Genomic DNA, 72,089 nt, shown 5'->3' on the forward strand with positions numbered 1-72,089 from the left:
TCTTACCTATGCCGCTCGGCTAACGCTCATCCATATATTTATATGTAAATATTCTTATTCCATCCCTTTAGATTTGTGTATTAGATAGTTGTTGGGGAATTGTTAGATTACTTGTTACATATTACTGCACCGTCGGGACTACGTAGAAGCACAAGCATTTGGCTACACTAGCATTAACAGCTAGCTGTATGTGACAAATAACATTTAATTTGATTGTTTAAAGGGCAATGGGTTCTGTTTATGATTCATGTATTTTTAGCCAGATCCTAATTGGGATGTCAAATTGTATGTTCCTTTTGATGGCGTAGAAGGCCCTTCTTGCCTTGTCTCTCAGATCGTTCACAGCTTTGTGGAAGTCTCTCTCTCTCTCTCTCTCGATGTTCTGGAGGAGAGCACCAGCTGCCGTTGGTTGTTAAGGTGATGGCGGGCTTGGCTAGGAGCGTTGTAGCAGCAAGGCCTCTCCATGACTTCATTAGACCCAATTATGCCATTTCACTCTTGCTTTGTTTTTAATTGGCCGGCCTGCCCCCGTTACCATGGTCACCGATGGAGCGCTGCTAGCTGCTCTTTTCAGACTGCTTTGGCTAACGGCTAGCTGCGCTCTTGACTGACAGACAGACAAACAGGCTTTGTGTTTTGAGGTCATCTATTGTGAAATAGGTCAGGAGTTTTTCAATGTGATCTGATCAGGAAAAGGTCTGGGCTATGGTAGAGCGGCCATATTATTATATGGGCCTATTATCCTGATGACCATGTGTGGTCAGCAGTGATGTACTGTAGTGGTCCATTCTAAAAGGTTTGTTTACCCTACACTAGCCTACTGGTGGTCCGCCAGCATGGAGGTATGAAGTGAGGCGTGAAGACTGGCGTGAAGTGAGGCGTGAAGTCTGGTGTGAAGTCACTCATGTAATCAGGCATGATGTCTGGCATGAAGTCACTCATGAAATCAGGCATGATGTCTTGCATGAAGTCTGGCATGAAATCAAGCATGATGTCTGGCATGAAGTGAGGCATGATATCTGGCCTGAAGTCACTCATGAAATCAGGCATGATGTCTGGCATGAAGTCACTCATGAAATCAGGCATGATGTCTTGCATGAAGTCTGGCATGATGTCTGGCATGATATCTGGCATGAAGTCTGGCATGATATCTGGCATGAAGTCATGAAGTGGGTAGCAGTTTCATAGTGTACGTGCTATCTGGCCTTTCACGCTAATTGAAAACAATGTTTCCTTCTCCTTGTATTAGCTTATGGCCGGTCATGAGTTTTGACCTGACCAGGAAGGACTCCAGGCCCTAGTTATAGCCTGTAGACTTGTTATAGAATAGAACTACCAGGTCACATGGTCATGAAAACCAGAAAGCTGCCACCCTGGACCTAAACCAGAAAGCTACCACCCTGTGTTTGACTTGCTTGGTTATTCAGAGGGTGAAAGCTGAAGGAAACTAGTGTCCATTTTGTTTTCTGGCCTGTAGAAGAGATTCAGAACCAGGGGTAAATTGGTTCCTTGTCTCCTGTCCTCCACACTGTGACCGTTGAGTTCTCCTCCCCAGTGAGTTCGCCCAAGGGGGAACAGAGGAGTGAAACTACTTTTGTTTACATTTAACATAATCTCCTTTTGTGAGCGAGAGCTGGAGAGTGCTGGCACTGTGCCTCTCTGTCCTTCTCTTTTTCTATTCCTCCCTCTCTTCTGTCCTCTCTCTTTCTCTCATCTTTAGGCAGCCTGTCATTTTTTCTCCTTCAATTACATCGACTCCCATGGTAACTATTTGCTGAGTGCACCAGAGAGGGTCTGTGAAATGGTTCCAGGGCACAGCTGTAATTGGTAGCAGGTTAGGTGGAGAGAAAAACTCTGTGTGTTTTCCCCCCATGCGTTATCACGTGACCAGGTGTTATTGGCTTTCTGATGTAGCTAGGCCTAACTGCAGGAAACTGCTAGGAAAATGATGTCATCGAAGCGCTTTGATTTCATAAATTAGTCATATGTAATGAAACATGTCTGACTAACACATTACTACTACCCACAATGGTTTAGTTCAACGTTTACATACGCATCATGGTTAAGTTAAAAGTTTACATTGGTTGTTTAATTGATCAAGGTTAGGTATTTTATCTAGTCTAATCCGATGATCCCGCCTGCATTGGGAAACTAATCAAGATAGCTTGTGGATATATATTTCAGTTGTTGATTGTCTTCTGTCAGATGATCTTTCTCTAAAAGTTATATGCTCAGCTAAAGCCCTTTTAATTCCAGGAGGCCTTTATGTGTGTAGTGCATACAGCAAGTGACTTGACCAGCATCCTGCTGGGCTAATGGTGTAATCCCACCTCCGAATGAAGCCTGTGGTTCGTGCTAAATCAACAGTGATCAACTCACAGGTAGATGCAACGCGCTGCAGTGCAACAGTGACACCTGCAGGCCAGTGGCGGTAGTGCAGTGGTACTCTGTAGCAGCAGTTTCATCTGTTAGTGTATTTACTGTGTTAGAGGGATACGTCTTTAGAGGTGTTGATCACAGTGCTCTATGGTCTCTCAATCAGGTGCTACACTGTAAAAAAAAAAAAGGTGTTTAATCTACTTTTTTTTTAAATCAAGGCGACAATATTATTTAGTAGATCTAACTTCTTATGTTTTTGAGTATAATTGTTTTGTTGTTGTTGAATTTACACAAATTAAGTAAGTCCAGGGAATTAACAATAGCCATGAAAATGTATTGGATTTACTGACAATATGATTAAATATGAGTTGATGTCACACAAATATTTAGTAAACCCGACACATTAGTGTTCAAATCAAAATGTATTTGTCACATGCTCCGAACACAGTAAAATCCTTACTTACAAGCCCTGAACCAACAATGCAGTTAAGAAAAATACATGAAGAAAAATAAGAATGAAAAGTAACAAATAGACACTTCATGTTTAATATTGTCTAAGGTGTTCAATAATTTGTATTTGAACTGACTTTGGCGGGCGCTGTACCTGGAGGTAGAACTGCAAGCATTTCAGGATTCTGCATTAGTCTCTGTCATTAAGAAGGGTGATGCTGGGAAAATGGGTGGCCTCATCATCCATTTGCTCGACAATTTTGATATCCCTTCGTCATGACACCTTATGGCACAACAAGCTGCTTAAAGATACAACATTCTGTAAGAGAATCATAAAGTCTAAAACATTTCATTTATCCTCTAAATCCTCTAAAAATGTAGCCACATGGCAAGTTGTTGCAAGAACTTACAATTCTTAAGTTGTGAGAAATACAAGTATTATTCAAATGTGCTCAATTTATTCAAATTGAGTAAATTAAAATAAGTCAATTTTTTTCTCTTTGGTTATCCTAAAAAATATATATATACAGTTGAAGTTGGAAGTTTACATACACGTAGGTTGGAGTCATTAAAGTTCATTTTTCAACCACTACACAAATATCTTATTAATTAACAAACTATAGTTTTGGCAAGTCGGTTAGGACATCTACTTTGTGCATAACACAAGTAATTTTTCCAACAATTGTTTACAGACAGATTATTTCACTTATAATTCACTGTATCACAATTCCAGTGGGTCAGACGTTTACATAGACTAAGTTGACTGTGCCTTTAAACAGCTTGGAGAATTGCAGAAAATGATGTCATAGATTTAGAAGGTTCTGACAGGCTAGTTGACATCATTTAAGTAAATTGGAGGTGTACCTTTCTATGTATTTCAGGGCCTACCTTCAAACCCAGAGAATATCAAAAGAAATCAGCCAAGACCTCAGAATTTTTTTTTATACCTCCACAAGTCTGTTTCATCCTTGGGAGCAATTTCCAAACGCCTGAAGGTACCACGTTCATTTGTACAAACAATAGTACGCAAGTATAAACACCATGGGACCAAGCAGACATCATACCGCTCAGGAAGGAGACGTGTTCTGTCTCCTAGAGATGAACATACTTTGGTGCAAAAAGTGCAAATCAATCCCAGAACAAGAGCAAAGGACCTTGTGAAGATGCTGGAGGAAACAGGTACAAAAGTATCTATATCCACAGTAAAATAAGTTCTATATCGACATAACCTGAAAGGCCGCTCAGCGAGGAAGAAGCTACTGCTCCAAAACCGCCATAAAAAAAGCCAGACTGTGGTTTGCAACTGAGCATGGGGACGAAGACCATACTTTTTGGAGAAATGTCCTCTGGTCTGATGAAACAAAAATAGAACTGTTTGGCCATAATGACCATCGTAATGTTTGGTGGAAAAAGGGGGAGGCTTGCAAGCTGAAGAACACCATCCCAACCGTGAAGCAAGGGGGTGGCAGAATCATGTTGTGGAGGTACTTTGCTGCAGGAGGGACTGGTGCACTTCACAAAATAGATGGCATCATGAGAGAAGAAAATTATGTGGACATATTGAAGCAACATTTCAAGACATCAGTCAGGAAGTTAAAGCTTGGTCGCAAATGGGTTTTTCCAAATGGACAATGACCCCAAGCATACTTCCAAAGTTGTGGTAAAATGGCTTAAGGACAACAAAGTCAAGGTATTGGAGTGGCCATCACAAAGCCCTGACCTCAATTCTCTAGAACATTTGTGGGCAGAATTGAAAAAGTGTGTGCGAGCAAGGAGGCCTACAAACCTGACTCAGTTATACCAGCTCTGTCAGGAGGAATGGGCCAAAATTCACCCAATTTATTGTGGGAAGCTTGTGAAAGGCTACCCGAAACGTTTGAACTATTTAACTTGGATCAAAGTCAATGCTACCAAATACTAATTGAGTGTATGTAAACGTATGACCTACTTGGAATGTGATGAAAGAAATAAAAGCTGAAATGAATCATTCTCTCTACTATTATTCTGACCTTTCATACGTTCATAAAATAAAGTGGTGATCCTAACTGACCTAAGGCAGGGCATTTTTACTAGGATTAAATGTCAGGAATTGTGAAAAGCTGAGTTGAAATGTATTTGAGTTTAAATGTAATTGGTTAAGGTAATGTAAACTTCTAACTTCACCTGTACATTTTGAGCAACATATTGAGTTGACTTTTCTTTTTAAATTAATTCAATTAACAAATTACATTTTTATTAAGTATGTTTATTATTTTTATTTGTCTTATTTTTTTCAATTCACCCCATAATCCATTTTTACAGAGTTTAGATTTTAACGATAGCGGTTAAACGTGACAAAAGTGTATTGGTTTAAAATTCATATTTATCATATGTTGGGATATATTGTTTATAAATAGACTATAAAACAACAGTATGTGAAGGGTTTCCTTCTCCATTTAAAAAAAACTTATGTTTTTTATGGAGAGACAGTATCAAGTGACAGGTGCAGCTGGCTAAGCAACAACAGTGTCTGTTGGAGCGTGGTGACATCATGCCCTGAGGGGATTATAGAGCAGGTCCAGTCACTTCTAGGAAGGTGATACCAGTGCACACACAAAGGAATACTCTGTGTACAGGCTAGGCTGCCTGGGCTGTCAAACTCTGAGGAATGGAATCCGTGAGTGGATTCTTCTTGTGACTGGGAGTGATGCCAGACAGAAGCAATTAGTGATATATGGCCTGCCTGGGGATGAGAACAAATATGAGGACAGTCAGGACTGCTATCAAGTGTAGCTAGACAGCTAAATGCTTTACGCGTACTTATTTTTGGACTTATTTGTCAAGTGGAGTCTTCCATTTTGGAATTATCACTTCATTAACCCGTTGACTGACAGAACTACTGCAGGGCTCTTCTTCTCTCGCTCTCTGTCTCTCTCTCTCTCTTTCTCTTTCTCTCTCTCTCTCTTTCTCTCTCTCTCTCTCTCTCTCTCTCTCTCTCTCTCTCTCTCTCTTTCTCTCTCCCTCTCACTTCACACACATCTGTAAGTCACGTGTGCTGTAATGGAAACAAAAAAAAGTTCACATCTGATAATGAGTGCCAAAGGCTACTTAGTGTCTGGTTCAACTCCGAGTCATTGGTTGATGGTTTCAGATACCAATTCATCCCCAGACATAAGAAAGTCTAACACGTACCATCTCCTGCCCTCCCAGCATGAGTGTGAGGATACACTTCAAGCACTAACCAGCCAGTGTAGGTGTGTGGGCTAGGAGGTTCGATGGGGAGGAGCATCCGTTATTGAGGTGTTACAGCGCCACCATATCGCTACGTGGTCAGACTGACCACAGGTATGTGTTTGGTCACACATGGTCAATTACCACAGCAGCCGTCGACCCTGTGGCGAAATGTAAGGCAGAAAATGGCTACCGTCTCTCTCTGTCTGTCCCTTAGCCGACTAATACTGTGTTACTTCTCCATCTCTCTCTCTCTCTTCCTCCCTCTCTCATTCCCTCCATCTTTCTCTGCCAGCGGCTAACATTAATTCAGGCAGGGAAGGAGAGAGAAACTGCTTAGGTTCCCTCCATCCCTCCTCTCTCTCCCTTCCTCTCCCCAAACCGGTTTTATTCCCATCAGCTCCACGCCTCTTATCGGCCTCTTTCAGACGCATGGCGGGCGAGAGCCAGATACTGAGGTGGCGATGCATCAGACTTCGATCACTTTGTCCCCTTATTGGCCATGACACCAATCTCCTTGACTGACATGCCGGCCAAACTGTTATATACAATTCCTTCAGAAAGTACTCATACCACTTGACTTATTCCAGATTTTGTTTTGTTAGCCTAAATTCTAAATGTATTTTTAAAAATCTTACCCATCCAAACCCAATACCGCAAAAAGACATAGTGAAAACATGTTTTTTGACATTTTTGAAAATGTTTTGACGCCCCTAAGTCAATACATGTTAGAATCACCTTTGGAAGCGAGTACAGCTGTGAGTCTTTCTGGGTAAGTCTCTAAGAGCTGTGAGTCTTTCTGGGTAAGTCTCTAACAGCTTTGCACAGCTGGATTGTACAACATTTGCACATTACTCTTTTAAAATTCTTCAAGCTCTGTCAAGTTGTTTTTCAAGTCTTACCATGCTTATTATTATTTTTCATTTATTTCACCTTTATTTAACCAGGTAGTCAAGTTGAGAACAAGTTCTCATTTACAACTGCGACCTGGCCAAGATAAAGCAAAGCAGTTCGACACATACAACGACACAGAGTTACACATGGAGTAAAACAAACATACAGTCAATAATACAGTAGAAAAATAAGTCTATGTACGATGTGAGCAAGTGAGGTGAGATAAGGGAGGTAAAGGCAAAAAAAAGGCCATGGTGGCAAAGTAAATACAATATAACAAGTAAAACACTGGAATGGCAGATTTGCAGTGGAAGAATGTGCAAAGTAGAGATAGATATAATGGGGTGCAAAGGAGCAAAATAAATAAATACAGTAGGGGAAGAGGTAGTTGTTTGGGCTAAATTATAGATGGGCTATGTACAGGTGCAGTAATCTGTGAGCTGCTCTGACAGCTGGTGATTAAAGCTAGTGAGGGAGATAAGTGTTTCCAGTTTCAGAGATTTTTGTAGTTCGTTCCAGTCATTGGCAGTAGAGAACTGGAAGGAGAGGCGGCCAAAGAAATAATTGGTTTTGGGGGTGACTAGAGAGATATACCTGCTGGAGCGCGTGCTACAGGTGGGTGCTGCTATGGTGACCAGCGAGCTGAGATAAGGGGGGACTTTACCTAGCAGGGTTTTGTAGATAACCTGGAGCCAGTGGGTTTGGCGATGAGAATGAAGCGAGGGCGAGCCAACGGGAGCATACAGGTCACAGTGGTGGGTAGTATATGGGGCTTTGGTGACAAAACGGATGGCACTGTGATAGACTGCATCCAATTTATTGAGTAGGGTATTTGAGGCTAGTTTGTAAATGACATTGCCAAAGTCGAGGATCGGTAGGATGGTCAGTTTTACGAGGGTATGTTTGGCAGCATGAGTGAAGGATGCTTTGTTGTGAAATAGGAAGCCAATTCTAGATTTAACTTTGGATTGGAGATGTTTGATGTGAGTCTGGGAGGAGAGTTTCGGGGCACCAAGGAAAATCTTTAGATTACAAGTTATAATTTTCCTATTATAACTCTTCAGATGTTTTAATATCTGTAGAATTAGTCTACTAATTAATGAATTGTTCTTTACCTCACGTTAGTCTCATTCCAAACGTTGTAAATTGTTGGTTATCTGCACTGTCACGTTCTGACCTTTATTTCCTTTGTTTTGTATTTATTTAGTATGGTCAGGGCGTGAGTTGGGTGGGCAGTCTATGTTTGTTTTTCTATGTTTTGGAGCATTTCTATGTTTCGGCCTAGTATGGTTCTCATTCAGAGGCAGGTGTCATTAGTTGTCTCTGATTGAGAATCATACTTAGGTAGCCTGGGTTGCACTGTTTGTTTGTGGGTGATTGTCTATGTTGATGGCTTGTTTCAGCGCAGCTCGCATTAGCTTCACGGTTGTTATTTTGTTTACTGTTTTTGTATAGTGCTCGGGTTTTTCTTTATTAAAATTCATGATGAACACATACCACGCCGCATTTTGGTCCTCCGATCCTTCTCACCTCTCCTCTTCAGATGAAGAGGACGACGACCGTGACATGCACGAACCCAGCCTTTACTATGAATCATCCATACATCAATTGTCTTAATCATTTATTTACTAACTAACTAAATAATCACAGAAATGCATAAACAAACAAACAGTAGATATGGTTACAAGGAAATGATAGGGGAGGTTCCCTAGTGGTCTAAGACGGTATGACGGCTTGGTGGACAAAGGGAAGTGGGTGTGGACTGAGAAGGGGGTGTGGACTGAGAAGGGGGTGTGGACTGAGAAGGGGGTGTGGACTGAGAAGGGGGTGCGGACTGAGAAGGGGGTGTGGACTGAGAAAGGTGGGAAAGACAAAAGGAATCACTACACAGTTGATAATTATATAAATTGAAATGCTAATCCTTTGCACATGAACGCTCACTCATTTGGGAGTAATTGCAATCAATATATATTTACGCCCAGTGTGTCGTCGTAATCTCTGTTGGAATCATCAGTCCTTCTGTTGGAAGGTTCATCTGAGCGTCTCTCTCTGCTTCCCTGAAGTCTTTTGTGGTTAGAATGGATACTTCAGAGTACCATTCAGAAATGTTCTCATGGAATAGATGTTTTGGCGGTTGTCAGTCTTCGCATCTCAGGTTGACAATTTCTAGCTGCAGACTAGTAATTACTTTCTAAGATTTTCTCTTATTCTGTTGGGATCGAGTCTCAGAGTTTAACAATTTCCACCCGTGTAGCCAATGCTCCACATAGTATGTTTAGGAATTCAACAACCATTACAACCTTATACTGAATTTTTTGTGGTCTCTACTCAAACCTTCGCCCCCTCGGTGATCGAGGTATGCGTGGTCTCAAGAGGATTTCTTCAGGTGGGTTTTTTTATTGGTAACAGTAGAAAAGGGCTGTCCCATGAGCCAGATCATGTCGGTACTCTTGGGGGCGGGCCAATGACTTAATGAAACTTTAAAGGGAATACAATTATCTCACATTAAATTAACATCATTACATCATTTCACAAATAGTTTCATCTTTACTCATTCATTTTATACAATAATTAGACGCAAACCTCATAATGGAGGCACCTGTATAAACAGAGTCATGGTAATGTGGCTGGCTGTATTGTCTTTCATGAGGTCACAAACATGAAACAACACGGACCGGGTCGTAGCTGGCTTCTCCGCCAACCATTTATACATTCTCCAAAACATGGATATTGTTCAGTTCTCAGTTCTGTGATGTAGAATAAGTTAATTTGTTCTACTGTGAAACTCTCTCTCTCTATACTGCATGGCCCTGAGGAGAGTCTCCTCCAGGAATTTATGACCTGAGATAACAGAACCTGGGTGTAGGAGGGAGAGAGAGGGGGATGCCACGCTCTATACCCAGAAAAGGCCACGCCATGACACCAGAAAGACTCACGGTTGTAATGCTGCCAAAGGTGCTTATACAAAGTATTGACTCAGGTGTGTAAATACTTATGTAAATTAGATATTTCTGTATTTCATTTTGAATGAATTATTCAAAAGGCATTTGCACATCTGAGCTGTCTTTTTTGCAGGTGCGTGGTAACAGTTGAATTAAATTAGGATTTATGAAAACTTGCTTGGTAGGTCAATGACCTCGTTGTGGTTTTACAGGCGTCTTTAATACGTTTTATGTACACACTTTATTCAAATATTTCTGCATATTGTTATATTTAGTAGCACTTATTTGTTTCCCCTCGACTCCAACCCCATTTGATGTGTGGATCAGATGTGGTTGGGGTTACAGTGCCTTGCGAAAGTATTCGGCCCCCTTGAACTTTGCGACCTTTTGCCACATTTCAGGCTTCAAACATAAAGATATGAAACTGTATTTTTTTTGTGAAGAATCAACAACAAGTGGGACACAATCATGAAGTGGAACGACATTTATTGGATATTTCAAACTTTTTTAACAAATCAAAAACGGAAAAATTGGGCGTGCAAAATTATTCAGCCCCCTTAAGTTAATACTTTGTAGTGCCACCTTTTGCTGCGATTACAGCTGTAAGTCGCTTGGGGTATGTCTCTATCAGTTTTGCACATCGAGAGACTGACATTTTTTCCCATTCCTCCTTGCAAAACAGCTCGAGCTCAGTGAGGTTGGATGGAGAGCATTTGTGAACAGCAGTTTTCAGTTCTTTCCACAGATTCTCGATTGGATTCAGGTCTGGACTTTGACTTGGCCATTCTAACACCTGGATATGTTGATTTTTGAACCATTCCATTGTAGATTTTGCTTTATGTTTTGGATCATTGTCTTGTTGGAAGACAAATCTCCGTCCCAGTCTCAGGTCTTTTGCAGACTCCATCAGGTTCTTCCAGAATGGTCCTGTATTTGGCTCCATCCATCTTCCCATCAATTTTAACCATCTTCCCTGTCCCTGCTGAAGAAAAGCAGGCCCAAAACATGATGCTGCCACCACCATGTTTGACAGTGGGGATGGTGTGTTCAGCTGTGTTGCTTTTACGCCAAACATAACATTTTGCATTGTTGCCAAAAAGTTCAATTTTGGTTTCATCTGACCAGAGCACCTTCTTCCACATGTTTGGTGTGTCTCCCAGGTGGCTTGTGGCAAACTTTAAACAACACTTTTTATGGCTATCTTTAAGAAATGGCTTTCTTCTTGCCACTCTTCCATAAAGGCCAGATTTGTGCAATATACGACTGATTGTTGTCCTATGGACAGAGTCTCCCACCTCAGCTGTAGATCTCTGCAGTTCATCCAGAGTGATCATGGGCCTCTTGGCTGCATCTCTGATCAGTCTTCTCCTTGTATGAGCTGAAAGTTTAGAGGGACGGCCAGGTCTTGGTAGATTTGCAGTGGTCTGATACTCCTTCCATTTCAATATTATTGCTTGCACAGTGCTCCTTGGGATGTTTAAAGCTTGGGAAATCTTTTTGTATCCAAATCCGGCTTTAAACTTCTTCACAACAGTTTCTCGGACCTGCCTGGTGTGTTCCTTGTTCTTCATGATGCTCTCTGCGCTTTTGACGGACCTCTGAGACTATCACAGTGCAGGTACATTTATACAGAGACTTGATTACACACAGGTGGATTGTATTTATCATCATTAGTCATTTAGGTCAACATTGGATCATTCAGAGATCCTCACTGAACTTCTGGAGAATTTGCTGCACTGAAAGTAAAGGGGCTGAATCATTTTGCACGCCCAATTTTTCAGTTTTTGATTTGTTAAAAAAGTTTGAAATATCCAATAAATGTTGTTCCACTTCATGATTGTGTCCCACTTGTTGATTCTTCACAAAAAAATACAGTTTTATATCTTTATGTTTGAAGCCTGAAATGTGGCAAAAGGTCGCAAAGTTCAAGGGGGCCGAATACTTTCGCAAGGCACTGTATGTCTAAATAAGGGTGCTAATTTAAAAAACTCACAAAAGCTCTGATGAAGGCCGTGAGGCCGATATGTAAAGCTCTGATGAAGGCTGTGAGGCCGATATGTAAAGCTTTGATGAAGGCTGTGAGGCCGATATGTAAAGCTCTGATGAAGGCTGTGAGGCCCATATGTAAAGCTCTGATGAAGGCTGTGAGGCCGATATGTAAAGCTCTGATGAAGGCTGTGAGGCCCATATGTAAAGCTCTGATGAAGGCTGTGAGGCCGATATGTAAAGCTCTGATGAAGGCTATGAGGTCGATATGTAAAGCTCTGATGAAGGCTGTGAGGTCGATACATAAAGCTCTGATGAAGGCTGTGAGGCCCATATGTAAAGCTCTGATGAAGGCTGTGAAGTCGATACGTAAAGCTCTGATGAAGGCCATGAGGCCGATATGTAAAGCTCTGATGAAGGCTGTGAGGCCGATATGTAAAGCTCTGATGAAGGCTGTGAGGCCCATATGTAAAGCTCTGATGAAGGCTGTGAGGCCGATATGTAAAGCTCTGATGAAGGCTGTGAGGTCGATATGTAAAGCTCTGATGAAGGCTGTGAGGTCGATACATAAAGCTCTGATGAAGGCTGTGAGGCCCATATGTAAAGCTCTGATGAAGGCTGTGAAGTCGATACGTAAAGCTCTGATGAAGGCCATGAGGTCGATATGTAAAGCTCTGATGAAGGCCGTGAGGCCGATACATAAAGCTCTGATGAAGGCTGTGAGGTCGATACATAAAGCTCTGATGAAGGCTGTGAGGCCCATATGTAAAGCTCTGATGAAGGCCGTGAGGTCGATATGTAAAGCTCTGACGAAGGCCATGAGGCCGATATGTAAAGCTCTGACTAAGGCCATGAGGCCGATATGTAAAGCTCTGACTAAGGCCATGAGGCCGGTATGTAAAGCTCTGACGAAGGCCGTGAGGCCGATACGTAAAGCTCTGACGAAGGCCGTGAGGCCGATATGTAAAGCTCTGATGAAGGCTGTGAGGCCCATATGTAAAGCTCTGACAAAGGCCATGAGGCCGATACGTAAAGCTCTGACGAAGGCCGTGAGGCCGATACGTAAAGCTCTGACGAAGGCCGTGAGGCCGATACATAAAGCTCTGATGAAGGCTGTGAGGCCCATATGTAAAGCTCTGACAAAGGCCATGAGGCCGATACGTAAAGCTCTGACGAAGGCCATGAGGCCGATATGTAAAGCTCTGACGAAGGCCATGAGGCCGATATGTAAAGCTCTGACGAAGGCCGTGAGGCCGATATGTAAAGCTCTGACGAAGGCCGTGAGGCCGATACGTAAAGCTCTGACGAAGGCCATGAGGCCGATATGTAAAGCTCTGACGAAGGCCATGAGGCCGATATGTAAAGCTCTGATGAAGGCTGTGAGGCCGATACGTAAAGCTCTGATGAAGGCTTTGAGGCCGATACCTAAAGCTCTGATGAAGGCTGTGAGGCCGATACGTAAAGCTCTGACGAAGGCTGTGAGGCCGATACGTAAAGCTTATTAAAGATCAGTGATACTATAAAAAGCAGTGTGTGGGTTTCTTATTTTTTCTCATTCAATACATTAGAAAACATTTCTAAAAACATGTTTTTACTTTGGCACTATGAGGTATTGTGTGTAGATGTGTGAGAGAAAGACAATGTATTTAATCCATGTTGAATTCAAACTGTAACAGAACAACATGTAAAATAAGTCAAGGGGTGAATACTTTCTGAATGCACTGGAACACATGTTCTGTTCTATTTTGATGTATTCTATTTTGTTCTGTTCTTTTCTATTTTGTTCTGTTCTATTTTGATGTATTCTATTTTGTTCTGTTCTATTCTATGTTGTTCTGTTATATTTTGTTGTGTTCTCTTTTGTTGCATTCTATTTTGATGTATTCTATTTTGTTCTGTTCTATTTTGATGTATTCTATTTTGTTCTGTTCTATTTTGATGTATTCTATTTTGTTCTGTTCTTTTCTATTTTGTTCTGTTCTATTTTGATGTATTCTATTTTGTTCTGTTCTATTCTATGTTGTTCTGTTATATTTTGTTGTGTTCTCTTTTGTTGCATTCTATTTTGATGTATTCTATTTTGTTCTGTTCTATTCTATGTTGTTCTGTTATATTTTGTTGTGTTCTCTTTTGTTGCATTCTATTTTGATGTATTCTATTTTGTTCTGTTCTATTCTATGTTGTTCTGTTATATTTTGTTGTGTTCTCTTTTGTTGCATTCTATTTTGTTATATTCTGTTCTATTTTGTTTTATTCTATTTGTTCTATTCTATTTTACTCAATTCTAGGAATTGATAGTGTACCTGCGGTCCCACTCTCACAGTGCGGTGTATGCCACGTCAATGTCATCTCCCGTCGTGGAGCAGATCATCACCTCCATGAAGTGCATTATGGGGGAGGACGGGACAGCGATAGGTGAGTCTGACACGTAGAAACGTGGTAGATAGAATGGGAAAGGTTCTATTTTCCACACACACACTGATACAACTGAATGCCATTTTGAAGACATTGCACTTAGGTGCAAAAACATGTCATGAGGTGTTTGGTCTGGGGTTGGTACAGAATGATTTTCTATTGGTTCATACCAGCTATCACCACAAGGGGGCTGTAGAAGCTTGTGTGAGACTGGAGCAACTGCAGTTTACAACTGGTTGGGTTAGACTGCTCACTCTCGACAGGTAGACAGTGGGTTTCTTATTTACTGACTGTGTGTGAGGTAATCAGTGTGGTACATTGGTGGAAATGTACATGTTATACGGAGACTGGTGAAGGCTCTGACTATACAGTAGACCATTCAGCATTCATCTACAGTGCCATCAAGTGATCTTGGAATGGAATGAATGAGGGTGCAATCCTCAGCTTGCTCTGGGCTAAGTCAGAAGGAGACCGATTTAATTTAGGCTAGCTACCTGCAGTACTGGCCATGTCTGCAGACTCTCTCTCTCTCTCTCTTTCACTCACTCACTCACTCACTCACTCACACACTCACTCACACACTCACTTACACACCTTGTGCGTCCCAAGTGAAGGTGTGTGCGTGTGTGTGTGTGTGTGTGTGTGTGTGTGTGTGTGTGTGTGTGTGTGTGTGTGTGTGTGTGTGTGTGTGTGTGTGTGTGTGTGTGTGTGTGTGTGTGTGTGTGTGTGTGTGTGTGTGTGTGTGTGTGTGTGTGTGTGTGAGTGAGTGTGTAAGTGAGTGTGTGGAAGAACATATCACATGCACGTATCTCAGTGAGAATCTGTGATTGAGAATGAGGAATCAGTTGGTATTGAGAATGAGGAATCCTTTGGTATTGAGAATGAGGAATCCGTTGGTATTGAGAATGAGGAATCCGTTGGTATTGAGAATGAGGAATCCGTTGGTATTGAGAATGAGGAATCCGTTGGTATTGAGAATGAGGAATCAGTTGGTATTGAGAATGAGGAATCAGTTGGTATTGAGAATGAGGAATCAGTTGGTATTGAGAATGAGGAATCAGTTGGTATTGAGAATGAGGAATCCGTTGGTATTGAGAATGAAGAATGAAGAGAGATTCAATGAGAGAATTGAGAATGAAGAATGAAGAAAGATTCAATGAGAGAATTGAGAAAGAAGAATGAAGAATGAAGAGAGATTCAATGAGAGAATTGAGAATGAAGAATGAAGAGAGATTCAATGAGATAATTGAGAATGAAGAATGAAGAGAGATTCAATGAGATAATTGAGAATGAAGAATGAAGAGAGATTCAATGAGAGAATTGAGAATAAAGAATCAGAAGAAGTGATTGAGTGAGACGATCTCATCCTATATGAGGTTTTCAGACTTGATCTTGGCCTGTTAGAGGTAAAGTTAAATCGATCAACGCTTGGTTCTCACTCAACCTTCGTGTTGATCTCCGAAGACAAACACTGTGAGGTTTACCAGTGGAAGTCCATGGGGAAACCATCAAAAGATTCAAAACCCTTTTCTCTCTGTGTAACACAGATACATTACCCTACACTGGGGGAACAGGGCTTTTTTTTATATACACACACGCATACCAACATACACACATACACATGCAAGCATGCACACACACAGACTCACACACATACACACACAGTCCATGGTGTGATTGGTTTCCAGCCAGCCAGTATAGTTGATCTCCTAGCCAGGCAGTATAATTGATCTCCTAGCCAGCCAGTATAGTTGATCTCCTAGCCAGGCAGTATAATTGATCTCCTAGCCAGGCAGTATAATTGACCTCCTAGCCAGGCAGTATAATTGATCTCCTAGCCAGGCAGTATAATTGATCTCCTAGCCAGGCAGTATAATTGATCTCCTAGCCAGGCAGTATAATTGATCTCCTAGCCAGGCAGTATAATTGATCTCCTAGCCAGGCAGTATGATTGATCTTCTAGCCAGGCAGTATAAATGATCTCCTAGCCAGGCAGTATAATTGATCTCGTATCCAGGCAGTATAATTGATCTCCTAGCCAGGCAGTATGATTGATCTTCTAGCCAGGCAGTATAAATTATCTCCTAGCCAGGCAATACAATTGATCCGGTATCCAGGCAGTATAATTGATCTCCTAGCCAGGCAGTATAATTGATCTCCTAGCCAGGCAGTATAATTGATCTCCTAGCCAGGCATTATGATTGATCTCCTAGCCAGGCAGTATAATTGATCTCCTATCCAGGCAGTATAATTGATCTCCTAGCCAGCCAGTATAATTGATCTCCTAGCCAGGCAGTATAATTGATCTCCGAGCCAGGCAGTATAATTGATCTCCTAGCCAGGCAGTATAATTGATCTCCTAGCCAGGCAGTATAATTGATCTCCTAGCCAGGCATTATGATTGATCTCCTAGCCAGGCAGTATAATTGATCTCCTATCCAGGCAGTATAATTGATCTCCTAGCCAGCCAGTATAATTGATCTCCTAGCCAGGCAGTATAATTGATCTCCGAGCCAGGCAGTATAATTGATCTCCTATCCAGGCAGTATAATTGATCTCCTAGCCAGCCAGTATAATTGATCTCCTAGCCAGGCAGTATAATTGATCTCCGAGCCAGCCAGTATAATTGATCTCCTATCAAGGCAGTATAATTGATCTCCTAACCAGGCAGTATAATTGATCTCCTAGACAGGCAGTATAATTGATCTCCTAGCCAGGCAGTATAATTGATCTCCTATCCAGGCAGTATAATGTTTCTCATAGCCAGGCAGTATAATTGCTCTCCAATCAAGGCATTATAATTGATATCCTAGACAGGCAGTGGTACAGTAGAGCTTTAATCTCTGAAGTTGCAGGAAACCTGTAAAGTGAAAACACGATCTCAGACCTTTGGGCCAAACGCAGTCATTATACAGGGCTAGTCTAGGCCTCATCGGGACCACAGACCAGGGAAGTCATTATACAGGGATAGTCTAGGCCTCATCGGGACCACAGACCAGGGCAGTCATTATACAGGACTAGTCTAGGCCTCATCGGGACCACAGACCAGGGCAGTCATTATACAGGGCTAGTCTAGGCCTCATCAGGACCACAGACCAGGGCAGTCACTATACAGGGCTAGTCTAGGCCTTACTGGGACCACAGACCAGTAAGGTCTTACATACACTTAGGTTGGAGTCATTAAAACTTGTTTTTCAACCACTCCACAAATTTCTTGTTAACAAACTATAGTTTTGGCAAGTCGGTTAGGACATCTACTTTGTGCATGACACAAGTCCTTTTTCCAACAATTGTTTACAGACAGATTATTTCACTTATAATTGTCTCGCCCTGACCTTAGAGCTTGTTATGTCTCTATTTGGTTTGGTCAGGGTGTGATCTGGGTGGGCATTCTATGTTCCTTCTTCTATGTTTTTGTATTTCTATGTTTTGGCCGGGTATGGTTCTCAATCAGGGACAGCTGTCTATCGTTGTCTCTGATTGGGAACCATACTTAGGTAGCTTTTTCCCACAGGGTTTTTTGTGGGTAGTTATTTTCTGTTTTGTGTTTCTGCACCTGACAGGACTGTATCGGGTTTTGTACCGGGTTTTGTTATTTAGTGTTCAGTTGAAATAAGAGTATGAACACTTACCACACTGCGCTTTAGTCCGATGATTCCTCTTCTTCCGACGACGAATACCGTTACAATAATTCACAGTATTACAATTCCAGTGAGTCAGAAGTTTACAAACACTAAGTTGACTGTGCCTTTAAACAGCACGGAAAATTCCAGAAAATTATGCCATGGCTGTAGAAGCTTCTGATAGGCTAATTGACATAATTTGAGTCAATTGGAGGTGTACCTGTGCATGTATTTCAAGGCTTACCTTCAAACTCAGTGCCTCTTTGCTTGACATCATGGGAAAAGAAAAATAAATTAGCCAAGACCTCAGGAAAAAAATTGTAGACCTCCACAAGTCTGGTTCATCCTTGGAAACAATTTCCAAACACCTGAAGGTACCACGTTTATCTGTACAAACAATAATACGCAAGTATAAACACCATGGGACCACGCAGCCGTCATACCGCTCAGGAAAGAGACGCGTTCTTTGGTGTGAAAAGTGCATATCAATCCCAGAACAACAGCAAAGGACCTTGTGAAGATGCTGGAGGAAACAGGTACAAAAGTATCTATATATCTATATCCACAGTTAATCGAGTCCTATATCGACACAACCTGAAAGGTTATGTTTGGAGGAAAAAGGGGGAGGCTTACAAGCTGAAGAACATCCAAACCGTGAAGCACAGGGGTGGCAGCATCATATTGTGGGGTTGCTTTACTGCAGGAGGGGCCGGTGCACTTCACAAAATAGATGCCATCACGAGGATGGAAAATTATGTGGATATATTGAAACAACATCTCAGTCAGGAAGTTAAAGCTTGGTTGCAAATGGGTCTTCCAAATTGACAATGACCCCAAGCATACTTCCAAAGTTGTGGCAAAATGGCTTAATGACCACAAAGTCAAGGTATTGGAGTGGCCATCACAAAGCCCTGACCTCTATCCCATAGAAAATTTGTGGGCAGAACTGAAAAAGCGTGTGTTAGCAAGAATGCCTACAAACCTGACCCAGTTACACCAGCTCTGTCAAATAGATTGGGCCAAAATTCAACAACCTGGGACCTGGACTAAGAGTCGGTTTACAAAGCCCAGTCACATGATGATTAGCATAACGTGGATGTGTTCTATCATAACGTGGATGTGTTCTACCATAACGTGGATGTGTTCTATCATAACGTGGATGTGTTCTATCATAACGTGGATGTGTTCTATCATAACGTGGATGTGTTCTATCATAACGTGGATGTGTTCTATCATAACGTGGATGTGTTCTATCTTAACGTGGATGTGTTCTAACATAACGTGGATGTGTTCTATCATAACGTGGATGTGTTCCAACATAACGTGGATGTGTTCTATCATAACGTGAATGTGTTCTATCATAACGTGGATGTGTTCTATCATAACGTGGATGTGTTCTATCATAACGTGGATGTGTTCTATCATAACGTGGATGTGTTCTATCATAACGTGGATGTGTTCTAACATAACGTGGATGTGTTCTATCATAACGTGGATGTGTTCTATCATAACGTGGATGTGTTCTATCATAACGTGGATGTGTTCTATCATAACGTGGATGTGTTCTATCATAACGTGGATGTGTTCTATCATAACGTGGATGTGTTCCAACATAACGTGGATGTGTTCTATCATAACGTGGATGTGTTCTATCATAACGTGGATGTGTTCTACCATAACGTGGATGTGTTCTATCATAACGTGGATGTGTTCTATCATAACGTGGATGTGTTCTATCATAACGTGGATGTGTTCTATCATAACGTGGATGTGTTCTATCATAACGTGGATGTGTTCTAACTTAACGTGGATGTGTTCTAACATAACGTGGATGTGTTCTATCATAACGTGGATGTGTTCCAACATAACGTGGATGTGTTCTATCATAACGTGAATGTGTTCTATCATAACGTGGATGTGTTCTATCATAACGTGGATGTGTTCTATCATAACGTGGATGTGTTCTATCATAACGTGGATGTGTTCTACCATAACGTGGATGTGTTCTATCATAACGTGGATGTGTTCTAACATAACGTGGATGTGTTCTAACATAACGTGGATGTGTTCTATCATAACGTGGATGTGTTCTATCATAACGTGGATGTGTTCTATCATAACGTGGATGTGTTCTATCATAACGTGGATGTGTTCTAACATAACGTGGATGTGTTCTACCAATAGTGCATAATATTTGCAATACTTTTTTTGAGGATAAAAGAAAAGTGCGCTGTTGGCAACATATGATTGGATCACCTATTTGTCACTGTTTAACTTGTGTTACGGGCATCAACATGTCATTCAAATGATGTAACTAAGTTGTGTTTTATTATACATTTATTGTCATCAACTTATTACGCCCCTATTCACAAAACACCTCAGAGTGCTGATCAGGGATCAGCCCCCCTTCCTCCTTTATTCATGATGTTTTTAAAGGCAAAACTGATCCTAGATCAGAACTCGTACCCATAGACATTTTGTGAAATATGAGCCAGACCACTTCAAACTTTCCATTTCATTTTGAAATGGCCTCTCATATTGCTTTTGCTATGTAATTGAACACAGTGGTGCGGGTTCAGTGGCGCGGGTTCAGTGGCGCGGGTTCAGTGGCGCTGGTTCAGTGGCGCTGGTTCAGTGGCGCTGGTTCAGTAGTGCGGGTTCAGTGGCGCTGGTTCAGTAGTGCGGGTTCAGTGGCGCTGGTTCAGTAGTGCGGGTTCAGTAGTGCGGGTTCAGTGGTGCTGGTTCAGTGGCGCTGGTTCAGTAGTGCGGGTTCAGTAGTGCGGGTTCAGTGGTGCTGGTTCAGTGGCGTGGGTTCAGCAGGTTCAGTAGCGCGGGTTCAGTGGCGCGGGTTCAGTAGCGCTGGTTCAGTGGTGCGGGTTCAGTAAAGCGGGTTCAGTGGCGCTGGTTCAGTGGCGCTGGTTCAGTGGCGCTGGTTCAGTGGCGCTGGTTCAGAAGCGCGGGTTCAGTAGCACGGGTTCAGTAGCGCGGGTTCAGTGGCACTGGTTCAGTAGCTTGGGTTCAGTGGCGCTGGTTCAGTGGCGCTGGTTCAGTGGCGCTGGTTCAGTAGTGCGGGTTCAGTGGCGCTGGTTCAGTAGTGCGGGTTCAGTGGCGCTGGTTCAGTAGTGCGGGTTCAGTGGCGCTGGTTCAGTAGTGCGGGTTCAGTGGCGCTGGTTCAGTAGTGCGGGTTCAGTGGCGCTGGTTCAGTGGTGCGGGTTCAGTGGCGCTGGTTCAGTAGCGTGGGTTCAGTGGCGCTGGTTCAGTGGCGCGGGTTCAGCAGGTTCAGTGGCGCTGGTTCAGTGGCGCGGGTTCAGTGGTGCGGGTTCAGTAGTGCGGGTTCAGTGGCGCGGGTTCAGTAGCGCTGGTTCAGTGGTGCGGGTTCAGTGGCGCTGGTTCAGTGGCGCTGGTTCAGTAGCGTGGGTTCAGTGGCGCTGGTCCAGTGGCGCGGGTTCAGCAGGTTCAGTGGCGCTGGTTCAGTGGCGCGGGTTCAGTGGTGCGGGTTCAGTAGTGCGGGTTCAGTGGCGCGGGTTCAGTAGCGCTGGTTCAGTGGTGCGGGTTCAGTGGCGCTGGTTCAGTGGCGCTGGTTCAGTAGCGCGGGTTCAGTAGCGCGGGTTCAGTGGTGCGGGTTCAGTGGCGCTGGTTCAGTGGCGCTGGTTCAGTAGCGCGGGTTCAGTAGCGCGGGTTCAGTGGCGCTGGTTCAGTGGCTGTGGGAAGATGCATTTAAATAAAGGTTCAATTAAATCAATTAATAAAATGTATCCATTTTTTTTGCTCTGCCTCACCCATACAGTATTTTCTTTTAAATGATCTTAAATTGTTAAGTTTTATTTTTTTCTATGAATAATAGTTTTAATTGTGATTTATCAGGGGGTGCTGCCACTCTGGACCCATAGCTATTAGGATCTGTCTGTGTGTCATTCCTCCCACTTTAGTTTACATGGTCACACCCCTCTGTTTCACTTCATATCTATGTATCTTCAGTCTATGAGAAAACACTCTCACTCTGGAGGTAGGTGCCCCAGGGCCCCACATGCCATAGTCTGGTCCTGAACAGATGGTGACGGAGAGACATGCAGTGTCAAAACCAGTGGGCTGTAGATGACAAACGGTTGTTCTCAAGCATTCAAAGAAGAGGTTATTTTACAACTAACTATAGATATATTTTCTCACAGCTCACGGGGAAAGATGTATGTGTACATTTGCAATAATAATGGTTCGACAAAAGTTACCTACAATTATATCAACTTATTTCAAAGGAGTATGAGGTCGCAACAAGCAGCACAGAGAAGACGCTTGCACGGAAAGCGAGCAAGGAATGAGACAGTGTGAAGTCAACGAAGGATACATAGCCTAGATACCAGATCCTGAACGGGTTTGATACAAGCACACGTGTGGATATAACCCGGAGAGGAATCGACGGGAATTATTGATCACGGCGCCAAATGTTCCAAGCAACTTTTGAGCGTCAACATAACCGCGCATTTGGAAAGCAAATAGCACTGGTAAGACGCATCAAATTGGTTAAAAGTTCAGGTAATTTTTAGACAATGTTGGATTAAGTATAATATATATTGATTTAGGAATTATATTGATTATATTTATGGACCAAATGCGAGGGTACTGAAAACGTGTCCAGGACGCTAAGGGCTTCTAAAGATCAAAGGAGAGACCGACCACAGCATCTCAACATCAGCGGACATTGTCCCAACGTGGAGGAAACATGCAGAAGATGCGCAGGCAGGTTCAGCTACTGTGTGTTGTCCTCCTGGTGACCATCCAGGTGTCAGTCAAGAGCTTCCCCACCAACAGTCAAAAAAGCGCAGCCCCCAACGGCAGGAGCACTTCGACCACGGAGGTAATAATAGCATGTCCACTTTATCAATAACGAGGGGGTTATGTCATTTGTTAATTGTATTAACAAAAAAACAAAACAAATCTAAACTTCATTGTTTTATGATTGGGAAATGGGAAATGTGCTGAAACTTCACAGAGTAACATTTATGAATTGATGCGTAATGTCACATTCACACCTTGACTGCGTGTAACACATTGTAGTCTGAAATGACGTTATTGTTTAGGGATTGGCAGCATACATCATAAGGTAAATCTATCGGGTGAAACTCTTACTTCTGAGAGCCCAATTAGGTCAGAGACCGTGAACAACGATGGAGTCGTCCAAAGTGGCTACATTGCGCAATCACTTTGATGAAGTGAAAACTGACGGGGTCGGGAGCTGGGAAGGGCACTAGACACTAAATCATGTGAAACGTTTGTCTTCTCTTTACGTGTACATAAAATAATGTACTGCAGAATGAATGATCTCAGGCAGTTCTGGGGCTGACAGGGACAGTAGCAGAGATCGTAACTTTGGCCGATAAGGAGATTGTCCAGTGATGATGACACCCTGTGAGGGAGGAACTCATACCCCATCAGACCCCAAATACCCCCCTCAGGTCTGCCAGTGTGGTTGTCTAATGTGATCCCGGAGACCTCAGTTGGTAGAGTATGGCGCTTGCAACGTCAGGATTGTGGGCTGGTTTCCCTGGAACAACCCATATGCAAATTGTATGCACAAATGACTGTAAATCGCTTTGGGTAAAGGCCTCTGCTAAATGGCATATATATGATTATATTATGTTGCTGAATAGACTTGCTCCATAGACTTTGTCCGTAGACTTTCTCCAGTTTATACAGTGATGGGCTGTATTCTAATCTGTATGAAGATGAAGGAATTGCACTTCACATAGACCTGTATTTGATTATGATGGTATTACTATGCTATACAGTTATGACTCAGTTACTAGTCATCATGTGTCTTCCAGGGTTCAGGGAGCATGTCAGAAGTAAAGGGTCAGAGGTCAGAGGGTTAAGCAAGTGTAGCCTTCGGCTAGTACACTTAATGATGATTTACAGAACTGGGGAGGGGTCCTCGTACTCTCTCTCTCATTCTCTTTCTCTCTCTCTTACTCTATCAGTGGCGGTCTTTGATGTTTAAGATCTATCCGTCTGTCCTATCTATCTATCTACAGTATCTATCTATCTATCTATCTATCTATCTATCTATCTATCTATCTATCTATCTATCTATCTATCTATCTATCTATCTATCTATCTATCTATCTATCTATCTATCTATCTAGAGAACATTGTTTTGAGTTTTATGTTGTTTCCTCTCCTCTCTTCTGTATGGAGCTGAGCTGAACTGCAGTGTATGTTGGTTGTTTGAAGTTAGAGATCTACCTCTTGTCTTTCTACCTCTCAATTTATGGGCTGTTTCTAGAACACAGAAACACTATATTCTTCACTCTAGAGATCCCTCTCTCTCTATCTCTCCCTCTCCCGACCTGGCGTGTGTGTGTGTGTGTGTGTGTGTGTGTGTGTGTGTGTGGAGGGGGGGGGGGGGGGGGGGGGGGGTAGGAACACACTTCGCTTGGAGGTTGAAGAGTAGCACAGCGAGAGTTGAGTGATGAAAGCAACGATGTCACAGGGCATCATCTCTCCCTATCCTGATCTCTCTTTTTTTTTTCTCTCTCTCTCTCTCTCTCTCTCTCTCACTCCCTCTCTCTATCTTATTATCTTTCTCCCCCTCTTTCTCTCTTCTCCCGCCTCTCTCTCTCTTCCTCCCTCCATCTTATTCTCTTTCTCCCCCCTCTCTCTCTCTTCCTCCCTCCATCTTATTCTCTTTCTCCCCCCCCTCTCTCTCTCTTCCTCCCTCTATCTTATTCTCTTTCTCTCTCTTTCCCTCTATCTTATTATTTTTCTCCCCCCTCTCTCTCCATCTTATTCTCTTTCCCTCTCTCTACCTCCATCTTATTCTCTTTCTCCCTCCATCTTATTCTCTCTCTCGCTCTCCCTCCCTCTTTCTTATTATTTTTCTCCCCTCTCTCTCTATCTTATTCTCTTCCCCCCTCTCTTCCACCCCCTCCCTCCCTCTCTCTCCCTCTATTGCCCCCTCCCTCTCTCTCTCCGTAGAGTGCTGGGGTATGTGTTTTCATTGAAGCGAGTGGTTGGGTCACATAGGTCAGAGTGAGCCGGCGAGGCTGAACATTTGAGGGACGCCTGTTTTACACACAAACAACCACTTACTAATCCAAACTCTGAACTGGAATGTATGCAGGGATATTGGATATGACTCTCTTGTGTGTGTGATGTGTGTGTGATATGTGTGATATGTGTGTGTGTGTGTGATGTGTGTGTGTGTGTGATGTGTATGTGTGTGTGTGATGTGTGCGTGTGTGTGTGTGATGTGTGTGTGTGGTGTGTGTGAGTGTGTGAAGTGTGTGTGTGATATGTGTGATGTGTGTGTGTGTGTGTGATGTGTGTGTGTGTGTGTGAAGACAGAGAGCAGCAGGGATGGAGTAAAGACTCTGGTCAATTGTTAAACCACATCATTCTGGAAGATCGTCCCCCCCCCCCCCCCCCCCTCAGAACGGAGCTAAAGCCGATGCCGCCACTTCACGGAGGGTGATAAATTCTTCGCCACGTTCAGAAGTTCATGTTGCTCTTCTATATGGTAGCGGGGGATGACTGTGTGGTCTGGAAATCTCTCAAATGTCTGGCGCCCTAATTGAGGTTCATCTGAAACTGTATACCATCATGTAGGTATGAAAGTATAGCCTGCTGGGGACACACACTGCGAGCTCAGCTCAACGTTTTAATGAGGAAGAAACATAAGCTAATGTTTCAGTGTAACATTAGCACGCACACACTGACACACACACACAGACACGCACGTGGACTCACACAGTGCATACACACACAGAGAGATCTGAAAGAATTCATTGGAAGCATTAACACTGAACAAAAATATAAATGCAACATGTAAAGTGTTGGTCCCATGTTTCATGAGCTGAAATGAAAGATCACTGTAATGTTCCATATGCACAAAAAAGCTTATTTCTCTCAACACTTGGTGCACAAATTTGTTTACATCCCTGTTAGTGAGCATTTCTCCTTTGCCAAGATAATCCATCCATTTGACAGGCGTGACATATCTAGAAGCTGATGAAACAGCATGATCGTTACACAGGTGCACCTTGTGCTGGGAACCATAAATGACTCTAAAAAGTGAAGTTTTGTCACACGACACAATGCCACAGATGTCTCAAGTTTTGAGGGAGCGTGCAGTTGGCATGCTGACTGCAGGAATGTCCACCAGAGCTGTTGCCAGAGAATGTAATGTTCATTTCTCTACCATAAACTGCCTCCCATGTCATTTTAGAGAATTTGACAGTTCGTCCAGCCGGCCTCACAACCGCAGATCACGTGTATGGTGTATGGCGTTCCTGACGTCAGGGAACCGCTCACGCTTTGGGCGGTGTGGTTATGAAATGGGCAGGCATAAGCTACGGACAATTAACACATTTGTATTTTATCGAAGGCAATTTGAATACACAGAGATACCGTGACTTGATCCTGAGGCCCGTTGTTGTGCCTTTCATCCACCGCCATCACCTCATGTTTCAGCATGATAATGCATTCCCCCATGTCGCAAGGATCTGTACACAATTCCTGGAAGCTGGAAATGTCCCAGTTCTCCCATGGCCTACATACCCACCAGACATGTCACCCATTGAGCATGTTTGGGATGCTCTGGATTTACATGTTCAACAGCGTGTTTCAGTTCCCATCAATATCCAGCAACTTCACACAACCATTGAAGAGGAGTGGAACTATATTCCACAGGCCACAATTAACAGCCCGATCAACTCTATGCGAAGGAGATGTGTTGTGTTGCATGAGGCAAATGGTGGTCACACTAGATACTGACTGGTATTCTGATCCACATCCCTACCTTTTTTGAAGATATATTTGACCAACAGATGCATATCTATCATATATCCCCAGTCATGTGAAAACCATAAATTAGGGCCTAATGAATTTATTTCAAATTACTGATTTCCTTGAACTATAACTCAGTAAAATCTTTGAAATTGTTGCATGTTGCGTTTAAATCAAATTTATTTATATAGCCCTTCGTACATCAGCTGATATCTCAAAGTGCTGTACAGAAAACCAGCCTAAAACCACAAACAGAAAGCAATGCAGGTGTAGAAGCACAGTGGCTAGGAAAAACTCCCTAGAAAGGCCAAAACCTAGGAAGAAACCTAGAGAGGAACCAGGCTATGTGGGGTGGCCAGTCCTCTTCTGGCTGTGCCGGGTGGAGATTAACAGATTATGGCCAAATGTTCATAAATGACCAGCATGGTCAAATAATAATAATCACAGGCAGAACAGTTGAAATGGGAGCAGCAGCATGGCTAGGTGGACTGGGGACAGCAAGGAGTCATCATGTCAGGTAGTCCTGAGGGATGGTCCTTGGGCTCAGGTCCTCCGAGAGAGAGAAAGAAAGAGAGAAAGAGAGAATTAGAGAGAGCATACTTAAATTCACACAGGACACCGGATAGGACAGGAGAAGTACTCCAGATATAACAAACTGACCCTAGCCCCCCGACACATAAACTACTGCAGCATAAATACTGGAGGCTGAGACAGGAGGGGTCAGGAGACACTGTGGCCCCATCCGATGACACCCCCGGACAGGGCCAAACAGGAAGGATATAACCCCACCCACTTTGCCAAAGCACAGCCCCCACACCACTAGAGGGATGTCTTCAACCACCAACTTACCATCCTGAGACAAGCCCGAGTATAGCCCACAAAGATCTCCGCCACGGCACAACCCAAGGGGGGGGGGGGGGGGGGGGCAACCCAGACAGGAAGATCACTGACCCACTGAAGAGCCACTGAAGAGATGAGTCTTCAGTAAAGACTTAAAGGTTGAGACTGAGTTTGCGTCTCTCACATGGGTAGGCAGACCATTCCATAAAAATGGAGCTCTATAGGAGAAAGCCCTGCCTCCAGCTGTTTGCTTAGAAATTCTAGGGACAATTAGGAGGCCTGCGTCTTGTGACCGTAGCGTACGTGTAGGTATGTACGGCAGGACCAAATCAGAGAGATTGTTAGGAGCAAGCCCATGTAATGCTTTGTAGGTTAGCAGTAAAACCTTGAAATCAGCCCTTGCCTTCACAGGAAGCCAGTGTAGGGAGGCTATCACTAGTCAGGATTCTAGCAGATGTATTTAGCACTAACTGAAGTTTATTTTGTGCTACTTTGAAGAATCTCATCTCAAATATATTTGGATTTTTTTTTAACACTTTTTTGGTTACTACATGATTCCATATGTGTTATTTCATAGTTTTGATGCCTTCACTATTAAGCTACAATGTAGAAAATAGTTTTTTTTATTTTAAATAAGAAAAACCCTTGAATGAGTAGGTGTATCCAAACGTTTGACTGGTACTGTATTTATTTTTTATCAGTCATTCATACATAATGGAGCTGAACCAGTTTCTACGTGACCTGTCATTATGGTCACCAGAGAAAGAGTAAAGAGGCTAGAGGGCGTAAGTCATTTTAAACTACAGTAATGTACAGTAATGTAGTGCTAATCAAGGGTTATGGAAGGAGCATCTCTGCACTTCTCTCCTCTCCTCTCCTCACCTCTCCCTTTCTCTTCTTTTTTTTGGTCTTGTCTTCTCCAGCCCTTTACCCCTCTACCTCCATCCTTTCTGTGTGTCCTACTGTACCTGGATGGAAGTTGTTAAAGGTCCAATATAGCCAAGTTTTTTTCTCTCTCATTCCTGGGTAACAATTAAGTACCTTAATTTTGATTGTTTTAAATTAAAATGGTCAGAAAGAAACAAAAATAGCTTCTTAATTAAGCAAAGAGCAATTTCTCAAGCAAGGATTTTGCTAGGACTGTCTGGGAGTGGTCTGAGTGGGGACAGGAAAACTGAGAACTAGCTGTTATTGGAAGATAGATTTGGAACTCTCGTTTATAGTGATGTCACCAGGCAGGCCAAAACTCCATCCCACCAAAACAGGCTGACATTTTCAGGAGTTCTTTTCAAACAGCTCTTACCCTAAAAGGTCATTATCATCATTTTCACAATTTCACCGTATTATTCAAACTTCATATTGTGGAAATATACAGTATATAAAATACAGAAAAACCTGTTTTTGACTGCACTGGGCCTTTAAGACTAGAATAACTTTGATTTTATTATACGGTGTGCCTGGTGAATCCAGACTTACTCATGAATAGTTATTCTTCCTGGCACAGAACCTTTAGTTCTTGGTCTCCAACTCTGTCTTTGACTCATTCAAAGGCAGGCTCATCTGTTATGAGTACTGGGATAGTTGTGCTTTAACACCCAGCCTCTGCTCAAGTAAAGCCCCAACCTAATCCTTCTCTGCTGCAGACCTCTGGTTTTAGGTCACGTTGAAATCTATCTGAGGGCTGTAGGCTGGAGATGGAATGTACAGTATGTATGGGTGGTATGGGTCGGATTGGGGAGAGGACATCTGTTTTGCGTGTGTTGGAGACACAGCCAGAGACGTGAGTCAAGACAGGATACACATGATCACATGATCAGGGGAGAGAAGGCTTTGATCAGAGGCAGAGCAGCCCCCCCCCCCATTACCTCCTCCCTCCTTATGACCCACTCCTTCTACCCTCCTCCTCCTCTCCCTGTCCCCCTCCCCAACTCTACCATCTTCTTTCTCCAATCTCCCCTCCTTCTCCTCTTCCTCCTCCTCCCCTCCCTTAACCCCCTGTCTCCCTCCCCAACTCTACCATATTCTTTCTCCCATCTCCCCTCCTTCTCCTCTTCCTCCTCCTCCTCTTCCTTTACCCCCAGTCCCCCTCCCCAACTCTACCATCTTCTTTCTCCAATAACTCTTAACCTCCACTCACATTCTCTCCCCCCCTCCCAGAACCTCTCAACTCTTGCCCCACCTGGCCCTACCTGTCTTCCTGTATTTCTCTCACTGCGAACCCAGCAGCATTGACAATGTAATATATATCCATTGGAACAGTACAATGTGATGTCTCACGATACAGACAGACAGTGATGGGTTAAACAGACAGACTCTACTAAAGTGAACCAGATGATGGAGATCCGTGTGTCTGTTTGATTCTCTACCTGCTTGTATCACCCGAGCCTCCCTTCAGGTCTAAACAGACCTCCTCCATCCCTACAGATGGTATTACTACTAACACCAACCAGATGTGATGTAGACTGACTGACATTAGAATAGACGGACTGATAGACTTACTGACTGACTGACTGACGGACTGATAGACTTACTAATTGACTGATATATGGATTGACTGACTGACGGACTGACTGACTAACTGACTGACTAACAGACCAACTGACTGACAGAAGGATAGACGGACTGATAGACTTACTGACTGACTGACTGACTGAATGACAGAAGGATAGATGGACTGACTGACTGACTGACTGATGGAGAGACTGACTGACTGACTGATGGAGAGACAGAATGACTGACTGACGGACGGACGGACGGACGGACTGACTGACTGACTGACTGATGGACGGACTGACTGACTAACTGATGGAGAGTGACTGACTGACTAACTGACTGACTGACTGACTGACTGACGGACTGACTGACTAACTGATGGAGAGTGACTGACTGACTGACTAACTGACTGACTGACTAACTGACTGACTAACTGACTGACTGACTGACTGACGGACTGACTGACTAACTGATGGAGAGTGACTGACTGACTGACTAACTGATGGAGAGTGACTGACTGACTGACTGACTAACTGATGGAGAGTGACTGACTGACTGACTGACTGACTGATGGAGAGTGACTGACTGACTGACGGACTGACTGACTGACTAACTGATGGAGAGTGACTGACTGACTGACTGACTGACTGATGGAGAGTGACTGACTGACTGACGGACTGACTGACTGGAGAGACGGACTGAATGAATGACTGACTGACTGACTGCCTGACTGACTGATGGAGAGAGAATGACTGAATGACTGACGGACTGACTGACTGACTGACTGACGGACTGATGGAGAGTGACTGACTGACTGACGGACTGATGGAGAGTGACTGACTGACTGACGGACTGACAGACTGATGGAGAGTGACTGACTGACGGACTGATGGAGAGTGACTGACTGACTGACGGACTGACTGACTGGAGAGACGGACTGAATGAATGACTGACTGACTAGCGTACTGACTAACTGCCTGACTGACTGACTGCCTGACTGAATGATGGAGAGACGGACTGACTGAATGACTGGCTGACTAGCGTACTGACTGACTGCCTGACTGACTAACGGACCTACTGACTGACTGATGGAGAGACTGACTGACTAAATTACTGACTTACTGAATGACTGACTAATGGACTGAATGACTAACGGACTGACTGACTGACTGAATGACTGACTGACTGACTGACTGACTGAATGACTGACTAGACTTGTGTTGTATGTATTTCATCCTGTTAAGTGTTGTGTTTTGCTTCATTGTCCTGATTTGTCTCAGATCAGAGAGAGAGGGTGGGAGGGAGAGAGAGAGAGAGAGAGAGGGGGGTGGGAGGGAGAGAGAGAGGGGGGAGGGAGGGAGAGAGAGAGGGTGGGAGGGAGGGAGGGAGAGAGAGGGTGGGAGGGAGAGAGAGAGAGAGAGAGAGCGGGTGGGAGGGAGGGAGGGAGAGAGAGGGTGGGAGGGAGGGATAGAGAGAGAGAGGGGGGGAGGGAGAGACAGAGAGAGAGGGTGGGAGGGAGGGAGGGAGAGAAGGTGGGAGGGAGGGAGAGAGAGAGAGAGGGTGGGAGGATGGGAGAGAGAGAGAGAGGGGGGAGGGAGGGAGAGAGAGAGAGGGTGGGAGGGAGAGAGAGAGAGGGAGGGTGGGAGGGAGAGAGAGAGAGAAAGGGTGGGAGGGAGGGAGAGAGAGAGAGAGAGAGAGGGGGGAGGGAGGGAGAGACAGAGGGGGGTTGTTCAGACTGTTTTAATAGTTGCTTTGACCTCCAGATGACAAAGAAAGAAAACAGTTATGAGCTGAACATAACAGCCAGTGGAAGGGAGGACAGTAGCAGGAGACACTATGAACTGAACATAACAGTATGCCAGTGGAAGGGAGGACAGTAGCAGGAGACACTATGAACTGAACATAACAGTATGCCAGTGGAAGAGAGGACAGTAGCAGGAGACACTATGAACTGAACATAACAGTATGTCAGTGGAAGAGAGGACAGTAGCAGGAGACACTATGAGTTGACCATAACAGTATGCCAGTGGAAGAGAGGACAGTAGCAGGAGACACTATGAACTGAACATAACAGTATGCCAGTGGAAGGGAGGACAGTAGCAGGAGACACTATGAGTTGACCATAACAGTATGTCAGTGGAAGGGAGGACAGTAGCAGGAGACACTATGAGTTGACCATAACAGTATGCCAGTGGAAGAGAGGACAGTAGCAGGAGACACTATGAACTGAACATAACAGTATGTCAGTGGAAGAGAGGACAGTAGCAGGAGACACTATGAGTTGACCATAACAGTATGTCAGTGGAAGGGAGGACAGTAGCAGGAGACACTATGAGCTGAACATACAGTGGGGAGAACAAGTATTTGATACACTGCCGATTTTGCAGGTTTTCCTACTTACAAAGCATGTAGAGGTCTGTAATTTTTTTGATCATAGGTACACTTCAACTGTGAGAAACGGAATCTAAAAAAAAAAATCCAGAAAATCACATTGTATTATTTTTAATTAATTAATTAGCACGTTATTGCATGACATAAGTATTTGATACATCAGAAAAGCAGAACTTAATATTTGGTACAGAAACCTTTGTTTGCAATTACAGAGATCATACATTTTCTGTAGTTCTTGACCAGGTTTGCACACACTGCAGCGGGGATTTTGGCCCACTCCTCCATACAGACCTTATCCAGATCCTTCAGGTTTCGGGGCTGTCGCTGGGCAATAAGGACTTTCAGCTCCCTCCAAAGATTTTCTATTGGGTTCAGGTCTGGAGACTGGCTAGGCCACTCCAGGACCTTGAGATGCTTCTTACGGAGCCACTCCTTAGTTGCCCTGGCTGTGTGTTTCGGGACGTTGACATGCTGGAAGACCCAGCCACGACCCATCTTCAATGCTCTTACTGAGGGAAGGAGGTTGTTGGCCAAGATCTCGCGATACATGGCCCCATCCATCCTCCCCTCAATACGCTGCAGTCGTCCTGTCCCCTTTGCAGAAAAGCATCCCCAAAGAATGATGTTTCCACCGCCATGCTTCACGGTTGGGATGGTGTTCTTGGGGCTGTACTCATCCTTCTTCTTCCTCCAAAACACGGCGAGTGGAGTTTAGACCAAAAAGCTCTATTTTTGTCACATCAGACCACATGACCTTCTCCCATTCCTTCTCTGGTTCATTCAGATGGTCATTGGCAAACTTCAGACGGGCCTGGACATGCGCTGGCTTGAGCAGGGGGACCTTGTGTGCACTGCAGGATTTTAATCCATGACGGCGTAGTGTGTTACTAATGGTTTTCTTTGAGACTGTGGTCCCAGCTCTCTTCAGGTCATTGACGAGGTCCTGCCGTGTAGTTCTGGGCTGATCCCTCACCTTCCTCATGATCATTGATGCCCCACGAGGTGAGATCTTGCATGGAGCCCCAGACCGAGGGTGATTGACCGTCATCTTGAACTTCTTCCATTTTCTAATAATTGCACCAACAGTTGCCTTCTCACCAAGCTGCTTGCCTATTGTCCTGTAGCCCATCCCAGCCTTGTGCAGGTCTACAATTTTATCACTGATGTCCTTACACAGCTCTCTGGTCTTGGCCATTGTGGAGAGGTTGGAGTCTGTTTGATTGAGTGTGTGGACAGGTCTCTTTTATATAGGTAACGAGTTCAAACAGGTGCAGTTAATACAGGTAATGAGTGGAGAACAGGAGGACTTCTTAAAGAAAAACTAACAGGTCTGTGAGAGCCGGAATTCTTACTGGTTGGAAGGTGATCGAATACTTATGTCATGCAATAAAATGCTAATTAATTACTCAAAAATCATACAATGTGATTTTCTGGATTTTTGTTTTAGATTCCGTCTCTCACAGTTGAAGTGTACCTATGATAAAAAATTACAGACCTCTATATGCTTTGTAAGTAGGAAAACCTGCAAAATCGGCAGTGTATCAAATACTTGTTCTCCCCACTGTAACAGTAGGCCAGTGGAAGAGAGGACAGCAGCAGATGACCCAACTGTGGTTTGTGAATACTATGATTTTCCATTATAGCCAATTCAATTGCAGTAATTCCGTTACTTATTTTTACCAATCCGTTACCAATGAATCCTTTAATTATTCATGAACAGAATAGATTTCAGTAGAAACACTATAACTCATTAGTAGGTTTACCTTTACCGGTTTCTTCTGTGAACGTTCATTATCCTCTCTCATCACGAGGGAGAGAAATTAGAAAATATCTTTACATTTTAAACATCTTTAAAATATGCGGGTTTTTGGTAACGTACAGGGTTATTCTCTCTGAACATTTCACAACATTTTGTGAAAAGAAAAATACTTTTTTTTTTGTGGCCAATTATTATTATTAAAAAATATATATTTTTGGGGAAGGGTGTTCGTTGAGGTGGGTTACAGCCAGGTACAATATGTTAATTGATACAATTTCATATTCTATATATTTTCAATTAATTATTCCTACATTGTCCCTGTGGGCTGCCACTTTTAAAGAAGAAAATCAGAAGAGATTGTAAAATAAAACATTACAAAAGTATTGATAATTTTGATCAGATTTTTTAAAGTTTAAGTAATAATAAATTCAGTATAAACAGGAAAAAGTGTTACGTTCGCTGAAAGATGGATTAGACCAAGGTGCAGCGTGGTAGGCGTACATCATACATTTATTAAATGAACACCAAAAAAACAAGAAAGATAAACAACACGTAATGTTTTGTAGCGCTAACACAGCAACTATACAAAAACAAGATCCCACAATCTAAGGTGGGAAAAAGGGCTGCCTAAGTGTGATCCCCAATCAGAGACAACGATAAACAGCTGCCTCTGATTAGGAACCCTACTAGGCCAACAAAGAAATAGAAACATAGACATGCCCAACCAAGTCACACCCTGACCTAACCAAATAAACAAGGCTCTCTAAGGTCAGGGCGTGACAAAAATAAATGGCCCTCCCTCCAACCTCCCATCCCATTCCTCCAGCCCCGCCCAGCCAACAAAAGAGATACCTACTCTCAATGGATCAAGTCAATAAATCAATGTGAAGGATGTCAGAGATCATGTCAATGGACCAAAAACTGGATTCTACTGTCAACCTGTATGAGGTGATGCATGAAAAAAGGTCTCTCTCTTTTTTTTCCCTACAGGCAATATCTCAGGCCAGCCCGGGTGGCGATGTGGGTGAGACTCTGGAGGACCTCCAGCAGCAGAACCAGCTGCAAAGCCTGGCGTCCTCCACCCAGCCCTCCCAGAGACCCCGATGCCGGAGCTGGTCCCACGTGGTTCTGCCCAAACTAGAACCAGAGGAGGAACCAGAACCGTTCATCCTGGACCTCAGGAACTTCCCTGAGTTGGCCAATGCAGACCTGGGATCTCACAGCCCTAATATACAGGTAGAACCCTAACCCACACACCCTAATATAATAACCATAACATACTGTACAGGTGGGACTCTGTAGTACCATTTCATTCTGGCAGAAAGGGAAGGTTGACTGAAAGCATAGAGTTTTCACATCAAAGATATCAGGGTGTTTTTAATGGCAGCTCAGCATTACCGTAAGCCTTACACACACACACACACACACACACACACACACACACACCTGCATTAAAACTAAGGGTGGCAGGTAGCCTAGCGGTTGGGAGCGTTTGGCCAATAACTGAATGGTCACTGGTTTGAATCCCTGAGCCGAAAAACAGACAAATCTAAGGGGTGAAAGGTCAGCGTATTAACGTGCTCCCCAAGAGCAGCAGCTCTCAATTATCTACCAGGATGTTTTTTTTACACAGAGGTTTTATTTCATATTTTGGGTTATTACAGAGATGGTTTATATGTGCAGGTGGATTAGAAAATAAATCAAGTTAGACTTTGGGGTAAAACCGACACAAGAGAAGCCCAGGTATCCAGAAATTGAGAGCGCCTCGTTTTTGTTTTAATAACAAGGAACATGTGTTCTTCATCCAAGTGGGATTGGGCCATCCTCTTCTAGTTTATAGGAACCAGACAAAGATATTTGGTTTTATCATTCTTTCTTTGGGAGCCAGCGGCTAATACCCTCGACTGCTTTCATGGGCTTTTCACCTTGTTATCACGTCGGCTGGAATTCATTGCTTTCAACTGTGGAGGGTCATTGCTTGACGAGCTGAGTGAACCATACCAGACTGTACTGGTGCACTATGGGGAATAGAATACAACAGTAGAGTAGAATAGAATAGAACGCAGTAGATCCATGATATAAATGAGGGTGTTCAGATATCTCTGTCTTGCACACAAACATTGGCCTGATCTCTTCACCGTTAATAAATGACTAACATTCTGTACATTATAATCTCCTGATTGACAATATCCAGTAAATATTTGACTGGAGTAGCTTGGTTCATGTATGGTTTATCTGGGGCATTAAGGGTGGAAGTGGCTATCCTTCAGATCACAGCTATGTACGAGTCACAGCCTCTAATGGGCCGTAGTGAGGCCTAATACACTCTTATAATTACCGCTCAGACACGAGGGAGAAAACAGAGCACAGCTTCAATATGCAGAGGTCCTATACAGTACAGTACAGTACAGCTTCAATATGCAGAGGTCCTATACAGTACAGTACAGCTTCAATATACAGAGGTCCTATACAGTACAGCACAGCTTCAATATAAAGAGGTCCTATACAGTACAGTACAGTACAGCTTCAATATGCAGAGGTCCTATACAGTACAGTACAGTACAGCTTCAATATGCAGAGGTCCTATACAGTACAGTACAGTACAGCTTCAATATACAGAGGTCCTATACAGTACAGTACAGTACAGCTTCAATATGCAGAGGTCCTATACAGTACAGTACAGTACAGCTTCAATATACAGAGGTCCTATACAGTACAGTACAGCTTCAATATACAGAGGTCCTATACAGTACAGTACAGCTTCAATATACAGAGGTCCTATACAGTACAGTACAGCTTCAATATGCAGAGGTCCTATACAGTACAGTACAGCTTCAATATACAGAGGTCCTATACAGTACAGTACAGCTTCAATATACAGAGGTCCTATACAGTACAGTACAGTACAGCTTCAATATGCAGAGGTCCTATACAGTACAGTACAGTACAGCTTCAATATACAGAGGTCCTATACAGTACAGTACAGCTTCAATATGCAGAGGTCCTATACAGTACAGTACAGTACAGCTTCAATATACAGAGGTCCTATACAGTACAGTACAGCTTCAATATACAGAGGTCCTATACAGTACAGTACAGTACAGCTTCAATATACAGAGGTCCTATACAGTACAGTACAGCTTCAATATGCAGAGGTCCTATACAGTACAGAACAGCTTCAATATGCAGAGGTCCTATACAGTACAGTACAGTACAGCTTCAATATACAGAGGTCCTATACAGTACAGTACAGCTTCAATATACAGAGGTCCTATACAGTACAGTACAGCTTCAATATGCAGAGGTCCTATACAGTACAGTACAGCTTCAATATACAGAGGTCCTATACAGTACAGTACAGCTTCAATATACAGAGGTCCTATACAGTACAGTACAGTACAGCTTCAATATGCAGAGGTCCTATACAGTACAGTACAGTACAGCTTCAATATACAGAGGTCCTATACAGTACAGTACAGCTTCAATATGCAGAGGTCCTATACAGTACAGTACAGTACAGCTTCAATATACAGAGGTCCTATACAGTACAGTACAGCTTCAATATACAGAGGTCCTATACAGTACAGTACAGTACAGCTTCAATATACAGAGGTCCTATACAGTACAGTACAGCTTCAATATACAGAGGTCCTATACAGTACAGTACAGCTTCAATATGCAGAGGTCCTATACAGTACAGTACAGTACAGCTTCAATATACAGAGGTCCTATACAGTACAGTACAGCTTCAATATACAGAGGTCCTATACAGTACAGTACAGTACAGCTTCAATATACAGAGGTCCTATACAGTACAGTACAGCTTCAATATGCAGAGGTCCTATACAGTACAGTACAGTACAGCTTGAATATACAGAGGTCCTATACAGTACAGTACAGCTTTAATATACAGAGGTCCTATACGGTACAGTACAGTGCAGCTTCAATATACAGAGGTCCTATACAGTACAGTACAGCTTCAATATACAGAGGTCCTATACAGTACAGAACAGCTTCAATATGCAGAGGTCCTATACAGTACAGTACAGTACAGCTTCAATATACAGAGGTCCTATACAGTACAGTACAGTACAGCTTCAATATACAGAGGTCCTATACAGTACAGTACAGCTTCAATATACAGAGGTCCTATACAGTACAGTACAGCTTCAATATACAGAGGTCCTATACAGTACAGTACAGTACAGCTTCAATATACAGAGGTCCTATACAGTACAGTACAGCTTCAATATGCAGAAAAGGCACAAAAGTAAAACATTGGGCCAAAAATGTACTTTATGTCCTGAATACAAAGAATTATGTTTGGGGCAAATCCAACACACCACTGAGTACCTCTCTTCATATTTTCAAGCACGGTGGTAGCTGCATCAGGTTATGGATATGCTTGTCATTGGCAAGGACTGTGGATTTGTTTTAGGATTAAAATTCATGGAATAGAGCTAAGCACAAAATCTTAGAATAAAGGTGATTCTAACATGTTTTGATTCAGGGGGTTGAATACTTCTCTAATCAAGATATATTATTGTTTTATTTGTAATCTTTATTTTTGTTTCTACTACTTTGACATTACAGAGAGTATTCTGTGTAGATGGCTAACAGAACATGACAATTAAATCCATTTGAATCTTTATAACACAACAAAAAAGGTGGGAAACTCAAAGGGGTGTGAATACTTAGTGAAGACACTGTACTGTGTGATCAGCGTTGCTTTATAGTCATCTGGGAAAGCACTGTGTGATCAGCGTTGCTTTATTGTCATCTAGGAAAGTACTGTGTGATCAGCGTTGCTTTATTGTCATCTTGGAAAGTACTGTGTGTTCAGCGTTGCTTTAGTGTCATCTAGGAAAGTACTGTGTGATCAGCGTTGCTTTATAGTCATCTAGGAAAGTACTGTGTGATCAGCGTTGCTTTAGTGTCATCTGGGAAAGTACTGTGTGATCAGCGTTGCTTTAGTGTCATCTAGGAAAGTACTGTGTGTTCAGCGTTGCTTTATAGTCATCTAGGAAAGTACTGTGTGTTCAGCGTTGCTTTAGTGTCATCTGGGAAAGTACTGTGTGATCAGCGTTGCTTTAGTGTCATCTGGGAAAGTACTGTGTGTTCAGCGTTGCTTTAGTGTCATCTGGGAAAGTACTGTGTGTTCAGTAAATGTTGGCCATCAACTGCATCAGATCTGGGACTCCATCTTTGCATCCCAAATGACCCCTTTTACCAATATATCCCCCCCCTCAATTTCTCTCTCTCTCCTCCCCCTCCCCTTCCCCCCAGGTGACCATTGAGGTGGTTGAGGACCCCCAGACGGAAACAGAGATGGAGATGGACCTGGCCAAGGAGGGGGGTGATGGGGGCCGCAACGACTGGTCCCTGTCCTCAAAGGAGTGGCTCGGCCACAAGAAGCTGTTCTTGGCTCTGTTCTGGGAGTACCCGGACCAAGCTGAGACTGAGAGTGGGCAAGGTGGCAGGGCCAGCCCGGAAGAACAGGAACAGGAGCAGCCCACAGAGGACTACAACTATGACCCTGAGGAACAGGAACCTGAGCTTAGTGGGACCAGAGGGACTGGGGTGGAGACCGGGGGGACTGGGGCTGGGGTGGAGACCGGCGGGACTGGGGTGGAGACCGGGGGGACTGGGGTGGAGACTGGGGGGACTGGGGTGGAGACCGGGGGGACTGGGGCTGGGGTGGGGGTGAAGACCGGAGGGGCTGGGACCGGGGTGGGGGTGAAGACCGGGGGGACTGGGGCTGGGGTGGAGACTGGGGGGACTGGGGTGGAGACTGGGGGAACTGGGGTGGAGACCGGGAGGACTGCAACAGGGACATGGGTGGAGACTGGGGGGACTAGGACAGGGGCTAGGGTGAAGACCGGGGGGGCTGGGACCGGGGTGGGGGTGAAGACCGGAGGTGCTGGGTCCGGGGTGGGGGTGAAGACCGGAGGGGCTGGGACCGGGGTGGGGGTGAAGACCGGAGGGGCTGGGACCGGGGTGGGGGTGAAGACCGGAGGGGCTGGGACCGGGGTGGGGGTGAAGACCGGAGGGGCTGGGTCCGGGGTGGGGGTGAAGACCGGAGGGGCTGGGACAGGGGCTGGGGTGAAGACCGGAGGGGCTGGGACCGGGGTGGGGGTGAAGACCGGAGGGGCTGGGACCGGGGTGGGGGTGAAGACCGGAGGGGCTGGGACAGGGGCTGGGGTGAAGACCGGAGGGGCTGGGACCGGGGTGGGGGTGAAGACCGGAGGTGCTGGGTCCGGGGTGGGGGTGAAGACCGGAGGGGCTGGGACCGGGGTGGGGGTAGAGGGAGACTGGGGGAGCCACTGGAGAAACAACAAAGGATGGGACTCCAAGGAAAACTATGGTAAGTTTTTTATGTTGTAATTATCTTGAAATGGCGGATTAAGAAGGAACAATTCAGCAGTATTAAGTTACAATGCGTACCAATGTGATGTGTAGCACCAGTACCTACCTGGAAGATACCCTGCAAATAACATCCTCTTAAAGGGACCCTGCCAGATTTAGCCTTGTTTTCATTCAATTTACTATAGTGTTTTGCAGACTGTAGTCTACTGTCATATCTACTGTAGTGTTTTGTAGACTGTAGTCTACTGTCATATCTACTGTAGTGTTTTTGTTTTAATCCCATTGACATAGAAGTGGAGGCTTTTTTCTTCAGGAAACCTACTGGAGAAATACAAGAAATATAGACATTTTCTATAACCTGTAGGTAGGTTAGGACTGGGGTCTGAACGGAGAGTTCCGTTCTTCTGCTCTCTGCTATAACCTGTAGGTAGACTAGGACTGGGGTCTGAACGGAGAGTTCCGTTCTTCTGCTCTCTGCTATAACCTGTAGGTAGACTAGGACTGGGGTCTGAACGGAGAGTTCCGTTCTTCTGCTCTCTGCTATAACCTGTAGGTAGACTAGGACTGGGGTCTGAACGGAGAGTTCCGTTCTTCTGCTCTCTGCTATAACCTGTAGGTAGACTAGGACTGGGGTCTGAACGGAGAGTTCCGTTCTTCTGCTCTCTGCTATAACCTGTAGGTAGACTAGGACTGGGGTCTGAACGGAGAGTTCCGTTCTTCTGCTCTCTGCTATAACCTGTAGGTAGACTAGGACTGGGGTCTGAACGGAGAGTTCCGTTCTTCTGCTCTCTGCTATAACCTGTAGGTAGACTAGGACTGGGGTCTGACCGGAGAGTTCCGTTCTTCTGCTCTCTGCTATAACCTGTAGGTAGACTAGGACTGGGGTCTGAACAGCAACAACACGAGATATGGTCTATAGGTCAATATCATTAAAACGTCACAATAACGTGCAGAGTGCTCGATTTGTCATCTGGGGAGCAAGGAGACCCCCCCCCCCCCATGGCCTTTTCTCGGGATTATTCAATAAATGTTAACTATTTGGTTGTAATACTGTATCATCAACTATTGGACAGCATAGTAAAAACTACACATTTCTGATTATTCCATGCAAAACAACTGTGCACATTTAGGTTATACATTAGTTACTGAAACTGCTTTTCATGGTCAGTAAACATCAATGTCATTTCAGATAGGTGAGGGTAGCCTCACGATATCTCTCAAAATTGGCCACCATTAATTTAATATGAATGGTAATAAAAGTCAACTATACCTGACAGGTGTGAAGGGGTTTATGTTCATTTCCCATCCTTTGTGGGCTCTGCCTGTCAAGCAGCAGAAGGACACATTTTTGTCGATGTACCGTTCGCCGATAATGTTTATTTTGCAAGTTACCGGTAGAAACGTTGTACAGTAGGCTGATCGTAGTGGTAAGTAGACCTAATGTACTGTTTTTCCTCTCACCAACGTAGGACTGACTACCTAGCGAAGTTAGCTAACATGATCCCCTCTTCGAGTGTTTAATCACGATTGCTGCCAACAGACATGATTGGCTACATTGATTGATGGACCATGTCAAAGAAGCTAGCTAGCTAATAAGAGATCACATCAATATAGCTAGGTAACAAGCTAACTTTCAGAGGATAAACTAGATGGCTATATCCAAATAATGTTTGATTTGCTTTCCGTCTATAGTGGTGATGACAGTGGTCCGACTGGCTACTTTACCAGGACGAGGACTTGCCGATATCAAGCTCTTTTCCAAAAGCCTAATGTCCGACGAAACATGCTAAATGACACATTGTTTCCTTAGCTAGCTAGCTACATGCCAAATGGATTTGCTTACCTTCAAGTATCTGAAAACACATGATCAATTGATGTTTATTGATCACGAAAAGCATGCGGTTTCTTGCTGTATAACTCTGACGATAGAGCTGTGTGGAATAATCTAATCAAATTGTATTGGTCACATACACATGGTTAGCAGATACTAATGCTCGGACCATGCAGTAATATCTAACAATTTCACAACAACTACCTAATACACACAAGTGTAAAGGAATGAATAAGAATGTGTACATATATCTAACCATTGGTTTTAGCGGAGCTGGGGGTTGTCTTTACCCCTTCCAGCACCCAAATCGAATGCTCAACTCCGTATTGTGATGCTTGATTTAAAACGATCTCGATATGGGGAGGGTATATTCAAATTAAATAACGTAGTACCAACTGTTTTTGCGGACATCACTGTAGTACTGTATTTACTATAGTACTCTACAGTATACTACAACAAGTATTACACATGATCCAGCGATACTACAGTGGTGTTTATAGTATTCTACAGTATAATACATTTTATTATAGAATTCCATAGTAAGTGCTGTGATATTCTACAGAAAACAGTAGTATTTTTTTCTTGTGGGAAGGGCTTTTCAGTGGGCGATTTCATGTTGAGTGACCCTGTGTCCCGGGTGGACCAGGTTTGCTCATTTTCGACCATTCCATTGGTCATCCAAAGGAGTGGAGGCTTTTTTCTGGTCACCGGGCCATGGAAAGCGAACTCGACAAGTCTTTGTCCCAGAGAACAAGGTGCCACCACGTCGTAATAGGATGAAAGAGCCACTGTCATCCAAAACCCAACCGTTGTGATGCACTCAGGTTCCAGACTCAGTTTTGGACGAGACTGACTTTATGACCCAAATTATTCTATTTGCACTTTGTAGTCAATTTTGACGCTCATGTTTTTGACTAATAACTATGACACATCGTTTTCAAAAGGAAAACCTTTAAAAAAAAACAGCTTTTCAGAAAGCAGAAGTTTTGTCTCTTTAGTTTCTTCCATAATGGCTAGAGTAGGTATCTAAGAGAAACTATTGGCTTGTGTACTGCTACTGTATTTCTCTATTGTTGAAGCGGGCTACTCCTGTTTGTTTGGTGTCCCTTATCACAGGTCTGAGAGAGGGCTGGTGTTTGTGTATGATTCTGGGTCAGGGGTCAGGTGTCGGGGCCAGGGCCAGGGCATGTATGCAGCGAGCTGTCGGAGATGTTTTCGTTGTGACAGTTTCATCCGTGGGGCTCAGAGACAGTGATACCCCTCCCCCCTCTCTCTGACCCTCTGTTCCTCTGACATGATTTATGATTCCAGGCTGTTCTTTCAAGGTCGGCTACATAAACATGCCAACTCCCTCTCTCATCCTCCCTCCCTCATTCTCCCTCCCTCCCTCATCCTCCCTCCCTCATCCTCCCTCCCTCATCCTCCCTGCCTCATCCTCCCTCCCTCATCCTCCCTGCCTCATCCTCCCTCCCTCATCCTCCCTCCCTCATCCTCCCTGCCTCATCCTCCCTCATCCTCCCTCCCTCATCCTCCCTGCCTCATCCTATCTCCCTCCCTCCATCATCCTCCCTCCCTCATCCTCCCTGCCTCATCCTATCTCCATCATCCTCCCTGCCTCATCCTCCCTGCCTCATCCTCCCTCCCTCATCCTCCCTCCCTCATCCTCCCTCCCTCATCCGTCCTGCCTCATCCTCCCTGCCTCATCCTCCCTCCCTCATCCGTCCTGCCTCATCCTCCTTGCCTCATCCTATCTCCCTCCCTCCCTCCTTCATCCATCCTCTCTCCTTCCTTCCTTCCTCCCTCCTTCGGGCTCTCTCCCAAACTCTCCCTCTCTCATCAATCTGATGCCTATTTTAAAACAGTCAGGGAGAGGGACGTACAGGCTGGACATGGCCTGTAAGGTCTACTGTGTTCACCCTGCCTAGGTAAGGGAGGGGCTTTCTGTCTTCTGGGGACACGATTAGAGGTGTTTGTTGACATCCCTAGAGTTTCGGATATACGATCAAATAACTTACTTTATACTTGCTATGGTATATTGTGGGCCTGTAGGTTGATTTCTTTAGAAATACTTTCTTTCTATCTCTCTCTCTTTCTGTCTATTTATCTCTCTCACTCTCTCTGTCTCTCTCAGTTCAATTCAAAGGGCTTTAATCGCATGGAAAACATGTTTACATGGCCAAAGGGAGTGAAATAGACAAGAAACAAAAGGGAAATAATCAAAAATATCAGTAAACATTACACAAACAATAGTTTTAAAATAATAGACACACTTCAGATGTTATATTATTGGCAATGTTTTAAAAATTTGCAAATATATGAAAGTGAATATAAATAAACAGATGATGAATGCAGGATGCTGGATGAAGTAATCTCCTCTCCTACTTCTTTCTTCTCTCCTCTCCTCTCCTCTTATCGCTTCTTATTTTCTCTCTTCTTCTCTCCTCTTATCTCTTCGTCTTTTCTCTCTTCTTCTCTCCTCTTATCTTCTCACTTCTCTCCACTTATTTATTCTTATTTTCTCTCATCTTCTCTCTTCTTCTCTCCTCTCCTCTCTTACTTCTCTCCTCTCCTACTTCTCTCCTCTCCTCTTCTCTCTTCTTCTCTTCTCTCTCCTCTTATCTTCTCTCCTCTTCTCTTCTCCCTTCTTCTCTCATGTTCTCCTATTCTCTCCTCTTCTCCTCTTTTCTCCTCTTCTCCTCTCTTATTCTCTTCTCTCCTTTTCTCCTCTCTTCTTCTCTTCTCTCTCCTCTCATTTCCTCTTCTCTTCTCATTCCCTCCATCTCTTGATCACATGTTAAATATGTTCCTTGCTGGATCTCTCCCTATCATTGCTCCCTCCATCTTCTCCTCACTCACAATTTTAACCCTCTCATTTTTTTCCCATTGCTCTCCCTCGCTGTTTGTCTCTCTCTTCCCTCCTTCTATCCCTTCTATTCCTTCTCACGCTCTTCCCCCATCCCTCCATCCCTCCACTGAGTCTGTAATCTTTTTAACATGGGGAGAGAACTCATTGTTCATTAAACAGAAAACCTATTAGCCAGCCTGGTAGAGGCCTAACTGTCCTGGGGCATTGTTTGTTTTGGCTCTGTCCACTCTGCTGGAAGCTGCTGAATTTACCATTGACATACTGTGTGTATTATAACTAGGAGAAACACGCACATACACACACACACGCAAACACACACGCTGGCACATACACACACACACATACACACACACACACACATACACACACACACGCTGGCACACACACACACACAAGCTGGCACATACACACACACACACTGGCACATACACACACACACAAGCTGGCACATACACACACGCTGGCATATATACACACCCACACACACACACACGCTGGCACATACACACACACACGCTGGCACATACACACACACACAGACTGGTACATGAACGAGCATGCAAGCATACACACTTACGAGGAGACACACGCGTCCACACACAAACACACACACACACACATCCTAAGCTGCCTGCTGGCCCCAAAGCCTAATCATTAGTGACATCATACTTTCTTGAAAAATATGCAATATTAATTTAGTCCCACGTCGTTAACTTCTTTGTGGAAACGGAACAGTTCAGCGTCTCTGGTGTTGGGAAGGAGTCTGACTAAGACAGAGACAGGTCCTAGATCAGTTTACAGCAGGTTGGTGTCTGTCTCTGTTAAGGAGATTCACATTACTTGACAGGTCCTAGATCAGTGTACAGCAGAGACTATACCAAGGCAGGGTAGGAATGTGACAGTCTATTTAATCTCAGAGACTATACCAAGGCAGGATAGGAGCGTGACAGTCTATTTAATCTCAGAGACTATACCAAGGCTGGATAGGAGCGTGACAGTCTATTTAATCTCAGAGACTATACCAAGGCTGGATAGGAGCGTGACAGTCTATTTAATCTCAGCGACTATACGAAGGCAGGATAGGAATGTGACAGTCTATTTAATCTCAGAGACTATACCAAGGCAGGATAGGAATGTGACAGTCTATTTAATCTCAGAGACTATACCAAGGCAGGATAGGAACGTGACAGTCTATTTAATCTCAGAGACTATACCAAGGCAGGATAGGAATGTGACAGTCTATTTAATCTCAGAGACTATACGAAGGCAGGTGATAGAAACACAATCAAGTGTTGATAATGAAAATATTAACCAACAATTTGTCTTTTGCATAGAAGTGATGTCTGTAGCATTTACTTTTAAATTGTTCAAAAACGACAATCAATATTGATGCCCCGTGTGAGGAATGTTAAAGGGAATTTCCAGATCTTTGAGTACAGTAATACATTTTTTATGAATAAGAGAAAATGTTGTCGGAACCTGATCCCGCCTCCTAAATAGAGAGCAAAATCAGCCACTGTTGTCTTCTCTCTGTCTTCTCTCTGTCTTCTCTCTGTCTTCTCTCTGTCTCTATCTGTCTTCTCTCTGTCTCTATCTGTCTATATCTGTCTCTCTCTGTCTTTTCTCTTTGTCTCTATCTGTCTTCTCTCTGTCTCTCTCCCCGGTAATTCATAAGCCAATGTCTTCTATATGTCTTCTATCTGTCTTCTCTCTGTCTTCTCTCTGTCTTCTCTCTGTCTCTATCTGTCTTCTCTCTGTCTCCGCTCTGTCTTCTCTCTGTCTCTGTCTCTCTCTGTCTCTATCTTTCTCTCTCTATCTGTCTCTCTCTGTCTTCTCTCTTTGTCTCTCTCTGTCTTCTATTTGTCCATATCTGTCTTCTCTCTGTCTCTGTCTCTCTGTCTCTGTCTTCTCTCTGTCTCCTCTCTGTCTCTCTCTGTCTTCTCTCTGTCTCTATCCCCGGTAATTCATAAGCCAATATCTTCTCTCTGTCTTCTATCGGTCTTCTCTCTGTCTCTCTCTGTCTTCTCTCTGTCTCTATCTGTCTTCTCTCTGTCTCTGTCTCTGTCTCTATCTGTCTCTCTGTCTCTATCTGTCTTCTCTCTGTCTCTATCTGTCTTCTCTCTGTCTCTTTGTCTTCTCTCTGTCTCTGTCTCTATCTGTCTTCTCTCTGTCTCTGTCTCGGTCTCTCTCTGTCTCTGTCTCTGTCTCTATCTGTCTCTATCTGTCTCTATCTGTCTTCTCTCTGTCTCTGTCTCTCTCTGTCTCTATCTGTCTTCTCTCTGTCTCTGTCTCTCTCTGTCTCTATCTGTCTCTCTCTATCTGTCTCTCTCTGTCTTCTATCTGTCCATATCTGTCTTCTCTCTGTCTCTATCCCCAGTAATTCATAGGCCACTGTCTTCTCTCTGTCTCTATCCCGAGTAATTCATAAGCCACTGTCTTCTCTCTGTCTCTATCCCCAGTAATTCATAGGCCACTGTCTTCTCTCTGTCTCTGTCCCCAGTAATTCATAGGCCACTGTCTTCTCTCTGTCTCTGTCCCCAGTAATTCATAGGCCACTGTCTTCTCTCTGTCTCTGTCCCCAGTAATTCATAAGCCACTGTCTTCCCTCTGTCTCTGTCCCCAGTAATTCATAAGCCACTGTCTTCTCTCTGTCTCTATCCCCAGTAATTCATAGGTCACTGTCTTCTCTCTGTCTCTGTCCCCAGTAATTCATAGTCCACTGTCTTCTCTCTGTCTCTATCCCCAGTAATTCATAGTCCTCTGTGAGTGAGTGTTTTCTTGCCCCACTCTTCCACCAAGGCACCTGCAAGTTCCCGGACATTTCTGGGGGGAATGGCCCTAACCCTCACCTTCCGATCCAACAGGTCCCAGACATTTCTGGGGGGAATGGCCCTAACCCTCACCTTCCGATCCAACAGGTCCCAGACATTTCTGGGGGGAATGGCTCTAACCCTCACCTTCCGATCCAACAGGTCCCAGACATTTCTGGGGGGAATGGCCCTAACCCTCACCTTCCGATCCAACAGGTCCCAGACATTTCTGGGGGGAATGGCCCTAACCCTCACCTTCCGATCCAACAGGTCCCGGACATTTCTGGGGGGATTGTTCCTAGCCCTCACCTTCCGATCCAACAGGTCCCAGACATTTCTGGGGGGAATGGCCCTAACCCTCACCTTCCGATCCAACAGGTCCCAGACGTGCTCAATGGGATTGAGATCCGGGCTCTTCACTGGCAATGGCAGAACACTGACATTCCTGTCTTGCAGGAAATCACGCACAGAACGAGCAGTATGACTGGTGGCATCGTCATGCTGGAGGGTCATGTCAGGATGAGCCTGCAGGAAGGGTACCAGATGAGGGAGGAGGATGTCTTCCCTGTAACGCACAGCATTGAGATTGCCTGCAATGACAACAAGCTCAGTCCGATGATGCTTTGACACACCGCCCCAGATCATGACAGACCCTCCACCTCCAAATCGATCCCGCTCCAGAGTACAGGCCTCGGTGTTATGCTCATTCCTTCGACGATAAACGCGAATCCGACCATCACCCCTGGTAAGACAAAACCGCGACTCGTCAGTGAAGAGCACTTTTTGCCAGTCCTGTCTGGTCCTGCGACGGTGGGTTTGTGCCCTTAGGCGACGTTGTTGCCGGTGATGTCTGGTGAGGACCTGCCTTACAACAGGCCTACAAGCCCTCAGTCCAGCTTCGCTCAGCCTACTGCGGACAGTCTGAGCACTGATGGAGGGATTGTGCGTTTCTGCTGTAACTCGGGCAGTTGTTGTTGTTGCCATCCTGTTCCTGTCCCGCAGGTGTGATGTTCGGATGTACCGATCCTGTGCAGGTGTTACACGTGGTCTGCCACTGTGAGGACGATAAGGTTGTCCATCCTGTACCTGTCCAGCAGGTGTGATGTTCGGATGTACCGATCCTGTGCAGGTGTTATTACACGTGGTCTGCCACTGCGAGGACAATCAGCTGTCCATCCTGTCTCCCTGTAGCGCTGTCTTAGGCGTCTCACAGTACGGACATGGCAACTTATTGCCCTGGCCACATCTGCAGTCCTCATGCTTCCTTGCACCATGCCTAAGGCACATTCATGCAGATGAACAGGGACCCTGGGCATCTTTCTTTTGGTGTTTTTCAGAGTCAGTAGGAAGGCCTCTTTAGTGTCCTAAGTTTTCATACCTGTGACCTTAATTGTAAGCTGTTAGTGTAAGCTGTTAGTGTCTTAACGACCATTCCACAGGTGCATGTTCATTAGTTGTTTATGGTTCATTGAACAAGCATGGGAAACAGTGTTTAAACCCTATACAATGAAGATCTGTGAAGTTATTTGGATTTTTATGAATTATCTTTGAAAGACAGGGTCCTGAAGTTTATGTACAATGCATTCGGAAAGTATTCAGACCCCTTCGCTTTTTCCTCATTTTGTTACATTACAACCTGAGTCACTTCAAACTGACAATGTGAACAAGGCTTTAAATACATCCCCCCCCTCTCATCCCTCCATCTCAGAGTACGAGGAGGAGGAGTGGAGTGACTGGTCGCCATGCAGCGTCACCTGCGGCAATGGCAACCAGAAGCGTATTCGTTCCTGTGGTTACGCATGCACAGCGACCGAGTCCCGGACCTGCGACCTGGACAGATGCCCAGGTGAGATAGAAACCTGGGTGATGTCATCAATAATTCCCTGGGTGATGTCATCAATAATTCCCTGGGTGATGTCATCAATAATACCCTGGGTGATGTCATCAATAATACACTGGGTGATGTCATCTTAATGGCCTGGGTGACGTCATCAATAATGGCTGTGTCTCTGGTTGTGTCCCAGTAGTTCCAAATAGCATCTGTCTCCTTTCCTTCATGATCACTGATGCCAAAGGACTTCATAAGTGTTGAAGCAATAATTACTGGTCAGTTGCTTGTGTGTCTTGTACAGTGGTCGTACCATACAAGGCTCTTTATATCAGTGGAATGTGCTCAGTGCAAATGGGACTTGGATGCAGTCCAGCTGGGACTCCTGTGTTGAGTAGTGAGCTGCCTGCTTGTTGCTCCCCTGAGGAGTCCTGGTGTGTACACAGCTCTATGGCTGTTTTGCTTCCTCAATGGAGGCTTGTACCACAGAGCTGAAGGGTAGAGGAGATTGTGTGTGTGTGGGCACAGACATTCACGCCAGTCATATATCCACAGCTAATCATCAAATAAAAAAATATAAGTTCATTGGTCGCGTACACAAATTTACAGATAATATCCCAGGTGCAACGAAATGATTGTGTTTCTAGCTCCAACAGTAATACCTAGCTAAATGCTTGTGTCTCTAGATCCAACAGTAATACCTAGCTAAATGCTTGTGTTTCTAGCTCCAACAGTGCAGTAACACCTAGCTAAATGCTTGTTTCTAGCTCCAACAGTAATACCTAGCTAAATGCTTGTGTTTCTAGCTCCAACAGTAATACCTAGCTAAATGCTTGTGTTTCTAGCTCCAACAGTAATACCTAGCTAAATGCTTGTGTCTCTAGATCCAACAGTAATACCTAGCTAAATGCTTGTGTTTCTAGCTCCAACAGTGCAGTAACACCTAGCTAAATGCTTGTGTTTCTAGCTCCAACAGTAATACCTAGCTAAATGCTTGTGTTTCTAGCTCCAACAGTAATACCTAGCTAAATGCTTGTGTCTCTAGCTCCAACAGTAATACCTAGCTAAATGCTTGTGTTTCTAGCTCCAACAGTAATACCTAGCTAAATGCTTGTGTTTCTAGCTCCAACAGTAATACCTAGCTAAATGCTTGTGTTTCTAGCTCCAACAGTAATACCTAGCTAAATGCTTGTGTTTCTAGCTCCAACAGTAATACCTAGCTAAATGCTTGTGTTTCCAGCTCCAACAGTGTGGTAATACCTAGCTAAATGCTTTTGTTTCTAGCTCCAACAGTAATACCTAGCTAAATGCTTGTGTTTCTAGCTCCAACAGTAATACCTAGCTAAATGCTTGTGTCTCCAGCTCCAACAGTAATACCTAGCTAAATGCTTGTGTTTCCAGCTCCAACAGTGCATTAATTACCTAGCAAGTTAAAAATCTATACACACGAAATCCAGAAAAATACAACAACAAAAAAATATATGTAAACATTATTATGTGTTCCATGACTCTATGTACATTGGGCAGCAGTCTGTAAGGTGCAGGGTAGAGTGCCAGGTGGTAGCCGGCTAGTAACAGTGACTAATGTTCAGGGCAGGGTACTGGGCGGATGCTGGCTAGTGGTGACTGTTTAACAGCTACCCACTGAAACACATTTTTTTTCCTTTTTGTGGTATCTTGTGCTATCCATTCAGCAGGTTTCATATTGTCTCTTTCCCCTCTCTTTCTGTAGATGACCTCCTAGCAGTTACTGAGCTGATGCCTCTGGAGAAAACCAATGGCACTGACTCCCTTGACACAAGTAAGTTTGTTGCAATGTGTATATGACAAGTGTGTGCGTGTGTGCGTGTGTGTGCGCGCGCGCGCCTGTAGTCAACAGGGCCTGTTGTAGTATTTAGGGGGCCTTCATGGTCTGTTCCGTTTAGGATGGTTTAAACTGCTCTACTGGGGCTCCAATCATAGAGGGACTGTGGGAGTCGGAAACCCCCTTCCCCTTCACCTCGTTAAGGATTGCTCAACCAAGAGTGTTGCACAGCCAATGGAAAACCTGACTGTTCCTCCAAGAAATTCTTGAATTGTTTCTTTAGTTTGTCTTTTAGTGCCCCCGCTGATAGCTCTCTCCACTCCGGGCAATCATATCAAAGAATGAAACTATCGGAAACATAACGAGAAAAAGTGTCTTTCCCCAATCCTCTATTGAACATACACTGTACATTCTTATAATGAATAGGTTCCAATTTGAACACAGCCTATAACATAGATTGTATTATTTGGCAGCGAGTACGGACGTGGCTGAGTCTTCAACCCGCTCTTGTTCGAGTTCTGTTGTCTTTGAGAGCTTTGCACTCCCCCCGGTTAAAGTAAAGGGTTTTAAGGTGCTGAAATTCACTCCTTTATGCTTGGAAAGTCTCTCTCTCTCTCTCTCTCTCTCTCTCTCCTCTCTCTCCTCTCTCTCTCTCTCTCTCTCTCTCTCTCTCTCTCTGGTTTCCTCAAGCTAATCAATGCTGTCTTCACGTATTATCCTTTTGTCAAGTTGGCTGGATGTCCTGTGGGTGGTGGACCCTTCTTGATACACATGGGAAACTGTTGAGTGTGAAACCCCCTCCAGCAACGTTGCAGTTCTTGACACAAACTGGTGCGCCTGGCACCTTCTACCATACCCCATTCAAAGGCACTTAAATCTGTTATCCTGTCCATACACCCTCTGAATGGCACACATACACAACCATGTTTAAAAATTGGTGTGTAGCCCTTTCCTGCAGTCAAATAACCTAGTGGCCTCATGGGTGGAATGTTACCTGCCGGGGTAGCCTAGTGGTTAGAACATTGGACGAGTAACTGAAAGGTTGCAGGATCAAATCCCTGAGCTGACTAGGTAAAAATCTGTCCTTCTGCCCCCGAACAAGGCAGTTAACCCATCATCATTTAAAATAAGACCTTGTTCTCATCTGACTTGCCTAGTTAAATTATTCCCGCCAAAAATCCAGTGTTGCTATGTCAAACAGCTTAGTTATATTTCAGTGGTCTGTGATGTACAGTACTGGTCAATATTTATATTTGAGATTCTACAAATAGCCACCCTTTGCCTTTGATGACAGCTTTGAAACACTCTTAGCACTCTCTCAACCAGTTTCATGAGGTAGTCACCTGGAATGCATTTTAATGAACAGGTGTGCCTTGTTAAAAGTTGATTTGTGGAATTTCTTTCCTTCTTTAATGCGTTTGAGCCAATCAGTTGTGATGTGACAAGGTAGGAGTGGTAACAGAAGATAGCCCTATTTAGTAAGAGACCAAGTCCATATTATGGCAAGAACAGCTCAAATAAGCAAAGAGAAACGACAGTCCATCATTACTTTATGACATGAAGGTCAGTCAATATGGATCATTTCAAGAACTTTGAAAGTTTCTTCAAGTGCAGTTGCAAAAACCATCAAGCACTATGATGAAACTGGCTCTCATGAGGACCGCCACAGGAAAGGAAGACCCAGAGTTACCTCTGCTGCAGAGGATAAGTTCGTTAGTGTCACCAGCCTCAGAAATTGCAGCCCAAATAAATGTTTTGCATAGTTCAAGTAACAGACACATCTCAACATCAACTGTTCAGAGGAGACCGCGTGAATCAGTCCTTCATGGTCAAATTGCTGCAAAGAAACCACTACTAAAGGACACCAATAATAAGAAGATATTTGCTTGGAGCAAGAAACACGAGCAATGGACATTAGACTGGTGGAAATCTGTCCTTTGGTCTAAATTGTTTATTTTTGGTTCCAACCGCCGTGTCTTTATGTGACGCAGAATAGGTGAACGAATGATCTCCGCATGTGTGGTTCCCACCGTGAAGCATGGAGGAGGTGGTGTGATGGTGTGGGGGTGCTTTGCTGATGACACTGTCAGTGATTTATTTAGAATTCAAGGCACATTTAACCAACATGGCTACCACAGTATTCTGCAGTGATACGCCATCCCACCTGGTTTGAGTTTAGTGGGACTATCATTTGTTTTTCAACAGGACAATGACCCAACACACCTCCAGGCTGTGTAAGGTCTATTTGATCAAGAAGGAGAGTGATGGAGTGCTGCATCAGTTGACCTGGCCTCCACAATCAACCCAGTTGGGATGAGTTGGACCGCAGAGTGAAGGAAAAGCAGCCAACAAGTGCTCAGCATATGTGGGAACTTCTTCAAGACGGTTGGAAAAGCATTCCAGGTAAAGCTGGTTGAGAGAATGCCAAGAGTGTGCAAAGCTGTCATCAAGGCAAAGGGTGGCAACTTTGAAGAATCTAAAATACAACATCTTTTTTTATTTGTTTTACACTTTTTTGGTTACTACATGATTCCATATGTGTCATTTCATAGTTTTGATGTCTTCCCTATTATTCTACAATGTAGGAAATAGTTTTAAAAAATAAAGAAAAACCTTTGAATGAGTCGGTGTGTTCAAACTTTTGACTGGTACTGTATATAAAATGTAATATTGGGAGTCAAACTCAAAAATGGAATACATTTCAACTCTATATCTGACATGGTACAGGTGTCTTCTTTTTTTTTAAAACCCATAACCATGTGTATGAGGTGTATACTTTTTTGTTTCAAAGTAGATTTGTTTAAGACTACCAAGAAACGCTCTGTGTGCCCCTGAATTAACCCACTAGAGTAAAAGTTTAACCTGTATCCTCCCCTTCATCTACACTGATTAGAGTGGATTCGACAGGTGACAGGGACCTGTCGTGGAATATCTAATCAATATCTAGCTAATCAAAGGGAAGAAAGACGGCAGATTCTTTCAAACAACACTTTATTATTATAAGATATAAGATGCAAAAATGGAGAATCAACTATCCACTCAACAGTGCATAGTTGAAAACCTCAACGAACTGTGCCGGTTCAATGCTTGTAGAGAGAAAACACACACAACCCCTTTCTGAAAACATGGCAGTCAGTAGGTATTGTGTAAAAGGTAATTAGTTGTATGTGCAGATTTAAGATAACACAAGGTTGATTGCCCGAGGGCTCAAGCATCTAACTGTTGTTCACGACAGCAAAGCACTATAATGGGCTCCTTTCTGCAAGTTTACATACATGCGACTTCCTGTAGATAGTAAACCCACAGGATGTCACCTGCCGAGGTCGCACCCAAGCGGACCTTTAGCTATACGCCCAGTCTGATGACTCAGTCCCACAAAGACACGTCTGTCTCAGGTTAGAAAAAACACTAACATGTAACGAGAGACAATTCTTTAAACGGTCAAATATGGGATAGCTTAATTAATAATGTCATTCTTCACAATAGATCATCGCTTTCACCTGGATTCATCTGGTCAGTTTATTTAATGCAAAGTGCAGGTGTTCTTAATGTTTTGTACACTCAGTGTATATGATTGATTCCTGCTGTATATGATTGACTCCTACATGATTGACTCCTACATGATTGACTCCTACATGATTGACTCCTACATGATTGACTCCTACATGATTGACTCCTACATGATTGACTGCTATATGATTGACTTCTACATGATTGACTCCTATATGATTGACTCCTATATGATTGACTCCTACATGATTGACTCCTATATGATTGACTCCTACATGATTGACTCCTACATGATTGACTCCTACATGATTGACTCCTATATGATTGACTCCTACATGATTGACTCCTATATGATTGACTCCTACATGATTGACTCCTATATGATTGACTCCTATATGATTGACTCCTACATGATTGACTCCTATACGATTTCTCTCCTCCCCAGATGTGGACAGCTGTGACAAGTGGCTGAGCTGTAAGAACGACTTCCTCCAGAAGTACCTCCATAAGGTGCTGACCGAACTACCCAGCTGCCCCTGCTCCTACCCGTCCGAGGCCGTCTACAACGCCGTCCACATCTTCGACAAGACGCTGCGTAAGACCTACCGCTGGCGCGACGCCTCCGGCCCCAGAGAACGCCTGGACATTTACAAGCCTTCCGCTCGCTTCTGCACGCGCTCCATGATCTCCTCCAATAGCACCACCCTGGCCGCGCAGCACTGTTGCTACGACGACCACACGAAGCTTATCACGCGGGGTAAAGGGGCGGGCGCTCCGAACCTCATCAGTACGGAGTTCTCGCCGGAGCTGCATTACAAAGTGGACGTGCTGCCCTGGATCCTGTGTAACGGGGACTGGAGCCGCTTCCACTCGGTGAGGCCACCCAACAACGGGCTGCTGTGTCCCGACAACCCACACGAGGAGGTGCATCAGGCTCAACTGGAGGAGGCCAGGGAGTACTGATGGGGAGGAGAACTAAGAAGTTGATGGGGGAAGAGCTGGAAAGAGGGGGTAGAGAGAGCCACATGGTCCCCAATTATGTCTGGATTTCAGCATAGACCACATACTGAATATGTAGCGTTAACTATCAGTTGGTTTGGGGAGAAAAGGACTCCTGGATGTCCCATCTCTAGCTCCTCCTTATTCAGTGTTCGGTCACATTGAGGCACGGAGTTTATTAATGAATGAAATTGGACATTTCTCCAATCAGGGAAGCCGGCAACCAGCCATCCAAAATGGAGTGAAGTTGAGCTCCTCTCTTGCAGTGGAGTACTCTGACGTGGGAAAACGATGTGAACGCCCGTCTTAGTGCTGTGTTATTAGGACATCTTCACCATCAAGCACTTCACTCCTTAAATAATTATAACGTGCTGCTGATATATTGCTTGTGAAAGTCCAGATTTTGGAGTTTCTGAGGCTTAATACACTCTTCAATCAGAAGAAACAACACTGGTTTGTGAACGTTAGGAACAGTTGGAGAGGATGACATGGTTCTAGTTATCCTCTTACCACCAAGCCCCCCACCCTCCACTTTTATTTTACAGGGGGATGGGTACAGGGGGATGGGTACAGGGGGATGGGTACAGGAGGATGGGTACAGGGAGATGGGTACAGGGGGATGGGTACAGGAGGAGGGGTACAGGAGGATGGGTACAGGGGGATGGGTACAGGGGGATGGGTACAGGAGGATGTGTACAGGGGGATGGGTACAGGGGGATGGGTGCAGATATATGGGTACAGATATATGGGTACAGGGGATGGGTACAGGGGGATGGGTACAGGGGGGTGGGTACAGATGGGTACAGGGGGATGGGTACAGATATATGGGTACAGGGAGATGGGTACAGGGGGATGGGTACAGATAGATGGGTACAGGGGGATGGGTACAGGGGGATGGGTACAGGGGGATGGGTACAGATGGGTACAGGGGAATGGGTACAGATAGATGGGTACAGGGGGATGGGTACAGGGGGATGGGTACAGATAGATGGGTACAGGGGGATGGGTACAGATAGATGGGTACAGATAGATGGGTACAGGGGGATGGGTACAGGGGGATGGGTACAGGGGGATGGGTACAGATAGATGGGTACAGGGGGGTGAGTACAGGGGGGTGGGTACAGGGGGATGGGTACAGGGGGGTGGGTACAGGGGAAAGGTTACAGAGGGATGGGTACAGGGGGATGGGTACAGGGAGATGGGTACAGGGGGATGGGTACAGGGAGATGGGTACAGAGGGATGGGTACAGAGGGGTGAGTACAGGGAGATGGGTACAGGGGGATGGGTACAGAGGGGTGAGTACAGGGAGATGGGTACAGAGGGATGGGTACAGAGGGGTGAGTACAGGGAGATGGGTACAGGGGGATGAGTACAGAGGGGTGAGTAACAGGCCAGCTACCTGTAACACCCTGTTAACACTCTGATGTCCCTCTAACCACTGTGACATCAATGCAAATGTTTTTGTAAATCTAATCAAACCCTCGATGAGAGCCCATGGGGCCTCCCGGGTGGCGCAGTGGTTAAGGGCGCTGTACTGCAGTGCCAGCTGTGCCATCAGAGTCCCTGGGTTCGCGCCCAGGCTCTGTCGTAACCGGCCGCGACCGGGAGGTCTGTGGGGCGACGCACAATTGGCCTAGCGTCGGTAGGGAGGGATTGGTCGGTAGGGATCTCCTTGTCTCATCGCGCACCAGCGACTCCTGGGGCGGGTCCTGGGGCGGGTGCAGTGCGCGCTGGCTTCCGGGTTGGATGCGCACCCTGTTAAGAAGCAGTACGGCTGGCTGGGTTGTGTATCGGAGGACGCATGACATTCAATCTTCGTCTCTCCCGAGCCCGTACGGGATGAGATATCCATTGGTATCCAACAATTGGATACCACGAAAAAGGGGTAAAAAAATAAATACAAAAATTTAATAAAAAAAGATGAGAGCTCATGTTGCACAAAAGTGAAATAAACAATACAAAACATGTACAGTAAACATTAGACTCATAAAAGTTCAAAAATAAATAGTTACAGTAGAAAAGGGAAAATAAATAAACATAAAAATAGGTTGTATTTACAATGGTATTTGTTCTTCACTGGTTGCCCTTTTCTTGTGGTAACAGGTCACAAATCTTGCTGCTGTGATGGCACACTGTGGAATTTCACCCAGTAGATATGGGAGTTTATCAAAATTGGGGTTTGTTTTTCAATTCTTTGTGGATCTGTATAATCTGAGGGAAATATGTGTCTCTAATATGGTCATACATTGGGCAGGAGGTTAGGAAGCGCAGCTCAGTTTCCACCTCATTTTGTGGGCAGTGAGCACATAGCCTGTCTTCCCTTGAGAGCCATGTCTGCCTACGGCGGCCTTTCTCAATAGCAAGGCTATGCTCACTGAGTCTGTGCATAGTCAAAGCTTTTCTTAATTTTGGGTCAGTGACAGTGGTCAGGTATTCTGTTTTTTTTATGCCTTTCCAATGTGTCAAGTAATGATATTTTTGTTTTCTCATGATTTGGTTGGGTCTAATTGTGATGCTGTCCTGGGGCTCTGTGGGGTCTGTTTGTGTTTCCCTCCCTCCGGTCAGAAGGGATGTGGGGTGGGCTGGGCTGCGGGAGAGGGGTGAGGGTGGGCCTGAGGTAAGGGAGAGGTGGGGGATGGGGGTGAGGGGAGCGGTGAGGGTGGGGAGGAGGTAAAGTAGAGGTGGGGGAAGGGGAGTTGAGGAGTGGGGTGTCTGGGCTCAGTTGATGGATGGAGGTCCTTTATCCAGAGAGGAGTGGGAGTTGCCAGCTGGGGAAGTGGAGAGACATCTCTGTGGGGCCCTTTGAAGAGGTCTCTCCCTCCTCAACTGTTCCTCTCCCTCCTCTCCTCTCCACCCTGACCTTGGCCTGTGTGTTGTGAGGATGTTGTTTTGAGGTCTTAATCCTAACCCTGTTTATCAGGTTGAGTGTCACTTGAGAGATCTTGAGGCCGAACGGGTCCTGATGTGGTTCTGAGAGAGTAATGTTGATGGACGGGGGCCATCGAAGAAATTGTCCGTAGAGCTCCGAGACAGGATTGTGTCAAGGCAGATTTGAAGGTCCCTAAGAACACAGTGGCCTCCATTGTTCTTAAAAGGAAGAAGTTTGGAACCACCAAGACTATTCCTAAACTGAGCAATCGGGGGGAGAAGGGCCTTGATCAGGGAGGTGACTAACAGAGTCAGGGATGGTCACTCTGACAGTGCTCCAGAGTTCCTCTGTGGAGATGGAAGAACCTTCCAGAAGGACAACCATCTCTGCAGCACTCCACCAATCAGGTCTTTGTGGTAGAGTGACCAGACGGGAAGGCACATGACAGCCCACTTGGATTTTGCCAAAAGGCACATAAACAAGATTCTCTGGTCTGATGAAACCAAGATTGAACTCTTTGGCCTGAATGCCAAGCGTCACGTCTGGAGGAAACCTGGCACCATCCCTACGATGAAGCATGGTGGTGGCAGCATCATGCTGTGGGGATGTTTTTCAGTGGCAGGGACCGGGAGACCAGTCAGGATCAAGGCAAAGATGAACGGAGCAAAGTACAGAGAGATCCTTGATGAAAACCTGCTTCTGACCACTCAAGACCTCAGACTGATGGTTCACCTTCCAACAGGACAACAACCCTAAGCACACAGCCAAGACAACACAGGAGTGGCTTCGAGACAAGTCTCTGAATGTCCTTGAGTGGCCCAGCCAGAGCCCGGACTTAAACTCAAGTGGCGCAGCGGTCTAAGGCACTGCATCTCAGTGCTAGGGGCATCACTACAGACCCTGGTTCGATACCAGGCTGTATCACATCCGGCCGTGAGTTGGAATCCGGCGCACAATTGGCACAGCATCGTCCATGTTAGGGTTTGGCCGGGGTAGGCCTTTTTAGTAAATAAGAATTTGTCCTTAGCTGACTTGCCTTGTTAAAAAAGGTTAAATAAAAGAAATAACATCTCTGGAGAGACCTGAAAATAGCTGTGCAGCGACGCTCCCCATCCAACCTGACAGAGCTTGAGAGGATCTGCAGTGAAGAATCGGAGAAACTCCCCAAATACAGGTGTGCCAAGCTTGTAGCTTCATACCCAAGAAGACTCGAGGTTGTAATCGCTGCCAAAGGTGCTTCAACAAAGTACTGCGTAAAGGGTCTGAATACTTATGTAAATTTGATATTTCAGTTTTTTTTTAAATTTTTTATAGATGAGCGTCATTATTGGGTATTGTGATGTCATTATTGGGTATTGTGATGTCATTATTGGGTATTGTGATGTCATTATTGGGTATTGTGATGTCATTATTGGGTATTGTGATGTCATTATTGGGTATTGTGTGTAGATTGCTGAGGGGGGGAAAACAATGTCGTCCATTTTAGAATAAGGCTGTAACCTAACAAAATGTGGGAAAAATCAAGGGGTCTGAATACTTTCTGAAGGCACTGTGTGTTTCCATTCTTTCTATTTCTCTTGAATCACAATAAGAACAGAGGCCTGTAGTAGTTGGACTCTGGCACACTGAACAATTTAATCAATTTTAGAATAAGGCTGTAACATAACAAAATGTGGAAAAATCAAGGGGTCTGAATACTTTCCGAATGCACTGTAAACTTGTGCAGTATTTATTGAAAGGAATCAAATGAAGAGACACTACTGAGAGGAGAACGAGGCATCTCCACTGTGGTCTCTGTTACAAAAGGGATCACCGGAATGTAAAAGGTTGTTCTCTGTTCTCTACCACAACACCCTACCATGTTACCCTCCATAGACTGTTCTCTACCACAACACCCTACCATGTTACCCTCCATAGACTGTTCTCTACCACAACACCCTACCGTGTTACCCTCCATAGACTGACCTCTACCACAACACCCTACCATGTTACCCTCCATAGACTGACCTCTACCACAACACCCTACCATGTTACCCTCCATAGACTGACTGTTCTCTACCACAACACCCTACCATGTTACCCTCCATAGACTGTTCTCTACCACAACACCCTACCATGTTACCCTCCATAGACTGACTGACCTCTACCACAACACCCTACCATGTTACCCTCCATAGACTGACCTCTACCACAACACCCTACCATGTTACCCTCCATAGACTGACCTCTACCACAACACCCTACCGTGTTACCCTCCATAGACTGACTGTTCTCTACCACAACACCCTACCGTGTTACCCTCCATAGACGGACTGTTCTCTACCACAACACCCTACCATGTTACCCTCCATAGACGGACTGTTCTCTACCACAACACCCTACCATGTTACCCTCCATAGACTGACTGTTCTCTACCACAACACCCTACCGTGTTACCCTCCATAGACTGACCTCTACCACAACACCCTACCATGTTACCCTCCATAGACTGACCTCTACCACAACACCCTACCATGTTACCCTCCATAGACTGACCTCTACCACAACACCCTACCATGTTACCCTCCATAGACTGACCTCTACCACAACACCCTACCATGTTACCCTCCATAGACTGACTGTTCTCTACCACAACACCCTACCTTGTTACCCTCCATAGACTGACTGTTCTCTACCACAACACCCTACCATGTTACCCTCCATAGACTGACTGTTCTCTACCACAACACCCTACCATGTTACCCTCCATAGACTGACTGTTCTCTACCACAACACCCCACCATGTTACCCTCCATAGACTGACCTCTACCACAACACCCTACCATGTTACCCTCCATAGACTGACTGTTCTCTGCCACAACACCCTACCATGTTACCCTCCATAGACTGACCTCTACCACAACACCCTACCATGTTACCCTCCATAGACTGACCTCTGCCACAACACCCTATCATGTTACCCTCCATAGACTGACTGTTCTCTGCCACAACACCCTACCATGTTACCCTCCATAGACTGACTGTTCTCTACCACAACACCCTACCATGTTACCCTCCATAGACTGACCTCTACCACAACACCCTACCATGTTACCCTCCATAGACTGACTGTTCTCTGCCACAACACCCTACCATGTTACCCTCCATAGACAGACTGTTCTCTACCACAACACCCTACCATGTTACCCTCCATAGACTGACCTCTACCACAACACCCTACCATGTTACCCTCCATAGACTGACCTCTACCACAACACCCTACCATGTTACCCTCCATAGACTGACTGTTCTCTACCACAACACCCTACCTTGTTACCCTCCATAGACTGACTGTTCTCTACCACAACACCCTACCATGTTACCCTCCATAGACTGACTGTTCTCTACCACAACACCCTACCATGTTACCCTCCATAGACTGACTGTTCTCTACCACAACACCCTACCATGTTACCCTCCATAGACTGACTGTTCTCTGCCACAACACCCTACCATGTTACCCTCCATAGACTGACTGTTCTCTACCACAACACCCTACCATGTTACCCTCCATAGACGGACTGTTCTCTACCACAACACCCTACTATGTTACCCTCCATAGACGGACTGTTCTCTACCACAACACCCTACCATGTTACCCTCCATAGACTGACTGTTCTCTACCACAACACCCTACTATGTTACCCTCCATAGACGGACTGTTCTCTACCACAACACCCTACCATGTTACCCTCCATAGACTGACTGTTCTCTACCACAACACCCTACCATGTTACCCTCCATAGACTGACTGTTCTCTACCACAACACCCTACCATGTTACCCTCCATAGACTGACTGACCTCTGCCACAACACCCTACCATGTTACCCTCCATAGACTGACCTCTACCACAACACCCTACCATGTTACCCTCCATAGACTGACCTCTACCACAACACCCTACCATGTTACCCTCCATAGACTGACCTCTACCACAACACCCTACCATGTTACCCTCCATAGACTGACCTCTACCACAACACCCTACCATGTTACCCTCCATAGACTGACTGTTCTCTACCACAACACCCTACCTTGTTACCCTCCATAGACTGACTGTTCTCTACCACAACACCCTACCATGTTACCCTCCATAGACTGACTGTTCTCTACCACAACACCCTACCATGTTACCCTCCATAGACTGACTGTTCTCTACCACAACACCCCACCATGTTACCCTCCATAGACTGACCTCTACCACAACACCCTACCATGTTACCCTCCATAGACTGACTGTTCTCTGCCACAACACCCTACCATGTTACCCTCCATAGACTGACCTCTACCACAACACCCTACCATGTTACCCTCCATAGACTGACCTCTGCCACAACACCCTATCATGTTACCCTCCATAGACTGACTGTTCTCTGCCACAACACCCTACCATGTTACCCTCCATAGACTGACTGTTCTCTACCACAACACCCTACCATGTTACCCTCCATAGACTGACCTCTACCACAACACCCTACCATGTTACCCTCCATAGACTGACTGTTCTCTGCCACAACACCCTACCATGTTACCCTCCATAGACTGACTGTTCTCTGCCACAACACCCTACCATGTTACCCTCCATAGACTGACCTCTACCACAACACCCTACCATGTTACCCTCCATAGACTGACCTCTACCACAACACCCCACCGTGTTACAGTACCTTCCATCGACTGCTCAGCGTTCTTCTCTGCGACTTAATAAATGAGTTGTGACAAAATATAATAAATATAACTTTTCCATAAATTGCTAGTCCCTCTTGTGTTTATGTTCAAGCTCCTCCCTCCCTCCCACATCCCCATCATAATGGCTGGTGCATAGGGCAGCAACAAAGATGATCCACTTCTGTCGGTCTCTGGCCGTCGTCTTCACCGCACCCCAGCTCTGTCTCCTTTGTATGTTCATTCTCACCTGTCGTATCAGACATATAGCAGTCAGAGACAAGTTGTTATGGTATGATCATGAAGGAACAAACAATAGCTTGCAAATAAACAGGCTTACAGGCTAACAGGCGTACAGGCTAACAGGCTAACAGGTTTACATGATAACAGGCTAACAGGCTGACAAGCTAACAGACTAACATGCTAACAGACTAACAGGCTAACAGGCTAACATGCTAACGGGCTTACAGACTAACAGGCTTAAAGACTAACAGGCTTACAGACTAACAGGCGAAGAGACTAACAGACTAACAGGCTTACAGACTAACAGGCTAACAGACTAACAGGCTAACAGGCTTTCAGACTATCAGGCTTACAGACTAACAGGTTTACAGACTAACAGGCTTACAGACCAACAGGCTAACAGACTAACAGGCTTACAGACTAACAAGCTTACAGACTAACAGGTTTACAGACTAACAGGCTTACAGACTAACAGACTAACAGGCTTACAGACTAACATACTTACAGACTAACAGGCTAACAGACTAACAGGCTTACAGACTAACAGGCTAACAGACTTACAGGCTAACAGACTAACAGGCTAACAGACTAACAGACTAACAGGCTAACAGACTAACAGGCTTACAGACTAACAGGCTAACAGACTAACAGGCTTACAGACTAACAGGCTAACATGCTAACAGGCTTACAGACTAACAGGCTTACAGACTAACAGGCTAACAGACTAACAGGCTTACAGACTAACAGACTAACAGGCTAACAGGCTTACAGACTAACAGGCTAACAGGTTTACAGGCTAACAGACTAACAGGCTAACAGGCTTACAGACTAACAGGCTAACAGGCTTACAGACTAACAGGCTAACAGGCTTACAGGCTAACAGGCTTACAGGCTAACAGACTAACAGGCTAACAGACTAACAGGCTAACAGGCTAACAGGCTTACAGGCTAACAGACTAACAGGCTAACAGACTAACAGGCTTACAGACTAACAGGCTAACAGGCTTACAGGCTAACAGACTAACAGGCTAACAGACTAACAGGCTTACAGGCTTTGGTTTGGTCGGTTTCTTCAAAAGATACAACCGTTCTTGTGCACAGAGTATTTTTGATTAGAAACATTTGGTACTCATGTTTACTATGAATGAGAGAGAAAGTTCAGTTGGCATAATACCAATTCTGAAGGACAAACTTCAAATGGCCCAGAACAAACTGAAGAGAATCACACTTAAGCTCAGCCCCAGGACACACAGCGGTACTCATCGTACCCCAGGACACACAGTGGTACTCATCATGTCCCAGGAACTAAACTGGCTTCCAGTTGATCAGTTGGTGCAGATCAAACCGTTGGTGTTATTTTAAAATTCTACATGACCTTTCCCGCCCAGTTACCTGTCTGGTTATTCTAAGTTCATTAGAAGCTCTCATAGCCATCACACCAGAGCCAATATTAGACCTCTGCGTTATAGGAGCATGTCTGGTTATTCTAAGTTCATTAGAAGCTCTCATAGCCATCACACCAGAGCCGATATTAGACCTCTGCGTTATAGTTATATATATATATACATGTCTGGTTATTCTAAGTTCATTAGAAGCTCTCATAGCCATCACACCAGAGCCGATATTAGACCTCTGCGTTATAGTTATATATATATATACATGTCTGGTTATTATAAGTTCATTAGAAGCTCTCATAGCCATCACACCAGAGCCGATATTAGACCTCTGTGTTATAGTTATATATATATATACATGTCTGGTTATTCTAAGTTCATTAGAAGCTCTCATAGCCATCACACCAGAGCCGATATTAGACCTCTGCGTTATAGTTATATATATACATGTCTGGGGAAAAGCTTCTTCTTTAACACTGGTGCAGAGGAATGTAAAAACCATCCCTAGGCTGGAGAATTTTAAGATAAACCTTAAGGAATGGTTCATGGACATAATGCTTCAAGGCATAACAGGCAAAGAAAAGTACAGTTTCCTCCCTATAGATGAAATGATGCATTTTGTTTCCATTTTAGAACATTGAGTGTATATTTTAAATCTCATGTGTTTTCAAGAGGACCACAATGGAAATAGGTTTTCCAACTTCTTTTTTTTAAATATGCATTGTATCCACGTGTGGTTGTATTGGATTATTTAATCTGTCACATAAATAACAATCTGAAAGACAGAATGAAGAGGAATTGACAAAGAGAGATGAATTTAGGAAAAGAGAGACTTGAATCACGTTGAGACAGCGATAAAAAGAGACTTGAATCACATTGAGACAGAGATAAAAAAGTGACTTGAATCACATTGAGACAGAGATAGAACGAGACTTGAATCACATTGAGACAGAGATAGAACGAGACTTGAATCACATTGAGACAGAGATAGAACGAGACTTGAATCACATTGCGACAGAGATAAAAAGAGACTTGAATCACATTGAGACAGAGATAAAAAGAGACTTGAATCACATTAATACAGAGATAAAAAGAGACTTGAATCACGTTGAGACAGAGATAAAAAGAGACTTGAATCACGCTGAAAAGAGGGGGAGTTGCACTCTAGGGTCTTGTAGGCGTATCCCAGAATAGCTCTCTGGCTATGTCACTGCCATCTGGCACTGTAATAATCTAATTGCCTCCACATTAGGCATGGCTGGGATGCCTGACCCAGGACGAGGGTTGCCGTTACACCAGACAAGTCAGGTGTTGCCCTCGTCGGCTGGGTGGCTGGGGGGGGGGGGGGGGTCACAGGATCACCCTAAATAATATCGCACCTCATCTACCCCCAAACCACAACTCACCCTCCCCTCAGCTCACCACTAAACCCCTAAACCTGTCAACCCCACCCTAGTGGGAACGTTTCTGCTCTGGTCTGTTGTTCCTTGAAAACGGAATCTATATGGCCATCTTGATTGTAGAGATCAGGTAATGGGGAATATGCTGCTAAGATTTAACATAAACACACTGTGAGTTTGATTGCGTTTTGCCCGTTGACAGTCGTATCACCTTATAAAGCATGACCGTCGGCCTCGTAAAAAAAAAAAAAAAGACATTTGGCACTTTTTATATTGCTCAATATTTATCTTTTCCAACCAAAACAAGACCTCTGCTCTGGGCTTGCCTTTGAAGTGGAACACTCCGGAACACTTCCAAACTTTCTCACCCATAATGCAGTTTTTCTATCAATGGAAATACCAAGCTGAAACTATACTCTCCGGCAGCCCTTGGAGTTAAAGGGGAATATTTACTGCATGTCTTGTGCTTTATGGGGCCCCCGCTGGCCCCTGTGGTAGCCAGTCTTACACACACACACACATACACACACACGCACGCGCACGCATATGTACACGCACACGCACACACACGTACACGCACACGCACACACACACACACACACACACTCTCTCTCAGACACATGGAGGATAAAAGGTAACAGGGTCTGGCCAAGATAGCGCTGCCTGTATCTGCCCCAGTCTGGACTGAAAACACTGCATTCAGGGAAAACACACACACACACACACAACTCTGTCTTATACTGTTGATTCCCCTACCCACTTCATATTTCACAGCGTAAATCCATTATTACTCTCTATACTACCTCTTCTTCTTCTCTTCTGTTACCTCTAGTCATTGTTATTATGGACGTGCCTCTTTTCATTGTTCTTATTGATTATTGATTAATGTACTGCGTTGTTGAGAGAGATAGCATTTCTATATTGATTAATGTACTGCGTTGTTGAGGGAGATGGCATTTCTCCATTGATTAATGTACTGCGTTGTTGAGGGAGATGGCATTTCTCTATTGATTAATGTACTGCGTTGTTGAGAGAGATAGCATTTCTATATTGAGTAATGTACTGCGTTGTTGAGGGAGATGGCATTTCTCTATTGATTAATGTACTGCGTTGTTGAGGGAGATAGCATTTCTATATTGATTAGTGTACTGTGTTGTTGAGGGAGATAGCATTTCTATATTGATTAATGTACTGCGTTGTTGAGGGAGATAGCATTTCTCCATTGATTAATGTACTGCGTTGTTGAGGGAGATAGCATTTCTATATTGATTAGTGTACTGTGTTGTTGAGGGAGATAGCATTTCTATATTGATTAATGTACTGCGTTGTTGAGGGAGATGGCATTTCTCCATTGATTAATGTACTGCGTTGTTGAGGGAGATAGCATTTCTCTATTGATTAATGTACTGCGTTGTTGAGGGAGATGGCATTTCTCCATTGATTAATGTACTGCGTGGTTGAGGGAGATAGCATTTCTCCATTGATTAATGTACTGCGTTGTTGAGGGAGATGGCATTTCTCTGCACTTTTTATACCTGCTGTAAACTGTGTCTGTGACAAATATATTTGATTCGATTGTAAATGTGACCATTTGGACAAATGATCATTGTCTCAAAGCTCTCATTTATTGCAAGGTAAAGGTCATGTGATGTGTGAGTCACTATAACAATGTTCATCACCTGCTAAACAAAGACGTAACCTAAAATGAATGTTGCTGCTGGCTGTTTGGGAATTTGCAACGAATCACACTTTGTAGTGAAAGAGAATGAAAGAGAGAAAGAAACACGTACCAACAGAAAAAGAGAGAGAGGGTTGTGGTTAGTTTTACGAGCGACGTAGGGGCTGTTAATACAGGGGAGTGATCCAAGGCAGGGCTAGAGGAGAGTGACTCCAGATGGGTTCTGTTGGAACAGTCAGAGGAGAGGAGAGGAGAGGAGAGGAGAGGAGAGGAGAGGAGAGGAGAGGAGAGGAGAGGAGAGGAGAGGAGAGGAGAGGAGAGGAGAGGAGAGGAGAGGAGAGGAAACTCCAGATGGGTTCTGTTGGAACAGTCAGAGGAGAGGAGAGGAGAGGAGAGGAGAGGAGAGGAGAGGAGAGGAGAGGAGAGGAGAGGAGAGGAGAGGAGAGGAGAGTTTAAGAGGAGGAAGAGGAGAAAGAGAAGAGAGGAGAGGAGAGATCGCTTCCTGGACCTGTAGAACCATTCCACTCTCTCTCACAGACCCTGGTCTGGCCTGCTGCACCATGTATGCAGACACACAAACACACACACTGGCAATGCAGAGTCCTATCGGTGGAGCTAACGGCTAGGCTTTGTCTGAACGTCTCACAGCTGTTCTCTAGTCCCCCTTGTGTAAAGCCACCTGTGTCTACCTCACTAAGGCTGAGGTAGACACCAACCCCAAGGCTAGCTCACTAAGGCTGAGGTAGACAACAACCCCAAGGCTAGCTCACTAAGGCTGAGGTAGACAACAACCCCAAGGCTAGCTCACTAAGGCTGAGGTAGACACCAACCCCAAGGCTAGCTCACTAAGGCTGAGGTAGACACCAACCCCAAGGCTAGCTCACTAAGGCTGAGGTAGACAACAACCCCAAGGCTAGCTCACTAAGGCTGAGGTAGACACCAACCCCAAGGCTAGCTCGCTAAGGCTGAGGTAGACACCAACCCCAAGGCTAGCTCGCTAAGGCTGAGGTAGACACCAACCCCAAGGCTAGCTCACTAAGGCTGAGGTAGACACCAACCCCAAGGCTAGCTCACTAAGGCTGAGGTAGACACCAACCCCAAGGCTAGCTCACTAAGGCTGAGGTAGACACCAACCCCAAGGCTAGCTCACTAAGGCTGAGGTAGACACCAACCCCAAGGCTAGCTCACTAAGGCTGAGGTAGACACCAACCCCAAGTCTAGCTCACTTCTTTCTTCCCCAAACCACCCCTCTCTCCTCCCTATCTTCTCTGGGCACCTGACAGGTGTAGCTCTGTGTACATTGAACCTGACAGCGTTGGCAGGCTACAGTAGGCCGATAGACACACAGACACACACACACACAGTCTATGTGCATTGTCCCTGGTAGCGCTGGGAAGCCCATAGGCAGGTAGGCAGTCAGCCAACCAGGATCAGCCGCTGTGTACTCTGCTCACACCAACAGGAATCGCAGATTTCCTCTGGCTCACGTCGGAGAGGGGCGAACAGCACACTGCTCAGTCCGCCAGTGGCCCTGTGCTCAGACCTGTGCCCCCAGACCGTCCCGGGACAAACAGGGCAGTGAGTGTGTCCAGAGTTTCACAACAAGGCCTGCATGGACAGAGGGCCGAGGGAGGGAGGAAATAAAACCCTACGTCAACGGTTCCCTCTGTGTCTGGACTGTTTATTTTCGCTTACCTGCCGTTTGATTTGCCAAATATAAAAGAAAAGCTGTTGCTCATTAGAGTTGGTTTAGCTAAATCGTATAAACTTTGTGGAGAATAGCAGTCATTGATTTTGTGGTTCTATTTTGGAGGAAGGTCAGTGTAACCGTGTTGACAGCTTCCAGGTCCTTTACTAACAACAAACAACGTTATAGCAGCAGTTTGGTTCAGGTGAATGCGGCTCTGTAATCAAGTCAGTGAATAGTATGTATGTGCTCGGAGTGTGTGTGTGTGTGTGTGTGTGTGTGTGTGTGTGTGTGTGTGTGTGTGTGTGTGTGTGTGTGTGTGTGTGTGTGTGTGTGTGTGTGTGTGTGTGTGTGTGTGTGTGTGTGTGTGTGTGTGTGTGTGTGTGTGTGTGTGTGTGTGTGTGTGTGTGTGTGTGTGTGGGTGTGTGTGTGTGTGTGGGTGTGTGTGTGGGGGGTGTGTGTGGGTGTGTGTGTGGGTGTGTGTGTGTGTGTGTGTGTGTGTGTGTTCTCCAGTTTTAAATCAACAATGAGATTAACACTGATAGTTTTTTAACAATGTTTTAACAAAATAACATGCGTATTTCATAAAGTCTTATTTTGAGGGCCTAGCTTTCGGGGGCCAGAAACTCATACACTTCACCGCGAACCAAAACCACATTCGTCATTATCGTATTTCCCAGCATGCTCTATTGCAGGTTGATTTTTAGAATTGTTTGTTCCAATGTCTACGTTTGTGCATTGATTGATTACTTAATCTTATGCTACACAAATATAAATGACATACATTAATCTAAAACTGATCCAATATTTTACTTGGATTTATTACACACGTTACTGAAATGGTTGTTCCACCTCCGATGCATTAGGTATCTTAGTCTTCCCAACCCTGGCAGTCATTCTGAATGTTGGATATCTCCAGAGTCACATTATGCTGGCTCACAAAGTACCATGTAATATCTATTGGAATCCACCCAGTTAATTAAGATAGCCAAGAACTGGCATTTTCATTCACCTGGGACTTGCATTCAGAATGACTGCTAAGGTTAGGTTAGGTGCCACATGAGGAGACTATCTAACCCAATCAAACTGGAAGAGTCATTTCAGTAACTGGTGCAACAAAAACGGGATTGCATTAGTTTAGAAAAATTTACGTTATTTATTTTTTTGTGTAGCATAAGATTTACCAATCAATCAATCAATCAACATTAATCACGCAAAAACAATCACATGTTAATGTATTATTATTTTCTACAGTACAGCATGCTGGGAAATATGATAATGATGGGCGGAGTTTTGGTTCAAAGTGATGTGTATGAGTTACAGACCCCTATATTAGGGTAAAACTAGGCCCTCAAAATAAGGCCTTATGAAATGTGAATGGTATTGTGTTAAAAATATAGATATTTAATGATGCCATATTCACTTAGGATCTCACTTTGTGAAGTCCATAGGACAGAAAATGGTCTCTGTCACTAACAAAATACAGTCATATTGTAACTCTACAATTCACTCGAAAGGAAAGGCACTCTGGGAAATATTCAAATAAGATTTTACACTAAGCAGTGTGTTATTTAACACAGGTTCCATTGTGTATATGGTCCCACTCTTTCAGTGTTGATTTAACACTGGAGAACTTGCTGTGGTGTGTGCTTGCGTGCGTTAAACCCCAGCTCAGCCCTAGCTCTATGTCACTCCAGCTGTGGGTCATCTAGACGGGATCGGTGGGGAATTGTGTTTATGTACTAGTCTCTGGTCCCCGTATCCACAGGCATAAAAAACAGCTTAGAGAGAGAGAGACGGAGGGAGAGAGAGAGAGAGAGAGAGAGAGAGAGAGAGAGAGACGGAGGGAGAGAGACGGAGGGAGAGAGAGAGAGACGGAGGGAGAGAGGGAGAGAGAGACGGAGGGAGAGAGGGAGAGAGAGAGAGAGAGAGACGGAG

The 72,089-nt window shown here is 44.6% G+C and overlaps 1 protein-coding gene across 1 annotated transcript; it reads left to right on the forward strand.

Annotated features, from left to right (window-relative positions):
- Window positions 1-21,914: 21,914 nt before the first annotated feature.
- LOC110504251 (isthmin-2-like) lies at window positions 21,915-56,774 on the forward strand. Its single transcript, XM_036962737.1, has 6 exons — window positions 21,915-22,751; window positions 35,151-35,396; window positions 39,447-40,524; window positions 49,742-49,879; window positions 51,594-51,662; window positions 55,621-56,774. The coding sequence occupies exons 1-6, from the start codon at window positions 22,617-22,619 to the stop codon at window positions 56,136-56,138; spliced, it is 2,184 nt and encodes a 727-aa protein (XP_036818632.1). The 5' UTR covers window positions 21,915-22,616; the 3' UTR covers window positions 56,139-56,774.
- Window positions 56,775-72,089: the final 15,315 nt, after the last annotated feature.

The sequence above is a fragment of the Oncorhynchus mykiss genome, chromosome 25, assembly GCF_013265735.2.
Source record: "Oncorhynchus mykiss isolate Arlee chromosome 25, USDA_OmykA_1.1, whole genome shotgun sequence".
NCBI classification, from domain to species: Eukaryota; Metazoa; Chordata; class Actinopteri; order Salmoniformes; family Salmonidae; genus Oncorhynchus; species Oncorhynchus mykiss.

Excerpts from the sequence above, each read along its gene's own strand:
- LOC110504251 (XM_036962737.1), top strand. The coding sequence starts at position 22,617 with ATGCAGAAGATGCGCAGGCAGGTTCAGCTACTGTGTGTTGTCCTCCTG. Across the intron at positions 35,397-39,446 it reads CTCACAGCCCTAATATACAG|GTGACCATTGAGGTGGTTGA; the intron begins GTAGAACCCTAA and ends CCTTCCCCCCAG. Across the intron at positions 40,525-49,741 it reads GGACTCCAAGGAAAACTATG|AGTACGAGGAGGAGGAGTGG; the intron begins GTAAGTTTTTTA and ends CCTCCATCTCAG.